Source organism: Bufo bufo, chromosome 7 (assembly GCF_905171765.1).
Source record: "Bufo bufo chromosome 7, aBufBuf1.1, whole genome shotgun sequence".
NCBI lineage: Eukaryota > Metazoa > Chordata > Amphibia > Anura > Bufonidae > Bufo > Bufo bufo.
In genome coordinates, this window is record NC_053395.1 from 4,636,616 (window position 1) to 4,708,704 (window position 72,089).

Here is a 72,089-nt window from a genome sequence, read left to right on the forward strand (position 1 = left end):
GGTTGTCTCTGCTGTACACTCTGTTCTAGAGGGAAAGGTGTTAGAGGCCCAGGGGGACGCCCCGGTCTCTTGCCCCTCAGAGAAATTGTTTGTACCGTTGAACCTGCGTCTCGAATTATTAAAAGAACATCATAATTCGGCACTTGCTGGGCACCCGGGTAGTAAAGAAACCTTGGAGCTATTGTCTCGTCGTTTTTGGTGGCCAAGGTTGCGTCAGGATGTAATGGATTTTGTGTCTACTTGTTCTACTTGTGTGCGCGCGAAAGTCTCTCATACACGTCCTGCAGGGTCTTTATTGCCACTTGTCATTCCCAATAGGCCATGGACACATCTGTCAATGGATTTTATCACTGACTTACCTTTGTCTGCGGGTAAAACCGTTATCTTGGTAGTAGTAGACAGGTTTAGCAAAATGGTACACTTTATTGCGTTACCCGCACTACCTAATGCTAAGACTCTTGCTCAGGTATTAGTCAGTGAAATCGTGAAGCTTCACGGGGTCCCTTCCGATGTTGTTTCGGATCGGGGAACCCAGTTTATTTCTAAATTTTGGAAAGCTTTTTGTTCCCGTTTGGGGGTACACTTGTCCTTTTCCTCAGCTTTCCATCCTCAGTCGAATGGACAGACTGAGCGTACCAACCAAAACCTTGAGACATATCTAAGATGTTTTGTGTCTGAAAACCAAGAGGCGTGGTCATCATATTTACCGTTAGCCGAGTTTGCCATAAATAATCGCCGTCAGGAATCTACTGGTAAGTCACCATTTCTTGGTGCATATGGTTTTCATCCCCAATTCTGTACTTTCAAAGAGGGGGGGTCTTCTGGGGTTCCTGAAGAGGAACGGTTTTCATCATCTCTTTCATCGGTATGGTAGAAGGTGCAAGCTAACTTGGGGTATGGGAGGTAAATATAAATGCATGGCTGATAAGAGACGGTCGCCAGGTCCGGACCTAGGAGTGAATGACTATGTGTGGTTGTCTACTAGGAATATTAAATTAAAGGTTCCCTCTTGGAAACTGGGTCCTAGGTTTATTGGCCCTTACAAAATAGTAGCCATCATCAACCCCGTGGCTTTTCGCCTGGAGCTACCTCAGACTTTTAAAATCCATAACGTCTTCCATAAGTCGTTACTCAAGAAATATGTTCCACCTCTAGAACCATCACTGCTGCCACCTCCTCCTGTTATTGTGGATGGTAATCTAGAGTTTCAAATATCCAAAATTGTTGATTCTCGTCGGGTCCGCCGCTCCCTTCAATATCTGGTGCATTGGAGGGGTTACGGTCCCGAGGAAAGAATGTGGGTTCCTGCGTCTGAGGTAAACGCCGACAGGTTAGTTCGGGCTTTTCATGCCTCTCATCCTGAGAGACCTAGTCCTGAGTGTCCGGAGGCCCCTCGTGGAAAAGGGGGTACTGTCACGAGGGTGTCAAGAGCCACGCCTGACTCCGTTAGGAAGTCGCAGCGGGTGGCTGCGCGCTCGATGTACAAAGACAGTGCTGTTTCGTAATGGTAGCTTTCTGTGTTTGCCTTGCAACCCTTTTTGGCTCACTCAGGGATCCGTAGCTTCTCCTCCTCAGCTGTTTCTTGTCCAGCACTCCCAACCTCCTTATATTCCCATCTCCCACTTCTCTGGTTGCCAGATATAGAGCTTCCTGCCTGGACTTCTATACTGACCCACTGGAGCTGAGTAGTTGTGTTCCCGGAAGATTGGAAATTGGCTAATGTCGTGCCCATTCACAAGAAAGGTAGTAGGGAGGAATCGAGCAACCATAGACCAGTGAGTCTGACATCAATAGCAGGCAAATTAATGGAAACCCTATTAAAGGATAGGATTGTGGAACATCTAAAATCCCATGGATTGCAAGATGAAAAACAACATGGGTTTACTTCAGGGAGATCATGTCAAACAAATCTTATAGATTTATTTTAACTGGGTGACTAAAATAATAGACGGTGGAGGTGCAGTAGACATCGCATATCTAGATTTTAGTAAGGCTTTTGACACTGTCCCACATAGAAGACTTATCAATAAACTGCAGTCATTGAGCATGGACTCCCAAATTGTTGAGTGGATTAGGCAGTGGCTGAGTGACAGACAGCAGAGGGTGGTAGTCAATGGAGAACATTCAAAACAAGGTCATGTTACCAGTGGGGTTCCACAGGGATCTGTACTGGGACCAATTTTGTTTAATATCTTCATAAGTGATATTGCAAAAGGCCTCGCTGGTAAGGTTTGTCTTTTTGCTGATGACACAAAGATATGTAACAGGGTTGATGTTCCTGGAGGGAAACGCCAAATGGAAAAGGATTTAGGAAAACTAGAAGAATGGTCAGAACTCTGGCAACTGAAATTTAATGTGGATAAGTGCAAGATAATGCACCTGGGGCGTAAAAACCCAAGGGCAGAATATAGAATATTTGACACAGTCCTGACCTCAGTATCTGAGGAAAGGGATTTAGGAGTAATTATTTCAGAAGACTTAAAGGTAGGAAGACAATGTAATAGAGCAGCACGAAATGCCAGCAGAATGCTTGGATGTATAGGGAGAGGTATAAGCAGTAGAAAGAGTGAAGTGCTTATGCCGCTGTACAGAACACTGGTGAGACCTCACTTGGAGTATTGTGCGCAGTACTGGAGGCCATATCTCCAGAAGGATATAGATACTCTAGAGAGAGTTCAGAGAAGAGCTACTAAACTAGTACATGGATTGCAGGATAAAACTTACCAGGAAAGGTTAAAGGACCTTAACATGTATAGCTTGGAAGAAAGAAGAGACAGAGGGGATATGATAGAAAATTTTAAATACATAAAGGGAATCAACAAGGTAAAGGAGGAGAGAAGATTTAAAAGAAGAAAAACTACCACAAGAGGACACAGTTTTAAATTAGAGGGGCAAAGGTTTAAAAGTAATATAAGGAAGTATTACTTTACTGAGAGAGTAGTGGATGCATGGAATAGCCTTCCTGCAGAAGTGGTAGCTGCAAATACAGTGAAGGGGTTTAAGCATGCATGGGATAGGCATAAGGCCATCCTTCATATAAGATAGGGCCGGGGGCTATCCATAGTATTCAGTATATTGGGCAGACTAGATGGGCCAAATGGTTCTTGTCTGCCGATACATTCTATGTTTCTATGTTTCTATGTTTCCCTGGTTGTTGTTCCAGAACGTTACCCTCCGGATCCCTGTTGGGCCTTGGTGGTCTGCTGTTGTCTCCCACCTGGGATTATATGTCTGTCTGTGTTGTCTGTCCTCTCCCTGGTGTTTCCCTCTTACTGTCAGTGGTGCGGACTAGCGATCCCACCGCCAAGTTCACTACATAGGGCTCATCTTAGGGAAAGCCAGGGTTTAGGCACGTGATCGGCGTACGAATGAGGAACCCGTCTAGGGACGTCAGGGCAGTCAGGTGCCAGCCGCAAGGTGAGTCAGGGGTCACCACCTTTCCCTCTCCCTTGGACAGGGCCTTCCCATTTCCCTCCCTTTGCGTGACGCCGGTCATTACAGCATCCAGCGTTGCCGGAGCCGGTGAATCACTAACACAGATGTGAAAGTAGCCTAACACAGCGCCACATACCTCTTACATCCAGTGACATTCTCTTTCCTCATCTTCTCCATTCATCCCAGACCGCCATGATGATTTTTCACCCATCACTTATCTCTGCAGAGTTTGACAGACATATTAGGTTCCTATTTTTCCATCATCCTCCCACCTTCTGAACATCCCACCACCCTAATACTGTGCCCGCTGTGCTCCCAAATACTATACTGCAAAAACAGTCCCCCTGATAATACTGGTACCACACAGATAGTGCCCCTAATACTGTGCCCGCTGTGCTCCCCAATACTATACTGCAGAAACAGTCCCCCTGATAATACTGGTACCACACAGATAGTGCCCCTAATACTGTGCCCGCTGTGCTCCCAAATACTATACTGCAAAAACAGTCCCCCTGATAATACTGGTACCACACAGATAGTGCCCCTAATACTGTGCCCGCTGTGCTCCCCAATACTATACTGCAAAAACAGTCCCTCTGATAATACAAACCGGATTCCAAAAAAGTTGGGACACTATACAAATCGTGAATATAAACTGAATGCAATGATGTGGAGGTGCCAACTTCTAATATTTTATTCAGAATAGAACATAAATCACGGAACAAAAGTTTAAACTGAGAAAATGTACCATTTTAAGGGAAAAATATGTTGAATCAGAATTTCATGGTGTCAACAAATCCCCAAAAAGTTGGGACAAGGCCATTTTCCCCACTGTGTGGCATCTCCCCTTCTTCTTACAACACTCAGACGTCTGGGGACCGAGGAGACCAGTTTCTCCAGTTTAGAGATAGGAATGCTCTCCCATTCTTGTCTAATCCAGGCCTCTAACTGGTCAATCGTCTTGGGCCTTCTTTGTTGCACCTTCCTCTTTATGATGCCCCAAATGTTCTCTATAGGTGAAAGATCTGGACTGCAGACCGGCCATTTCAGCACCCGGATCCTTCTCCTACGCAGCCATGATGTTGTGATTGATGCAGAATGTGGTCTGGCATTATCTTGTTGAAAAATGCAGGGTCTTCCCTGAAAGAGATGACGTCTGGATGGGAGCAGATGTTGTTCTAGAACCTGAATATATTTTTCTGCATTGATGGTGCCTTTCCAGACATGCAAGCTGCCCATGCCACCCGCACTCATGCAACCCCATACCATCAGAGATGCAGGCTTCTGAACTGAGCGTTGATAACAACTTGGGTTGTCCTTGTCCTCTTTGGTCCGGATGACATGGCGTCTCAGATTTCCAAAAATAACTTTGAATCGTGACTCGTCTGACCACAGAACAGTCTTCCATTTTGCCACACTCCATGTTAAATGATCCCTGGCCCAGTGAAAACGCCTGAGCTTGTGGATCTTGCTTAGAAATGGCTTCTTCTTTGCACTGTAGAGTTTCAGCTGGCAGCGGCGGATGGCACGGTGGATTGTGTTCACGGACAATGGTTTCTGGAAGTATTCCTCAGCCCATTCTGTGATCTCCTTTACAGTAGCATTCCTGTTTGTGGTGCAGTGTCGTTTAAGGGCCCGGAGATCACGGGCATCCAGTATGGTTTTACCGCCTTGACCCTTACGCACAGAGATTGTTCCAGATTCTCTGAATCTTCGGATGATGTTATGCACAGTTGATGATGATAGATGCAAAGTCTTTGCAATTTTTCGCTGGGTAACACCTTTCTGATATTGCTCCACTATCTTTCTGCGCAACATTGTGGGAATTGGTGATCCTCTACCCGTCTTGGCTTCTGAGAGACACTGCCACTCTGAGAAGCTCTTTTTATACCCAATCATGTTGCCAATTGACCTAATTAGTGTTAATTGGTCTTCCAGCTCTTCGTTATGCTCAAATTTACTTTTTCCAGCCTCTTATTGCTACTTGTCCCAACTTTTTGGGGATTTGTTGACACCGTGAAAATTGGAATCAACGTATTTCTCCTTTAAAATGATACATTTACTCGGATTAAACGTTTGATCTGTCATCTACGTTCTATTACAAATAAAATATTGACATTTGCCTGCTCCACATCATTGCATTCAGTTTTTATTCACAATTTGTTTAGTGTCCCAACTTTTTGGGAATCCGGTTTGTACTAATACCACACAGATAGTGCCCCCTTCAATAATTATTGGAACACAGCACCCTAAAAAATAACTGCACCCAGCAAATAGTGTCCCTGACACCAATAGTATAAACATAATGTCCCCCAAAAATAACTGTGCTAAGCTGATACTGTGCCAAGGTGCCCCCACAGTAATTGTGCACCCCAAAATCCCAACAATAGTAATAATTATCTGCCAGAGCGCACTTAGTAGTAATAGTGCCCCTAATGTGCCCCCAACAGTAATTGTGTCCCAGAAGTAATAATGCTCCAATAGTCCCCCAGTTGTACTAAAGCCCACCATAATGCCCCGATAGTAATAATTCTTTTTATAATGTGTATCAGTAGAAAAACGCCCCTTTATAATGTGCGCCAGTACAAAAAATGCCCCGTTGTGTGGCAGTAAAAAAAACAAAAACCTCCTCTTAGTGCCCCCAGTAGAGCCAATGTCCCCAGAGTGCCCTTATGTGTTCCAATGACCCTTAGTGGCCCCAGTTGAGCTTAGTTGCCCATAGTGCCCCTATAATTTGTGCCAGTATAAAATACTCCTATATAGTGCCCCCAGAAGATGCTCCCATAGTGCTCCTTTCCCGTCTCCATAGTGCCCTCCATAATGTGCCAGTATAAAATGCCCCTATAGACTGCCCCACATAGATACCCCCATAATGCTCCTCTCCCGCCTTCCCCACAGTGGCACCAAAATATGTGCCAGTATAAAGGACCACCGGTAGATGCCCCCATAGTGCTTCTACTGGGGGTCTCAAATAAATACTGTAGGTTCCTCAAATAAAAGTGAGAGCAGATGCCTGTGAGATTATATCTGTGTCCTGCTGAGTGGTGTCAATATCACACTGGTGTATACCCTGCACACGTAGAGGCACTTATTACTGTATTTTACATCTAGTCAGAGACTACTGATTGCCTGCTCTTGACGTGCGCATTTTCTATTTTGTGATTTTTATTTTATAAAAATTAACTTTTATTAGGTTTACATTTAATAAATGGTGAAAACTTATAACTAACCTACTTAAATTGATTTAAAACTCTCTGCAGTGGACCTTTGTTGTGCTAGGCTAGGCGTACTCCTCTAATAATTTTGGCAGTAGCAAGTGTTGCTTTCATTAACTAGCTGTTTATTTTCCTATCTGCTGAGGTGGATACTTTGTATCTGCTAATTTGTAGCAGTGGCTTGCTACGTTGCCAGCAGGCTATTCAGTAATGGTGCCTATTGGCACTGTATTGTGACGTTCTGACTTTTGGTTAGTAGTGATGCATTTGCTGCGCTAGCTGCCTGCTACCTGTCTGCTTTCTTTGGTTGATTCGGTTTATAATCTGATAGCGGCGCGGTCACTTGCTATGCTACTTTCCAATGGCGGCGCAGTCACTTGATATGCTTCCTGCTCGCTACTCAGTAGCTAGCACACCCTATCTCGGTCCACTGTAGCCTAAAATCTTAAACGCTGCCCCCCGACATGTTTCGCCATATACATGGCGTCCTCAGGGGATCGGGCAGTCTATGCAGAGAATATGTTCAGTCCCACTAGCTTCAGTCCCACTGATCTGTTCAGTCCCACTAGCTTAACCATCACCTTACCCCCAACCCCTCACCCTAACCCAGGAAATAAACACACCACACCACTGCTTGGATTTAATCGGCCACAGCAGCCGTTTATTGAATAAATACAAAATATATAACATAAGTTAACCAATGACGAGGGAGGTCCTAGAAGCCCCAATAACTTCATAAACGCTGGAACACCTGCGTCTCCATCTTGCCCCCAGCCGTTGAACCCAGCTCGGAGGCAGCAACTGATGGAACGCGTAATTAGTTCCTACCAGCTCCTCAATGAGAGTCCAGCCCCTCCCGCGGGGCCCTCCCATCCTCAGGTACCACCATATTCCTCCACTTCAAGGACCTCCCCCGCCTCCACGACTGCCGCGACACATAAAACACCAACACTCCCCAACTTCCACTTCCAATAGGGTCGGGTGGGTGGGCGTTTCAGTCCCCTGGCCGCACTGCTCTCACTTCCGCCTTCTTCCTCTGCCTCCGCTCTGGCCACGCCCCCCGCCACCCTAGCAACTCGCGCCTCTTCTCCGATCCCACCCCCACTCACATTTTACCCTTTCCTCACCTGTCCTTCACCGCCAAGCCCCTTCATGCACATCCTCCCCCACCGCTGCGCTCCTGTCCGGCCTGACTTACTTAGAACTTTGGCTAATTCCGATCTGTTGGCTGATCTGCAGACACCGAGAACAGTATGGTTTTGTTCCTTTATTGGTTTGGATAGTTGATATAGTGCTATTATCATTAATTAGCAGGTGAAACTTTGCCTGCTAGCTAGTCCTTTCATGCTTTTAGATTGTATTAGAATCTATGAGAGTAAGATAACAGGGCCCTGCGCATGTCTCTACACTTAGAATTTTTTACCTTTTTCTACTTTTCCCTCTTTTTGAGTGGTGAGCCACGTATGTCAATCACCAGCCAAAAGGATTAGTTGGTACTGTCGGGTAAAATGCTCCATTTATAACAACATAGAATACGCTCTCACATTCACCATCCTGGGTCAGATATGAGCAGCTGCACATACGTCAGGAGTAGGGAGGGTGTAAACTGCGGACAACATACCGTCCTAGACATCACAAGTTCCTTCAGTCCCCTAATGTCCTCCTTTAAATAATATTAGCCCAGAGCGCATTCAGATATTGGGTGACATCGTCACACTAGTCACATCATGAAGCATTTATGCCCCATACTGGGGGGTGGGTATGTGCTGGGCATGTTCTGCGTGTTCTTAGAGACCTACTTCTCAGTCTATCAACCATCACAGTCAGATTATCAGTGATGTGGGTGAATTGATGGACATGTCATGCTGACAAATATATAAGAGGATCAATTGTAGGACCACAACACAAGGTATGATGGTTCCAACCCGCTATGCATGGGTCCAATTAATAGGATCCCCGGACCATATATACAAATTGAAAGGTTGGAGCGATATTAAACGTGGAGTATGCCACTCTGACACTCTGTGGACCACTCCCCGTTTGGTGAAGGAGATTGGAAGATTGGTGGAGTCGATCAGTTAGGGTAACAGAGACTGTAACCACCAAGCTGTGTGCCCATTAGAGACTGTAACTGTCAAGCTGTGTGCCCATTAGAGACTGTAAGCCCCAAGTTGCGTGTCCATTAGAGACTGTAACTACCAAGTTGCGTGTCCATTAGAGACTGTAACTACCAAGCTGTGTGTCCATTAGAGACTGTAACTGCCAAGCTGTGTGCGCATTAGAGACTGTAACCACCAAGTTGTGTGTCCATTAGAGACTGTAACTGCCAAGCTGTGTGCGCATTAGACTGTAACTGTCAAGCTGTGTGTCCATTAGAGACTGTAAGCCCCAAGTTGCGTGTCCATTAGAGACTGTAACTACCAAGCTGTGTGTTCATTAGAGACTGTAAGCCCCAAGTTGCGTGTCCATTAGAGACTGTAACTACCAAGCTGTGTGTCCATTAGAGACTGTAACTGCCAAGCTGTGTGCGCATTAGAGACTGTAACCACCAAGTTGTGTGTCCATTAGAGACTGTAACTGCCAAGCTGTGTGCGCATTAGACTGTAACTGCCAATCTATGTGCCCATTAGAGACTGTAACTACCAAGCTGTGTGTCCATTAGAGACTGTAACTGTCAAGCTGCATGCCCATTAGAGACTGTAACCACCAAGTTGCATGTCCATTAGAGACTGTAACTGCCAAGCTGTGTGCCCATTAGAGAGTGTAAGCCCCAATTTGTGTGTCCATTAGAGACTGTAACTGTCAAGCTGTGTGCACATTAGAGACTGACTGTCAAGCTGTGTGCTCATTAGAGACTGACTATCAAGCTGTGTGCCCATTAGAGACTGTGCAAAACAAAGAGGGGGAGGTCAGCACATCCCAATGCGCAGGTGCACGTTGCTATGGCTGAAAACACATATAGAACAACACATAATGCAACAGCACTCTACAAACCAAATAAAGTACAAATACATGTTATATTGCCAATGCTATGCTATTAAATTAGAGATGATAGCAAATACATTTTGTACAAAATAATTTGAGCCCGTCTGCCGCACGCCAAGGCGATCTCCATAAGACGGGTCCTAACACTAATCTCACCTGTTATGTGCCATGATAGCGACCATGAAATTCAGGAAGTGCAGGTCCCACATGCATGCTGGGCCCCTTTTGGTTTATATCTCTATGGTGCCAAAATGGTCTCCAATGAATCCAGGGAGACGTGTGTTTTGTATGGGAGACGTGGCTGACTCCTATTTTGGTCGTGCACTCCTCTGTGGCCTGTTTTGCGTCATGGACTGATTTTAATTAGCATGAGTACATAGTTTGCTCAGCATGCATGCTGGTATTTGTAGTCCCTGGATTCATTGGAGGCCATTTTGGCACCATAGAGATATAAACCTGCTGTTATGGCACCCAACAGGTGAGATTAGTGTTAGGACCCGTCTTATGGAGATCGCCTTGGCGTGCGGCAGACGGGCTCAAATGATTTTGTACAAAATGTATTTGCTAAGCATCTCTAATTTATTAGCACAGCATTGGCAATACAATATACCTTTGTACTTTATTTGGTTTGTAGAGTGCTGTTGCATTATGTGTTCCATTAGAGACTGTGCAGCGTCCCACTAGCTTACGTGGGGCACTGCAAAAGCTTATTGTGTCACATGTGATATCATGCTGTATTGCTTTCTTAAGTGAAATCCCTGTCAGGTGCACTACATACATTTAAATTATAGGAGATCCCCCTGCGCTGCCGTTGTCTAAAATCATCGGCCTACCTATAAATGGAGGTTCCGCTGCTCGGTGATCTGTTAAGGTGCTGTTGGCCCCCTTAATTGGAAAATGATAAGTATCACTAGTATGTCACCCATGGGTGATATAAGAGACCGGCGCTGGTTGACGAAATAGAGAGTTGTTCCCAATAGAGCTGGAATGCTATATTGAATCTGCCCCTTGTATTGTGGTAGAGTCTGCCGGAGCAGCGCTGGGGTCAGGAGGTGAACAAGGAGGACGCTTTCTTACAACAAGCTCCAACAGAGAAAGGATCACTTACGAGCAGGAGAAGAGCACAGCAAATCTGAGGACTAAATAATACCAGTGTTTGCTTTATCTTTCATCCACATTGCAGTGCTTAATATTACATTTTACCCACCAGCTATACGCATTCCTTCACATAATAGGAAATTAACAGGCTGATCTCAGCATATCGCCCCCTTTTTCCACAAACTCTACCACAATACAAGGGGCAGATTCAATATAGCATTCCAGCTCTATTGGGAACAACTCTCTATTTCGTCAACCAGCGCCGGTCTCTTATATCACCTACGGGTGACATACTAGTGATGCACTAGATATATTGCACAGTTCAGGCCTAGTTAGGGAGTTGTTGGGAGTTGGTGAGAGAAGAAAGAGTAGATGGAGTGAGGAGCAAGTGGGAAGGAGAGGTCCCCTTTCCTCTCGGCTCTCTCTCTTGGGCTCCACGGCCCAGAGGAGCCATCGTGGATCTCAGTGTCAAGCCAGAAAGATAGGCAGAAGGAGAGTCTATATTCTACCATTCACTCTTCAGGAGTAGCAAGTGAATTCTATTCAAGTTTATTGTTGGATAAAAACAAAGGAAGGACGAAGCCATTATTGCAGGCTCTAGGCGCCTTTGTACTTAGGTGTAGGTCTTCTTAGCTTCTGGCAGCCTCACGGTTATTTTAAGGACAGATAAGATTTCTGTTACATCACTTGTGTGTAGAAGATAAAGACTTGAACTACCTCAACTGAGACTGAAGCAAGGCAAAGAGCTGAATATCAGTGAGTACACAACTACCTACTATAGCCTGAGACATAACTACATGTACAGCCTGTTACTGGGATTCATCACATCCAACCTGCATGTGTATCAGAGACTGCTTTATTACTACTGGATGTAAACTGTTATCAAGAACCAGTTGGATTTAAACCTGCCTCATTCTTCTAACTCTATACTACTACAACTCTTAACATTTTGCACCATCAAGATGCTGGCGTCACGACACTACCTAAGTCAGGGGCCAAGCCGCACAAGCACCCAGAAACCCAATCACCATCAAGGGCACCTCAATCACCACCTGGCAGGTGTCCCTGTATCCGACTGTGCACTGGAGAATCCAGTGCTGTTCTCCCCTTCACTGCACTGCTGGCCCAGTGAGGCGTCTGCTAAACCGCGTGTAACCGATGAACTGTTTGTATGCTTCGGCCCACCGTGAACCTCACGTGTTCTACCCCTGCGGACTGGCACGTTGCAACTGTAACTTCCAAGCTGTGTGTCCATTAGACACTGTAACAACCAAGCTGTGTGCCCATTAGAGACTGTAACTGTCAAGCTGTGTGCCCGTTAGAGATTGTAACTGCCAAGCTGTGTGCCCATTAGACACTGTAACCACCAAGCTGTGTGACTATTAGAGACTGTAACTCAAAAATTAGTTCTCATTAGAGATTGTAACTGTCAAACTGTATGCCCGCTAGATAATTTAACGGTCAAGCGGTGTGCCCAATAGACTGTAACTGCCGAGCTGTGTGCCCATTCGAGACTGTAACTGTCAAGCTGTGTGCTCATTAGAGACTGTAACCACCAAGTTGTGTGCCCATTATAGACTGTAACTGTCAAGCTGTGTGCCCATTAGAGACTATAACCACCAAGCTGTGTGCCCATTAGAAACTAGTCACGGAGGGGAGTGGGGGAAACCCGTACAATATCAGTCACTGCTACGCCGGATAGCAGCGAACAGGTCACCTCCTAACGTGACCCTGAAGATCATCCTAAACTCCTAATGCATGAGCCGCCTCCAAAGGTAAGGGGGCTCATGCTCACCATCCTAGAACCCTAAGTATCCCTGCTATGTCCTAAGCCTGAAGACAGGGCAGAGACCACCCCATTCATCCTACACCACGGATGCATGGTGTCTCCAGAAGCCCAGCAGCTGGCCACCAACTAGACAGGGTTCACAGCCGAACGACAGGTAAGTAACAAAAGGCAACAGACAACCTAGGTTACCAGAACTTACATGCTGACGGCGAGATGGACCGGAAACGTACTGTCTAGATGTTTGCTTAAACCCCTCCGGTAAAGCATTCCCCTTTCGGAGGAAACACACCACAAACACAATAACCTCCAAACAAGGCCCACACCATAACAACATACACCAAGTGGGAGAGGGAAAACAGAAACACGCCGGAGGGGGACACACAGACAAAGCAACGGAAACAATATAACAAATAAGGGTGGCTCACACAGACTTTTACATACAGCCAGGGAGCAGAGCTCCTACACACACTGACAAGCAAAATCAAACTCACCTCAGGTTCCACCACCGCAACATATAAGGAGGCCTTAGGTCACACCCACCACACCTAGCAAACACACCTTAACCCCGTGCACACCAGGATGGGAAGGGACACACAACTTAAAGGGGAATTGACAAAACATGTAAAAACAACATGTTACCACCAGCAAAAAGCAAAAGTGTCATGGTCCACAATACCAGACCATGACACAGCCGTGACAAAACTGTAACTGTCAAGATGCATGCCCATTAGAGACTGTAAGCACCAAGTTGTGTGTCCATTAAAGACTGTAACCGTCAAGCTGTGTGCCCATTAGAGACTGTAACTTCCAAGCTGTGTGCCCATTAGAGACTGTAACTGCCAAGCTGTGTGCCCATTAGAGACTGTAACTGTCAAGCTGTGTGCCCATTAGAGACTAACTGCCAAACTGTATGCCCATTAGATATTTTAACTGTCAAGCTGTGTGCCCAATAGACTGTAACTGCCGAGCTGTGTGCCCATTAGAGACTGCAACTGCCAAGCTATGTGCCTATTAGAGACTGTAACTGTCAAGCTGCGTGCCCAATAGATACTGTAACCACCAAGTTGTGTGCCCATTAGAGACTGTAAATGCCAAGCTGTGTGCCCATTAGAGACTGTAACTGTCAAGCTGTGTGCCCATTAGAGACTGTAACTGCCTAGCTGTGTGCCCATTACAGAGTGTAACTGCCAAGCTGTGTGCCCATTAGAGACTGTAACTGCCAAGCTGTGTGCCCATTAGAGACTGTAACTGTCAAGCTGTGTGCCCATTAGAGAGTAACTGCCAAGCTGTGTGCCCATTAGAGAGTAACTGCCAAGCTGTGTGCCCATTAGAGAGTTACTGCCAAGCTGTGTGCCCATTAGAGACTGTAACCACCAAGCTGTGTGCCCATTAGAGAGTGTAACTGCCAAGCTGTGTGCCCATTAGAGACTGTAACTGTCAAGCTGCGTGCCCATTAGAGACTGTAACCACCAAGCTGTGTGCCCATTAGAGACTGTAACTGTCAAGCTGCATGCCCATTACAGACTGTAATCACCAAGCTGTGTGCCCATTAGAGAGTGTAACTGCCAAGCTGTATGCCCATTAGAGACTGTAACCACCAAGCTGTGTGCCCAATAGAAACTGTAACCACCAAGCTGTGTGCCCATTAGAGACTGTAACTGCCAAACTGTGTGCCCATTAGAGACTGTAACCACCAAGCTGTGTGCCCATTAGAAACTATAACTGTCAAGATGCTTGCCCATTAGAGACTGTAAGCACCAGGTTGTGTCCATTTGAGACTGTAACTGCCAAGCTGTGTGCCCATTAGAGACTAACTGCCAAGCTGTGTGCCCATTAGAGACTGTAACTGTCAAGTTGTGTGCCCATTAGAGACTGTAACTGCCAAGCTGTGTGCCCATTAGACAGTAACCACCAAGCTGTGTGACTAATAGAGACTGTAACTGTCAAGCTTTGTTCTTATTAAAGACTGTAACTGCCAAGCTGTGTGCCCATTAGAGACTGTAACTGTCAAGCTATGTGCCCATTAGAGAGTGTAACTGCCAAGCTGTGTGCCCATTAGAGACTGTAACTGTCAAGCTGCGTGCCCATTAGAGACTGTAACCACCAAGCTGTGTGCCCATTAGAGACTGTAACTGTCAAGCTGCATGCCCATTACAGACTGTAATCACCAAGCTGTGTGCCCAGTAGAGACTGTAACCACCAAGCTGTGTGCCCAATAGAAACTGTAACCACCAAGCTGTGTGCCCATTAGAGACTGTAACTGCTAAACTGTGTGCCCATTAGATAATTTAACTGTCAAGCTGTGTGCCCAATAGACTGTAACTGCAAAGCTGTGTGCCCATTAGATAATGTAACTGCCAAGCTGTTTGCCCGTTTGTAAACATTATGCTTGTTGTCCTTTGACGTGTGCCATGATCTTCTCCGTTACAAGTAACATACCGTATTTAGGTCAATGGCAAAAGACCAAAAATGTACCCTCTTATAAGATGATGAAACTTCCGTGTCCATGTCCTGATGGAAAAGTAACACAGACTATGGGACTATGGGACTATGGGAGGAGGGAGCGCCCACTGCAGCCCCTTCAATAATATTGTCATGGCCTTCTGCTGCTCCAAACCATCTTCTTGTTTCCTCACCAGTAGGGATGAGCGAACCCGAACTGTATAGTTCGGGTTCGTACCGAATTTTGGGGTGTCCGTGACACGGACCCGAACCCGAACATTTTCGTAAAAGTCCGGGTTCGGGTTCGGTGTTCGGCGCTTTCTTGGCGCTTTTTGAAAGGCTGCAAAGCAGCCAATCAACAAGCGTCATACTACTTGCCTCAAGAGGCCATCACAGCCTTGCCTACTATTGGCATGGCTGTGATTGGCCAGTGCAGCATGTGACCCAGCCTCTATATAAGCTTGGGTCACGTAGCACTGCACGTCAATCTGCTGATTCAAGCATAGGGAGAGGTTGCAGCTGCGACGTTAGGGCGAGATTAGGCAGATTAACTCCTCCAAAAGACTTCATTCTGTGATCGATCTGCAGCTGTGGATCATTGAAGTGCTATTATTGACTTGCTCACTTTTTTGAGGCTGCCCAGAGCGTTTTTAGATCACTTTTTTTCTGGGGTGATCGGCGGCCATTTTGTGACTTGTGGTGCGCCAGCACGAGCTATCAACAAGTGTATTTAACCATCGATAGTGTGGTTATTTTGTGCTATATCCTACATCAGCTGCAGGCTGAGCCTGTGTCACCGAAGTGCATTTAACCATCAACAGTCTGGTTATTTTTTGGCCATATACTACATCAGCTGCAGGCTGAGCCTGTGTCACCGAAGTGCATTTAACCATCAACAGTCTGATTATTTTTTGGCCATATACTACATCAGCTGCAGGCTGAGCCTGTGTCACCCAAGTGTATTTAACCATCGATAGTGTGGTTATTTTGTGCTATATCCTACATCAGCTGCAGGCTGAGCCTGTGTCACCCAAGTGCATTTAACCATCAACAGTCTGATTATTTTTTGGCCATATACTACATCTGGTGCAGGCTGAGCCTGTGTCACCCAAGTGCATTTAACCATCAACAGTCTGATTATTTTTTGGCCATATACTACATCTGGTGCAGGCTGAGCCTGTGTCACCCAAGTGCATTTAACCATCAACAGTGTGGTTATTTTTTGGCCATATACTACATCAGGGGCAAGTTGAGCCTGTCACCCAGCGCCTAAAAAATAGACCTGACATTTCTATTCAACCAAATCTGCACTGTTTTAGCTGGTCAAGTTATTTGTATTGACCGTAAAAGCACACTTTTTGTTCTGGGTTGAAAAAGCATTCCCAAATTTCCCATTCTCAAAATAACTAGTTTCTGGTATTTGAGGCCTACTTGAAATCTATGCCAAAAAGAGAATCTTACATTGAAGGTATTGATAGTGTCATTCAGAAAAACCTAAGACACACGCTAGCGTGCTGATAGAAGTGTCATTCTGTGATTAAACCTATACCTGTCACACAGCGCAAAAAAAAACAGGTCTCACATTTCTATTCAACCAAATCTGCACAGTTTTAGCTGATCAAGTTATTTGTAGTGACCGTAAAAGCACACTTTTTGTTCTGGGTTGAAAAAGCATTCCCAAATTTCCCATTATCAAAATTACTAGTTTCTGGTATTTGAGGCCTACTTGAAATCTATCTTAAAAAGAAAATCTTACATTGAAGGTATTGATAGTGTCATTCAGAAAAACCTAAGACACACGCTAGCGTGCTGATAGAAGTGTCATTCTGTGATTAAACCTATACCTGTCACACAGCGCAAAAAAAAACAGGTCTCACATCTCTATTCAACCAAATCTGCACAGTTTTAGCTGGTCAAGTTATTTGTAGTGACCGTAAAAGCAGACTTTTTGTTCTGGGTTGAAAAAGCATTCCCAAATTTGCCATTCTCAAAATTGTGGTGAACGGGAACAATGAGGAAAACATCTAATAAGGGACGCGGACGCGGACGTGGACATGGTCGTGGTGGTGTTAGTGGACCCTCTGGTGCTGGGAGAGGACGTGGCCGTTCTGCCACAGCCACACGTCCTAGTGAACCAACTACCTCAGGTCCCAGTAGCCAGCAGAATTTACAGCGATATTTGGTGGGGCCCAATGCCGTTCTAAGGATGGTAAGGCCTGAGCAGGTACAGGCATTAGTCAATTGGGTGGCCGACAGTGGATCCAGCACGTTCACATTATCTCCCACCCAGTCTTCTGCAGAAAGCGCACAGATGGCGCATGCAAACCAAGCCCATCGGTCTGTCACATCACCCCCATGCATATCAGGGAAACTGTCTGAGCCTCAAGTTATGCAGCAGTCTCTTATGCTGTTTGAAGACTCTGCTGCCAGGGTTTCCCAAGGGCATCCACCTAGCCCTTCCCCAGGGGTGGAAGAGATAGAATGCACTAACGCACAACCACTTATGTTTCCTGATGATGAGGACATGGGAATACCACCTCAGCACGTCTCTGATGATGACGAAACACGGGTGCCAACTGCTGCGTCTTTCTGCAGTGTGCAGACTGAACAGGAGGTCAGGGATCAAGACTGGGTGGAAGACGATGCAGGGGACGATGAGGTCCTAGACCCCACATGGAATGAAGGTCGTGCCACTGACTTTCACAGTTCGGAGGAAGAGGCAGTGGTGAGACCGAGCCAACAGCGTAGCAAAAGAGGGAGCAGTGGGCAAAATCAGAACACCCGCCGCCAAGAGACTCCGCCTGCTACTGACCGCCGCCATCTGGGACCGAGCACCCCAAAGGCAGCTTCAAGGAGTTCCCTGGCATGGCACTTCTACAAACAATGTGCTGACGACAAGACCCGAGTGGTTTGCACGCTGTGCCATCAGAGCCTGAAGCGAGGCATTAACGTTCTGAACCTTAGCACAACCTGCATGACCAGGCACCTGCATGCAAAGCATGAACTGCAGTGGAGATAACACCTTAAAAACAAGGAAGTCACCCAGGCTCCCTCTGCTGCCTCTTCTGCTGCTGCCGCCTCGGCCTCTTCTGTTGCTGCCGCCGCCTCGGCCTCTTCTGCTGCTGCTGCCGCCTCGGCCTCTTCCTCTGCCTCTGGAGGAACGTTGGCACCTGCCGCCCAGCAAACATGGGATGTACCACCAACACCACCATCTGCGTCACCAAGCATCTCAACCATGTCACACGGCAGCCTTCAGCTCTCCATCTCACAAACATTTGAGAGAAAGCGTAAATTCCCACCTAGCCACCCTCGATCCCTGGCCCTGAAAGCCAGCATTTCTAAACTACTGGCCTATGAAATGCTGTTATTTAGGCTGGTGGACACACACAGCTTCAAACAGCTCATGTCGCTTGCTGTCCCACAGTATGTTGTTCCCAGCCGGCACTACTTCTCCAAGAGAGCCGTGCCTTCCCTGCACAACCAAGTGTCCGATAAAATCAAGTGTGCACTGCGCAACGCCATCTGTGGCAAGGTCCACCTAACCACAGATACGTGGACCAGTAAGCACGACCAGGGACGCTATATCTCCCTAACTGCACACTGGGTAAATGTAGTGGCGGCTGGGCCCCAGGCGGAGAGCTGTTTGGCGCACGTCCTTCCGCCGCCAAGGATCGCAGGGCAACATTCTTTGCCTCCTGTTGCCTCCTCTTCTTCTTCCACCTGCTCATCCAGTCAGCCACACACCTTCACCACCAACTTCAGCACAGCCCGGGGTAAACGTCAGCAGGCCATTCTGAAACTCATATGTTTGGGGGACAGGCCCCACACCGCACAGGAGTTGTGGCGGGGTATAGAACAACAGACCGACGAGTGGTTGCTGCCGGTGAGCCTCAAGCCCGGCCTGGTGGTGTGCGATAATGGGCGAAATCTCGTTGCAGCTCTGGGACTAGCCGGTTTGACGCACATCCCTTGCCTGGCGCATGTGCTGAATTTGGTGGTGCAGAAGTTCATTCGCAACTACCCCGACATGTCAGAGCTGCTGCATAAAGTGCGGGCCGTCTGTTCGCGCTTCCGGCGTTCACACCCTGCCGCTGCTCACCTGTCTGCGCTACAGCGTAACTTCGGCCTTCCCGCTCACCGCCTCATATGCGACGTGCCCACCAGGTGGAACTCCACCTTGCACATGCTGGACAGACTGTGCGAGCAGCAGCAGGCCATAGTGGAGTTTCAGCTGCAGCACGCACGGGTCAGTCGCACTGCGGATCAGCACCACTTCACCACCAATGACTGGGCCTCCATGCGAGACCTGTGTGCCCTGTTGCGCTGTTTCGAGTAATCCACCAACATGGCCAGTGCCGATGACGCCGTTATCAGCGTTACAATACCACTTCTATGTCTCCTTGAGAAAACACTTAGGGCGATGATGGAAGAGGAGGTGGCCCAGGAGGAAGAGGAGGAAGAGGGGTCATTTTTAGCACTTTCAGGCCAGTCTCTTCGAAGTGACTCAGAGGGAGTTTTTTTGCAACAGCAGAGGCCAGGTACAAATGTGGCCAGACAGGGCCCACTACTGGAGGACGAGGAGGACGAGGATGAGGAGGAGGTGGAGGAGGATGAGGATGAAGCATGTTCACAGCGGGGTGGCACCCAAAGCAGCTCGGGCCCATCACTGGTGCGTGGCTGGGGGGGAAACACAGGACGATGACGATACGCCTCCCACAGAGGACAGCTTGTCCTTACCTCTGGGCAGCCTGGCACACATGAGCGACTACATGCTGCAGTGCCTGCGCAACGACAGCAGAGTTGCCCACATTTTAACGTGTGCGGAATACTGGGTTGCCACCCTGCTGGATCCCCGGTACAAAGACAATGTGCCCACCTTACTTCCTACACTGGAGCGTGATAGGAAGATGGGGGGGTACAAGAGCACGTTGGTAGCTGCGTTACTGAGAGCATTCCCAAATGTTACAGGGGAACCAGTGGAAGCCCAAGGCGAAGGCAGAGGAGGAGCAAGAGGTCGCCAACGCAGCTGTGTCACGGCCAGCTCCTCTGAGGGCAGTGTTAGCATGGCAGAGATGTGGAAAAGTTTTGTCACCACGCCACAGCTAAGTGCACCACCACCTGATACGGAACGTGTTAGCAGGAGGCAACATTTCAATAACATGGTGGAACAGTACCTGTGCACACCCCTCCACGTACTGACTGATGGTTCGGCCCCATTCAACTTCTGGGTCTCCAAATTGTCCACGTGGCCAGAGCTAGCCTTTTATGCCTTGGAGGTGCTGGCCTGCCCGGCGGCCAGCGTTTTGTCTGAACGTGTATTCAGCACGGCAGGGGGCGTCATTACAGACAAACGCAGCCGCCTGTCTGCAGCCAATGTGGACAAGCTGACGTTCATAAAAATGAACCAGGCATGGATCCCACAGGACCTGTCCATCCCTTGTGCAGATTAGACATTAACTACCTCCCCTTAACCATATATTATTCTACTCCAGGGCACTTCCTCATTCAATACTATTTTTAATTTCATTTTACCATTATATTGCGGGGCAACCCAAAGTTGAATGAACCTCTCCTCTGTCTGGGTGCCGGGGCCTAAATGTGGCCTGTTCCAGTGGTGGGTGACGTGAAGCCTGATTCTCTGCTATGACATGAATACAGATTCTGCACTGACATAAGGCCAGATTCTCTGTTACGGGACCTCTCTCCTCTGCCTGGGTGCCTGGGCCTAAATGTGTGACAGTGGCCTGTTCCAGTGGTGGGTGACGTGAAGCCTGATTCTCTGCTATGACATGAATACAGATTCCGGCGCTGACATAAGGCCAGATTCTCTGTTACGGGACCTCTCTCCTCTGCCTGGGTGCCTGGGCCTAAATGTGTGACAGTGGCCTGTTCCAGTGGTGGGTGACGTGAAGCCTGATTCTCTGCTATGACATGAATACAGATTCTGCGCTGACATAAGGCCAGATTCTCTGTTACGGGACCTCTCTCCTCTGCCTGGGTGCCTGGGCCTAAATGTGTGACAGTGGCCTGTTCCAGTGGTGGGTGACGTGAAGCCTGATTCTCTGCTATGACATGAAGACAGATTCTGCGCTGACATAAGGCCAGATTCTCTGTTACGGGACCGCTCTCCTCTGTCTGGGTGCCGGGGCCTAAATGTGTGACAGTGGCCTGTTCCAGTGGTGGGTGACGTGAAGCCTGATTCTCTGCTATGACATGAAGACAGATTCTGTGCTGACATAAGGCCAGATTCTCTGTTACGGGACCTCTCTCCTCTGCCTGGGCCTAAATGTGTGACAGTGGCCTGTTCCAGTGTTGGGTGATGTGAAGCCTGATTCTCTGCTATGACATGAAGACAGATTCTGTGCTGACATAAGGCCAGATTCTCTGTTACGGGACCGCTCTCCTCTGTCTGGGTGCCGGGGCCCAAATGTGTGACAGTGGCCTGTTCCAGTGATGGGTGACGTGAAGCCTGATTCTCTGCTATGACATGAATACAGATTCTGCGCTGACATAAGGCCAGATTCTCTTTTACGGGACCTCTCTCCTCTGTCTGGGTGCCGGGGCCTAAATGTGTGACAGTGGCCTGTTCCAGTGGTGGGTGACGTGAAGCCTGATTCTCTGCTATGACATGAAGACAGATTCTGCGCTGACATAAGGCCAGATTCTCTGTTACGGGACCTCTCTCCTCTGCCTGGGTGCCTGGGCCTAAATGTGTGACAGTGGCCTGTTCCAGTGTTGGGTGATGTGAAGCCTGATTCTCTGCTATGACATGAAGACAGATTCTGCGCTGACATAAGGACAGATTCTCTGTTACGGGACCGCTCTCCTCTGTCTGGGTGCCGGGGCCCAAATGTGTGACAGTGGCCTGTTCCAGTGGTGGGTGACGTGAAGCCTGATTCTCTGCTATGACATGAATACAGATTCTGCGCTGACATAAGGCCAGATTCTCTTTTACGGGACCTCTCTCCTCTGTCTGGGTGCCGGGGCCTAAATGTGTGACAGTGGCCTGTTCCAGTGGTGGGTGACGTGAAGCCTGATTCTCTGCTATGACATGAAGACAGATTCTGCGCTGACATAAGGCCAGATTCTCTGCTATGGCATGAAGAGACTGATTCTCTGCTGACATGAAGCCAGATTCTCTGCTATGTCCAATTGATATTGGTTCATTTTTATTTTTTTTATTTTTATTTTAATTCATTTCCCTATCCACATTTGTTTGCAGGGGATTTACCTACATGTTGCTGCCTTTTGCAGCCCTCTAGCTCTTTCCTGGGCTGTTTTACAGCCTTTTTAGTGCCCAAAAGTTCGGGTCCCCATTGACTTCAATGGGGTTCGGGTTCGGGACGAAGTTCGGATCGGTTTCGGATCCCGAACCCGAACATTTCCGGGAAGTTCGGCCGAACTTCTCGAACCCGAACATCCAGGTGTTCGCTCAACTCTACTCACCAGTCCTTAAACCAGTACGTGCACCTTTTGCTACTTTAATCCTTGGTTTTGGGACTAAGAAAGGAAAGCAATTGGATTTGTATGAATTTTCCTTTGTTGTCCTGTAAGTGGTCACTTATGGTATCCACACATGTTCAGGGATCCCTTCATAGGCTTTAGGGTTTGGAACTCATCAGCATAATGAAGGCAGTCACATCCTGATTGAATCCAGGGACTGTGTTCTTCTACCAGGCTGTGGGGCACTTGCTGTTTATTCTTTGGAGGTAGGCAGGAGAGGCGCCACCCAGGGCAAAACTGCTCCCGACCTAAAGGGGCATTAAGATGTCTTATTAAAGGAAAGGAGCAGTCCCACCATTCTCCTGCAGATCAATGTGGTTACTGTGTGGTTGGTACTGTTATGTGGGGACTTACATGGACATTATGACTGGCAGTTAAACCCGCAGCCAGGTACTCTCGCTGGGAGTCCGAGTGAGGCCACGTTCATGCAAGGTGGGTCCTGGGGTGACAGACAGAATGAGGCATGGGTGTGGGGCTGGAGGTCCGGGAAACCCAAATAGCTGGTTCTCCCACAGAATGGGGCCAAGATCCAACCCGGAGCTCTGCGAACGGAAACATTCTCACAGTAAAAGGCAACGAAGTGGAAGCATGAAAGTGGAGTAGGTAGCAAAAATACACAGTACCCCTCATAGTGCCAGCCTCAAATTATTATCCATAGTGCCATCCTCATAGTACTGCCTACAGTGCCACCCTCATAATACCCTGCATAGTGCCATCCTCAGAGTACCCTCAAAGTGCCATCATCATAGTATCCTTCATAATGCATCCCCATTGTATTCCTTATAGTGCCATAGTGGATGATTTGTTAGTCGAAGATTTCCCTTCCCACTGAAACGTAATATAATCCACCCTGACAGTAACCCCCACACAACGACACCCTCACAGTAACCCCCACACAACGACACCCTCACAGTAACCCCCACACAACGACACCCTCACAGTAACCCCCACACAACGACACCCTCACAGTAACCCCCACACAACGACACCCTCACAGTAACCCCCACACAACGACTCCCTCACAGTAACCCCCACACAACGACACCCTCACAGTAACCCCCACACAACGACACCCTCACAGTAACCCCCACACAACGACACCCTCACAGTAACCCCCACACAACGACACCCTCACAGTAACCCCCACACAGTGACACCCTCACAGTAACCCCCACACAGTGACACCCTCACAGTAACCCCCACACAGTGACACCCTCATAGTAACCCCCACACAGTGACACCCTCATAGTAACCCCCACACAGTGACACCCTCATAGTAACCCCCACACAGTGACACCCTCATAGTAACCCCCACACAGTGTTACCCTCATAGTAACCCCCACACAGTGTTTCTCAGGTAGAAATGTGACTTTTTTCTCTGATTTTATTTATTTCATGAATCGGACCGGATCAATTCTGTGCTACAAAAGAAGTTGAAAACGGAGACACGGTTCTTCTGGAGGAGGATGATGAAGGCGTCACATGATCAGCAGCGCTGAAAGCCAATGGCTGATATTAAATGCCTGTAGCCGCCATGGTCATCGGGGAGCGGAGGACAAACCGAAACATCTGCTGTAAGGTCTAGAATAAGAAATTCCTCATCATTATAAGATAATTATATATGTGTACATTATCCTGACAGCCAATAGGAAAGAGGAGAAATGGTGGACCATACCATTACTGCGAGAGAAAACGGGGGAGAAGACAAAGTAATTTCCATGTAGATATACTATATATGTGTACTATGTATAATAATGTAGGTATACTATATATGTGTACTATGTATAATAACCATGCAGATATACTATATATGTGTACTATGTATAATAATGTAGGTATACTATATGTACTACGTATAATAACAAAGTAGATATACTATATATGTGTACTACAGTAAGTATAATAACCCTGTAGACATACTATATACAGTGCAGACCAAAAGTTTGGACACACCTCCTCATTCAAAGAGTTTTCTTTATTTTCATGACTATGAAGGCATCAAAACTATGAATTAACACATGTGGAATTATATACATAACAAACAAGTGTGAAACAACTGAAAATATGTCATATTCTAGGTTCTTCAAAGTAGCCACCTTTTGCTTTGATTACTGCTTTGCACACTCTTGGCATTCTCTTGATGAGCTTCAAGAGGTAGTCCCCTGAAATGGTCTTCCAACAGTCTTGAAGGAGTTCCCAGAGATGCTTAGCACTTGTTGGCCCTTTTGCCTTCACTCTGCGGTCCAGCTCACCCCAAACCATCTCGATTGGGTTCAGGTCCGGTGACTGTGGAGGCCAGGTCATCTGGCGCAGCACCCCATCACTCTCCTTCATGGTCAAATAGCCCTTACTTTCAAAGTTTTCCCAATTTTTCAGCTGACTGACTGACCTTCATTTCTTAAAGTAATGATGGCCACTCGTTTTTCTTTACTTAGCTGCTTTTTTCTTGCCATAATACAAATTCTAACAGTCTATTCAGTAGGACTATCAGCTGTGTATCCACCTGACTTCTCCTCAATGCCACTGATGGTCCCAACCCCATTTATAAGGCAAGAAATCCCACTTATTAAACCTGACAGGGCACACCTGTGAAGTGAAGACCATTTCAGGGGACTACCTCTTGAAGCTCATCAAGAGAATGCCAAGAGTGTGCAAAGCAGTAATCAAAGCAATAGGTGGCTACTTTGAAGAACCTAGAATATGACATATTTTCAGTTGTTTCACACTTGTTTGTTATGTATATAATTCCACATGTGTTAATTCATAGTTTTGATGCCTTCATAGTCATGAAAATAAAGAAAACTCTTTGAATGAGAAGGTATGTCCAAACTTTTGGTCTGTACTGTATGTGTACTACAAATAATAACCATGTAGATATACTATATATGTGTACAGTGAAGGGGTTTAAGCATGCATGGGATAGGCATAAGGCTATCCTTCATATAAGATAGGGCCAGGGACTATTCATAGTACTCAGTATATTGGGCCAAATGGTTCTTATCTGCCGACACATTCTATGTAGATATACTGTATATGTGTACTATGTATAATAACCCTGTAGATATACTATATATGTGTACTATTTATAATAACCGTGTAGATATACTATATATGTGTACTATGTATAAAAACCCTGTAGATATACTATATATGTGTACTATGTATAATAACTGTGTAGATATACTATATCTGTGTACTACGTATAATAGCCATGTAGATATACTATATATGTGTACTATGTATAATAACCATGTAGATATACTATATATGTGTACTATGTATAATAACCGTGTAGATACACATTGATAGTATATCTACACGGTTATTATACATAGTACACATATATAGTATATCTACATGGTTATTATACATAGTACACATATATAGTATACTATGTATAATAACCATGTAGATATACTATATATGTGTACTATGTATAATAACCATGTAGATATACTATATATGTGTACTATGTATAATAACCATGTAGATATACTATATATGTGTACTACGTATAATAACCATGTAGATATACTATATCTGTGTACTACGTATAATAACCATGTAGATATACTATATCTGTGTACTACGTATAATAACCCTCTAGATATACTATATATGTGTACTGCGTATAATAACCCTGTGTATATGTTCTGTAACCGTGTCACATACTCACAGTTTCAGCATCTGATTGTCGCCATCCCTTCCAAAAGGAATACAGCACCAGTCCGTAAGATATCGCTCTCCAGCTTAATCTGCCCTATAAGACGACAGAGACATCGGTCAGCAGGAAAGGAGGGCGGGTGACAAGTGACCTCCAGGATCGACAAGACTCAGCGATCAATCTACTAAGTGCTAAGGTGTCAAAATACTTAAAATCCCAGACCTGGTGTAACAAAGGTACATAAAACAATATAACTGAGCTGTAATAGCCTAGATCTAATATAATAATATGGACATAATAAAGTAGATATAACATAATAGCTACTCACCAAAAAGCACCAATAAACATCCTGTTAGAGGGGCCACAAAACGGAAGAGCAAACCACTGCACAGTATAGACTGCCAATATGTACCTAGAAAGCTGTACTCTGCAGGCAGGGGCCCCGTACTCTGCAGGCAGGGGCCCCGTACTCTGCAGGCAGGGGCCCCGTACTCTGCAGGCAGGGGCCCCGTACTCTGCAGGCAGGGGCCCCGTACTCTGCAGGCAGGGGCCCCGTACTCTGCAGGCAGGGGCCCCGTACTCTGCAGGCAGGGGCCCCGTACTCTGCAGGCAGGGGCCCCGTACTCTGCAGGCAGGGGCCCCGTACTCTGCAGGCAGGGGCCCCGTACTCTGCAGGCAGGGGCCCCGTACTCTGCAGGCAGGGGCCCCGTACTCTGCAGAGAGGTGCCCCGTACTCTGCAGAGAGGTGCACCGTACTCTGCAGAGAGGTGCACCGTACACTGCAGAGAGGTGCACCGTACACTGCAGAGAGGTGCACCGTACACTGCAGAGAGGTGCACCGTACACTGCAGAGAGGTGCACCGTACACTGCAGAGAGGTGCACCGTACACTGCAGAGAGGTGCACCGTACACTGCAGAGAAGTGCACCGTACACTGTAGAGAAGTGCACCGTACACTGTAGAGAAGTGCACCGTACACTGCAGAGAGGTGCACCGTACACTGCAGAGAGGTGCACTGTACACTGTAGAGAGGTGCACTGTACAGTGCACCGTACACTGTAGAGAAGTGCACCGTACACTGCAGAGAGGTGCACTGTACACTGCAGAGAGGTGCACTGTACACTGTAGAGAGGTGCACTGTACACTGTAGAGAGGTGCACTGTACACTGTAGAGAAGTGCACCGTACACTGTAGAGAAGTGCACCGTACACTGTAGAGAGGTGCACTGTACACTGCAGAGAGGTGCACTGTACACTGCAGAGAGGTGCACTGTACACTGCAGAGAGGTGCACCGTACACTGTAGAGAGGAGCCCCGTACACTAGAGTAAAGCACTGTTCAGGCAATATGAGCAGCTATAAGTTTACTCACTGCACTTCGCTGACTTCTGAGCCAGAAATAGCTGAAGCAGGATGTAGCCCACAGGACGCTGCTGACCACCTGGAAGTAACCATAAGATGCACATTCATGTCGGATGTAGAGACAATCTGAGAGAAGACGTGGACGTGCGGTCATAGCGAGAAGTGTAGTATCAGCATCTTATTACTCACATTGGAGACGCTGGGTCTATGGTAAGTCTCACAGATGATAAGCAAGGTGATGGCGCAGGACATGGTGAAGGACCCCCAGGAGCTCTGCCGTACAGGAATCAGTTATAGACTTGTAATACAATACGACCACCATTATTATTAGGTGTTCTCCACCAGACACTCACCAGCAGCCACACAGGTTTAGAGGCAGGAATGGTGAAGACCCTCCACGTCCCTGCAGCCCAGAGGACGGAGAGGAGAACCTGCCGTAAGGAGAAATGTATGATCCTCAGCATCAAGGCAGAAGACAAAGAGGTTCATCTGTGGACCCAAATTTATCAAAATGGAGCACGTGGCAACCTACATGTGCTACCACTTATACCACATGACAAGTATCTACACCTCAAACCATTTCATGTCTACTTACAGGTACACCAATATCTTACAGCAAAAAGTGTAAAATGTGTCTGAAATACCTACTAAATGTGATGGGGTCCAGTAGCCTGAGCTTACACCAATAGAAGGGCCTCCATATCTACATAAGACCATGGTGTCCATTGGTGCATCTTCTCTTCTATGTGTTCTGATAACCATCAGGTTGTGGGGGGACATTCAGTATTCATGTCTCTGGCTTCCTCTCTCAGTTGCTGTGCTCCCAACCCAATGGAGGAGACCCGTGAAGTTTAATGTACAGTGAGGAACAGAAGTATTTGAACACCCTGCGATTTTGCAAGTTCTCCCACTTAGAAATCATGGAGGGGTCTGACATTCACATTGTAGGTGCATCCCCGCTCTGAGAGACAGAATAAAAAAATAAGAATTCAGGAAATCACATTGTAGGATTTTTAAAGAATGTCTTTGTCTTGCACTGCTGAACAGAAGTATCTGAACACCTGAGAAAATCAGTGTTAATATTTGGTCCAGAAGCCGTTGTCTGCAGTTCCAGAGGTCAGACGTCTCCTGTAGTTCTTGACCAGGTTTGCAGACACTGCAGCAGGGGTTTTGGCCGACTCCTCCACACAGATCTCCTCTAGATCTGTCAGGTTTCGGGGCTGTCGCTGAGCAACACAGAGTTTCAGCTCCCTCCAAAGAGGTTCTGTTGGATTTAGGTCTGGAGACTGGCTAGGCCGCTCCAGAACCTTGATCTGCTTCTTACGGAGCCGCTCCTTGGTTATCCTGGTTGTGTGCTTTGGGTCGTTGTCATGTTGGAAGACCCAGCCACGACCCATCTTCAATGCTCTGACTGAGGGAAGGAGGTTGTTGCTCAAAATCTCACAATAAAGGACCCCATTCATCCTCTCCTTAATACAGTGCAGTTGTCCTGTCCCCTTGACGGAAAAGCACCCCCAAAGCATGATGTTACCCCCCCCCCCCATGCTTCACAGTAGGGACGGTGTTCTTGGGATGCAACTCATCCTTCTTTTTCCTCCAAACACGACAAGTGAAGTTTAGATCAAAAAGTTCTACTTTGGTCTCATCTGACCACATGACTTTCTCCCCGGCCTCCTCTGCATCATCCAGATCATCCTTGGCAAACTTCATACGGGCCTGGACCTGTGATGACTGGAGCAGGGGAACCTTCCGTGCAATGCATGATTTTAAACCATGACGGCGTGGTGTTCTGCCGACAGTGACCTCTGAAACTGTGGTCGCAGCTCTCTTCATGTCATTGACCAGCTCCTCCCTTGTAGTTCTGGACTGATTCCTCACCTTTCTTATCATCAGTGATACCCCACCAGGTGAGATCCTGCATGGAGCCCCAGTCCGAGGGAGACTGACAGTCGTCTTTAGCCTCTTCCGTTTTCTAACAATTGTTCCAACAGTTGATCTATTTTCACCAAGCTGCTTGGCAATTGCCCCGTAGCCCTTTCCAGACATGTGGAGGTCCACAATTTTGTCTCTGGCTTCTTTTGACAGCTCTTTTGTCTTGCCCATGGTAGTAGTTGGCGTCTGACTGTGGGGTGGACATGGGTCTTTAAAGAGCTCAGACAGGTGCGACTAAGTTAGATTAATGAGTGGAGTAGAGGTTGACATTTTAAAGGCACAGTAACAGGTCTTTGAGAGCCAGAATTCTTGCTGTTTCTCAGGTGTTCAAATACTTCTGTTCAGCAGTGCAAGACAAAGACATTCTTTAAAAATCATACATATATGTGATTTCCTGAATTTTTTATTAAATTCTGTCTCTTAGAGTGGGAATGCACCTACAATGTGAATTTAAGACCCCTCCATGATTTCTAACTTGCAAAATCGCAGGGTGTTCAAATACTTCTGTTCCTCACTGCAGAGCATTAGAAGGTTATTTTTACTTTAGTCCAAGTTTTCTTCGCATTGGCCTCATTTACAACACAATCCCCCCCCCCTCTCTCTCTATGTTACACTGACATTTTACACAGAAAACTTACATGTCCAGGGTCCCGGAAAAAATACGTGTTCCAGAATACATAGGAAGATAACGCCGATATCACAGACTTCTCCATTCTTCCCTAAAACATATGATTTTTACCAGTTATATCACAGTCAACCAGAAGGCACATAGGATGTAAAGTACTATTGAAATAGTGTCCAGACTGAGTGCTCAGGTAACTCCGAACCTGAGGGTCCAGTTCACCGCCTCCATCCAAGTCATGTCCTAATCAAGCTGAAGGTGTCAATTGAGACATTTACCTTCTGCTCAGACACGGAGTCTTGGAGGCTATGCCAGGAGACTGGGACAATCATAAGACCATCTGTTGCCACCATCAAGTGCTTCTAGAAATCTAAAGGTCTTCAACATCACCAAGAGAGACTTTCTATTATTCTAGGGAATCTCACTGTGAGTGATGGCCGCCGTAGAGCAGGGTTCATGGCTGACATCTCGCTGACTGAAGGTGTGAATGAGATTTATCTTTGGCCGGTTTACAGATGTCAGGATTGATTTGGTTTCTATGAATTCAACTCCTCTTATCCACGCTGCTCTGTTTAAACAAAACCTTCCTCTGATATTGCCTGATGGTTGTGACCAGAATGACTGGTGGTGATGACTGGTGGGCTTAATAACTCCGCCAAGGGTGATGGTGGGCTACCTGTGACTAGAATGATTCTGCTGAGGGTGATGATCGGCTATGTGATAACTAATCAATGACTCCACTGAGGGTGATGGTGGGCTACCTGATAACTGTAATCAATGACTCCGCTGAGGGTGATGGTTGGCTACCTGATATCTGTAATCAATGACTCCGCTGAGGGTGATGGTGGGCTACCTGATATCTGTAATCAATGACTCCGCTGAGGGTGATGGTGGGCTACCTGATATCTGTAATCAATGACTCCACTGAGGGTGATGGTGGGCTACCTGATAACTAATCAGTGACTCCGCTGAGGGTGATGGTTGGCTACCTGATAACTAATCAATGACTCCGCTGAGGGTGATGGTGGGCTACCTGATAACTAATCAATGATTCCGCTGAGGGTGATGGGGGGCTACCTGATAACTGTAACCCATGACTCCACTGAGGGTGATGGTGGGCTACCTGATAACTAATCAGTGACTCCGCTGAGGGTGATGGTTGGCTACCTGATAACTGTAATCAATGACTCCGCTGAGGGTGATGGTGGGCTACCTGATAACTGTAATCAATGACTCCACTGAGGGTGATGGTTGGCTACCTGATAACTGTAACCCATGACTCCGCTGAGGGTGATGGTGGGCTACCTGATAACTGTAATCAGTGACTCCGCTGAGGGTGATGGTGGGCTACCTGATAACTGTAAGCAATGACTCCGCTGAGGGTGATAGTGGGCTACCTGATAACTGTAATCAATGACTCCGCTGAGGGTGATGGGGGCTACCTGATAACTGTAATCAATGACTCCGCTGAGGGTGATGGTGGGCTACCTGATAACTGTAATCAGTGACTCCGCTGAGGGTGATGGTGGGCTACCTGATAACTGTAATCAATGACTCCGCTGAGGGTGATGGTGGGCTACCTGATAACTGTAATCAATGACTCCGCTGAGGGTGATGGGGGCTACCTGATAACTAATCAATGACTCCGCTGAGGGTGATAGTGGGCTACCTGATAACTGTAATCAATGACTCCGCTGAGGGTGATGGGGGCTACCTGATAACTGTAATCAATGACTCCGCTGAGGGTGATGGGGGCTACCTGATAACTAATCAATGACTCCGCTGAGGGTGATAGTGGGCTACCTGATAACTGTAATCAATGACTCCGCTGAGGGTGATGGGGGCTACCTGATAACTAATCAATGACTCCGCTGAGGGTGATAGTGGGCTACCTGATAAGTTCTTCTAGGTCAGATATGGTGACAGCAAAGATCTGTATACATCTCAGGGTCAATGTGAAGGAAATTATTAAGAAAGAAGTGAAAGATGACGTTACCTTCTTCGTGGGTCTGGCTTCACCTGGATCCTGCAATATATGAAGAGCATGAGAGCGCGTCAGTATTAAAGGTCACCTTATAACCTATATCATGATATGATTGTCACATTCACTCATAGGGCTGACACGTGGAGATGGGGAACAGGTAAGAGGCTTTGTGCTCAGAAACGCTATGGACCTTTGGAGGCATCTTTTATTATTGACAAAAAAATTGTGTAATTGATTTTAATTAAGAATTTTGCTCTGCTTGCCTTCTGCCTAACCCTAACCCTACAGCATGGAAAGAAATCCGTGAGGCTGGCTGATTGATGGCTTGGTCTTCAGCCGTCTCTGACCTCCCCTGAATGATCTTCTTAGCTGATTTATGCTCAAATCCAAGTTGGACTGGAGAGATCAGGGTGGCGCTGGAGAACGAGCCGTCAATCCGCCAGATGAACAGCCAGTTCTGCAGCTGCTGTGTACTGTAAATCACGGAAGCTGCAGAAAGCAACCAGTGCAAAACTAATAAAAACAGTTACAAAAATGTTACACATGTAAATCAATAATTAAACATGGCTGCAGGGGTGTCCACAGCAAGTCAATGACTATGGCTGCACTTTCCCATCCCAGTTACAGGAGGATGTGGAAATATAGGCTACAAGCCTCTGCAATAACACTTGAAATATTCTGCGGATGAACAGTACTGGATCATTCACGGGCACACGAAAGGGTTAAGATTTAGGTGGCTCTGACCTTTGATGCAGCTATTACAGCTAGTATCTACCACTGACAATCCCTGGTCTAGGAGACATTGGAGACCTTCACTGGCTCATCGTCACTTTCCTTACCCATTCACATTGCCCCCCTCACTATGTTCACATTAATGTATATGAGAATTGTCCCTTCATCATCAGTTCACCGTACGTTCCCCGTCACCTGTACCCACCAAGTGGAAAGAAGGAGGTCAGCTGGGGGTGTACACAGGGTCATTAAGAAGAGTGGACAATAAAGTAATAACAGTAATGATCCTAATCCGTGACCTGGTGGAGCCGTCCAGTGATCAGTCTTAACCGAGAAGATTCAACAAGAGGGATACAAGTAGACTTCACCCAACACTGCCAATATCAGAGAGCAGAAGAGCAATCATCTATTATAGAAACGTGTGAAACGACAACGCGTTTTGGGACTGGACTGGTCCCTTCATCAGGTAATTTCGGGTTTTACACAGTAAAAGACTTAGCCAGTTACTCTTGCTGGCTTCTGATGTTGGCAGTGTCAGGTGAAGTCCACTTTTATCCTTCTTATTTAGTCCTTTACCGGATTCCTTGGATTTTCCAGTGGGATGTCTGGTTGCAGCCGTAGTGTTCTCCAAGTCTACAGGGACATTGTGGTCCTACCACAACCCGTTATGCTGAGCACATTTCATCATGCATATTTACACCTGTCTGTTGGGCAACGCCCCATGTTACACCATACATTGTGTCTTTCTTCTTTAGAGAACCACCCAACCAGTAAGATGTCTCATGAATGGTCAACGGTGGAACTCACCTGCCCGGGGACATTTACAGGGATGAAATCCGGCTGGAAAAAGGGAAATATGATAAATTGTAAGGTTTCAGTAATATGATTCATTTATTTGCGTTTTAGCTCATTTGTTATAACAAAAAATACCCTCGGCCCAGGGCTGTGGAGATGTTGTGGGGTGTAAGCAGATTTGGGGTCTTAGTTCCCCCTGCTGATTCTGCACATTTCTCTCTTGTAATATGAGTGGGCAGGGTCCTTCTGAGTCAGAGCTGTGCTGTGTGCTCTGAGCCGATCAGATGTCTCCTTCCAGGAATTATATGGTGTATCAGAGGTCCATATAAGACGTACCGTGTATAGGAGACATCTGCACAGAGCCAAACACAGGGAGAAAGAGAAGCTTCAGCTTCATCCCCCTCCTGTCCTCCATATCTTACTGTGGATGTCTGCTGGCAGAGGTGAGTGTAACAATGTATCCTACATTATAGGAGTCCAGATACAGAATAACAAATGATAGCAATTCATGAACCTGCTCCTTCTGCCCCCTCCAGTACCGCCACCTCGGCGACTGGCTTCTATGAAGTCCTCTGATTTCAGGACAAATCCATGTGACAGGGAGCAGGTTACCTATAACAGTCCATCACTGGTAAGGCCTCGTTCACATTTCCGTTTTTCACTTACATGTGCTGTACGCATTTTCTACGGACAACACACGTACCCATTGATTGAAATGTGTCTATTCACATTTCAGTATTTTTCTTCTGACCGTGGACAGGGCAGAACATGAGACAACTACCCTCACTGGAGTCAATGCAGGTGTTCATGGGACAGAAGCAGGGGGCACATCATTTACAAAGAATGCCAATCTGTCCACGTCATACAGTCTACATGGAGGCCTTGTTCTGAGGATGAGACTGAAGCTGCACCAGACATACGTGATCAGCACTCACCTCTCTATGCCTTCTCCTCACACCTGTAATAAGAGAGGACACCATCATTACGTATCTGACATTAATGGTCTACTACAACCATGATTTACCAGCCAGACACCTCACGAACATTATCATACCCATGACAAGGACCTATACTAGAGGAAAAACTACTACTGCTGACAACTAGCCTGAGAGGTTGTCACAACCCCGCCCCCCGTTAGACCTGGTGAGTACAGCTCCATACAGAATATTCCTGGATAATAACCCACTTCCAGCGATGGCGTCTTTGATGCTTTCCATTTTCCATCTGAGGAGCTTGTGGTTCCTCTTCTCCTCTGAGGTGAACAGCACGATGTCTCGGGTCAGAGTTCTCAGGCTATGCTGATTGCTCAGAATCCTTTCCTTTGCCTCGTGGCCGCTGTCGTCCAGATCATCGATCACAGTTATCACTCGCTGTCTACCTGCAATACACAGAAGGACAGAGGTTCTACATAATCTTCATGATGGACCCCGAATAATGGACGTTCATTGTCTGCCCCCATCCTGTGATTCAAAAAGTCAGCCAAACACCATGGAGGATGAAGACGGGTTCTTCTTCAGCTCACATTTCCGCCCACCCTGTTGTTTGTGTCTCACTCCATGTCTGGTATACGGGGACTATCTTTGGTTGGGTTGGGTGTGGTCGTTTGGTTGGCGCTGAGCATGGGTATTCGTTTTTGTCACAGCAGCTGCAGGTGGAATCCTTTGAGTTTGTGATTAGAGGGGTCGTCCAGGGGTTTAATATTGATTGAACAATTCTACGAACATTCCTCCCCGAACATCGGTGTAAGAGGCCCTTCAGATAATCTGTGGCCTCTGGTCCGCTCATCCATCATGATTCTCCTCCATATGTGGGTCGGTACCTCCCGGTAAGAAGCTGCTCACCACCTAGTACAATGGCTGCCCTAAGCACCAGCACCGCGAGTCACTTACCGAGCGCCTCAGACATTTTCCTCACTTCCACATCATACAGAGAGTCAGTGACGTCCGTGATGTTGACTCGTCCGCGGTTTCGGGAGTGGTAGAGGATCCCAAAGGAACATCGGTTGATCTCCTCACAGAACTGGCTGTAGTTGGTGTTTGTGATGATGAATGCAACCACCGGCCAGTCTTCTCCCAAGATGTCCACTAACCATCTGTATTCACTCTCTGCAGACCTGGAGAATATCCCGACGTGTGGGGGTGGTCCGAACACCATGATGTATTGCTGGAATATGCACAAAAACAGAAGATATCACAGATCTGCCACAGAGGCCTCCACACTTGAAGGATCTGTGCTTCTTACATATGTGTCAGTCTTCACTGGAGACCTGGCATTTTATTCATGAACAGATATATAGGCCCCGCCCAGATAGCGGAGTGCCGCAGAGCAGGGAGATTAGAAGCCCATTACATACAATTAGCCCTGTTTATAGTGATGTATGGTTAGTGTACGGACATGTGTCCTCCATAACTATAGTGTCCCCACATATCTCCGCCTGCGCTGCTCCCTGATGATGATAATGATTAGAGATTATAGTGCATTTGTATTGTGCGCAGTCGTGTGCGGTTCTGCTGCGAGACCGCAGGTATATAGAGGGACAAGCGTTACACCTGCTTCTACAAAATACTGACTGAGGGGTGCGATATCATATACCTGCTTACACCAAATATTGATTGTTATCGGAATGAAACACACAAATCTACTCCACCCCCTGGACTCAGATTCATCATCCCTAGATAACACCTTCTGTCACTCTGACAACCACAACAAATTTTTAACTATTTCTACATCACTGTTCAGTGCAATGAAATACTATGAACCTAATGGTATTTAGCTTTCAAAATTATTAGCATTCAACCAAGATGGGCCAAACGTTTTTTTTAAAAATTCATTTTTGGTCGTTCTGCGATCTATTTATATTTTTTAAGGATAAGATATGACGACCACGTGTAATTGAATTTCACCAATTATCATTTGGGTTTATTAAAGAGGGGGGATTTTGTTAGCCATGTTTTTAATCCAATTTTATATTTTCAGTTCTTTTAAACTTCTTGACTTTGTACTGGCTTACAGTCAAATTTTTATCCATCGACCGCCTGATGTACCTGCAGCCAAATAATCACAAGTTATTTTCTGTCCGGTGAATGTCTAATTTTTTGGGCCTGTACTCCAGTGGCCTACAGTAAAATTTTTATCCAGTGACCGCCTAATGTACCTTCAGGCAAATAATCACAATGTCATGTGCCGGAGGTCCTGGGGTACTTCCAGGACGCATTACTAACAAGGTGTGGACAAGGCATCGCAAAGAAAGGGCATTCCCCCTCTGGGGAACACATGGAACCCTCTTCCGAAGGTGAACCTGGAGCCAACTGGAGCCGACTAGGAGCTCAGCCATCATGACATGAACAGAGCATAGACACATGAACAGGCAAAGCGAGGTACAAGACATGGAACGGAACAGAAGACAACAATGCAGAACCAGGCGGCCCATACCGAGACGTGGATGGCAGGAAAAGGCAAAGGAAAACATAGACAGACATGACAGAGCCAAAAGGGCACGACACCCACCGGGCATGGACAAGGACAGACATGAACAAAGACATAGCAGGGTACAGACACCCTCAAGGAATGGCATGGCGTGGCATAGACAGGAAGAGCAGAAAGATAGCAGGGTACTAGACAGCCTGAATTAACAGTACTGACCCCCACAACGCACACAAGAACAGGAACAGCCTGAATTAACAGAACTGACCACAAGCTATGCAGACTGAGCCCTGAACCTCCACGCCCAAAGACAGAAGTCGCAGCCTAACGAGCGCACCTGAAAGGACACACCCAGGAACTGAAGAGGGAGATTAACCCCATCAGAACCAAGCAGGAGGTACCTAATCAGGTCAGGGGTAAACAAGAAACCGCAGCAAAGAAGGATGTTGCCCCTAGCAACCAGCAAGCACGGAACGCCGCAGCCAGAAAGCAAGGGCACAACAGACCTTAATACCCACAGGGAGACGATACCGCCTGAGAGGGGGCACAAACCACGTCACGGCGAACCGCATCGTGACACACAAGTTCTTTTCTGTCCGGTGAATGCCTAATGTTTGGGGCCTGTACTCCCGTGGCCTAAAATAAAATCTTTCTAGGCTTCAGGAGGGCACATATTTGAGAGTTTCTCTTTAAGACACATAAAAATGGCCCCTGATTAAAATACATATTTTTTTGTGGTAATTTTTGTCATTGATCCCCCTCTAGTCACTGTCCATGTTGTGGGAGTATTTGTGCACTTCTAGTATTTGGTGGCTGCAAATATGATCTGAAGGTTTTTCAGGTTTGCCTGCCATTAAAGTCAATGGGACCCGCCGCGAACACGCGGTTCGCGAACATTTAATCACGAACGCACGTTTGTGAAACATCCTGGCCAATGTTCGTCCATCACTAATGATGATTACTTTGCAGGATGATCTGTCCCTCTGTAGAGATGACTCTGTATCTGGTCACCGGTATAATGTCTCCGGCGGCCCAGAAATGTCCCCAACAAATCTGCCATTCTGAGTCTGATAACAGAGTCAATAACAGTAATCACACGTATGATCTCGACTACGACATCACACATGACACAGCACACATGCAGTATATCACACAGCACATGTTCATATCTCCCAACTGTCTCAGATCCGACGGGACAGTCCCGGATTTCAGTGGCTGTCCCGCAGTCCCGGTACGGGGGAGGTATGTCCAGCCTTCTGGCAGCCGTCCCTGTGTCCATAGAAAGCAGAGACAGTTGCCTGTTGTGGCGAAACCAACCTCGCCACTGGGTTTTGGAGAGGCCTGTTTATCCGCCTCTTGCCTCAGGATTATGGGCCATATACTAACTTTTAAACCCCTGAACCTATTCAAGTGAATTTTGGATAGGTTTGTCCCCAAGTTATACTGTTTAAATTGATGTAAGTTATGTGTATGGCCAATGTAAACTCACAAAGTTGTAACAATTTATAATAAGTGTAACTTGTCAGCTTGGGAGGAAAATGCTGGGTGTGTTTCTATTGTGCCATTGTCCCATTGTGTGTTTAAATGGTGATGTCTGTCCTGTTGTCTGCACATGTGTATTGGCGATCTCCCTTTGTCCTGAGAGATAATTGGATTGCTCCTCAGGTTGTCTCCGGGACAGAGAGGAGGAAACCATGATGCATTGTGGGGATATGTTGTATCTGTCCTATGTCACAGTCTTCATTCTGGTCCTCTGGGGGCGTTACCGATTGGTTGCTGTAGTTACATTGTATGTGTTGTAAATTACTGATTGGTTGTATTTCAAACCCCTGTGGGCAGTACTATGTTTGTGGTTTATGAATAAAAGAGGCTGTACGTGAAGTACAGTCAGACGACTGCTTGACCCTCAACACGGAGCCTTGTCTCGTTATTGGGGGGATCCGCTGTATGCTGTTAGAGACTGATTGCCAGGGGTGTAAGCTGATTCCTGTTCGTCTGCTAGCAGCTATTCGTAAGGTTCCAGTTTGGAGTGCTACTTTGTATCCAGTTCGGGAGGTTGGTGTCCTGCAGTAGCTGTGCCTGTCTCTCAGAAAGGGGCTTATCGCCTACACGGATTTTAACCCCTTGTCTGCTGAAACGGTCCGTTACATTTGGTGGCAAGCAGCGGGATCGTTCCTACAGCCAGAAGGACAGCTACAGGAGACACCATTTCTGTGAATTCTACAATTTAAGGACAACGCATGTCCCAGTACAGCAACCCTAAAAGCACCAGGATGGAACCAGCAGTGTTATACGAGGAGGAGGACCTGGATGGCCGGGATGCATTAAGGAAAGGCATCTGGTACCAGGCCCTGGATAAGGTACAATACCAGCGGGGTGAGAGTCTCCCCAGTGAAGAGCAGCGGTTGCAGAAGCAAGTGGCCCTGCGGATGCCCTTCCTGGGAGAGCAGCCCCTGGAGGAATGGGTGAAGGAACTAGAGCACCGGGTATGGCAGGAGCTATGGCTGGAGGATGCCTACCAGGCGCTTTGGTGGTATATGGCACAGTATATACCCTGGACAGCCGAACATGACAAGCCAGAGGGAGATGAGTTTGATGGTCCTGGCTTGTTATGGGAGTCCTTTGCAGAGCCTGACTTCGGGAGCTCTGCACAGTCCAGACTTCAGGACATTTTCTATGAGAGGGAGGCTAGGCATGAGTGGGATGACCCCCATGAAGTAGAGCAAGAACTGGCTCACCTAGCAACCCTGGAGTGGGAACTGGAGCAGGACTACCGAGATCTCTTCCACTCCATTGGGAAGGCTCAGCAGGACAGTAAGGTGACAGACCCAGATCCAGACCCATTCAGCTGGGCAGATATTGTAGAGTGTTACTGGGAAGGACCCCAGGTGGCCGGTAGAGATGGGACCGAGGTCTCTCCACCGGTCCTGCAGGGAATTGGGAGCCCAGTCTCCATTCCCCAGCGGCAGTGTGAAGTGCAGGGAGAGGAGAGCAGCGTCCTCCCTCCCCAGCGGCAGGCTGAGTTACAGGGGGCAGAGGTAGTTGTTCCTGCCCCCCAGCAGCAGAGTGATATGCCGGGAAGGCAGTGTGAAATGCAGGGAGAGGAGAGCAGCGTCCTCCCTCCCCAGCGGCAGGCTGAGTTACAGGGGGCAGAAGTAGTAGTTCCTGCCCCCCAGCAGCAGAGTGATATGCCGGGAAGGCAGTGTGAAATGCAGGGAGAGGAGAGCAGCGTCCTCCCTCCCCAGCGGCAGGCTGAGTTACAGGGGGCAGAGGTAGTTGTTCCTGCCCCCCAGCAGCAGCATGATTTTTTGGGAATTGGGAGCCCAGTCTCCATTCCCCAGCGGCAGGCGGAGTTACAGGGGGCAGAGACAGTCGGTCCTGTCCCCCGGCGGCAGAGTGTCCAGCAGGGAATAGAGAGCCCAGTCTCCTTTCCCCAGCAACAGGACACTGTATTGGGAGCGGAGATGGTCGGTCGCCCTCCCCAGCGGCTGGAAGTATGTATGGGAGAGGAGCTCGTTACCCCCTCTCCCCAGCGGCAGTTTAACGCACCAGGGGGAGACAGTAAGCCCCACAACAGTGCAGATGGGACCGTGGTCTCTGCACTTACAGCACAGGGGGTAGAGACAGTCGGTCTCCCCCTCCAACAACCAGGCTCCAACCAGGCTTCTTCCGTGGTAGCGCTGGCACCAGGGCAGAGTACTGCTGATCCCTGCCCACAAAGCAACCTCCACTCCAAGCCAGGGAGCAACACAGAGATCGGGAGTACCAGCTTCCAACATAACCTTGGTGGACTCACTGGACAGAGACAGGCTACCAAATGCAACAGGTCCAGTATTGGGTTGTGGGTGGGCTGCCAGACTAACTCAGGTACCGACCGGCGTGAGGTCAGGTACCTGGTTAGTCTTCCCTGGGGGGGGGGGGGAGATGTGTGGCGAAACCAACCTCGCCACTGGGTTTTGGAGAGGCCTGTTTATCCGCCTCTTGCCTTTAGGATTATGGCCCATACTAACTTTTAAACCCCTGAACCTATTCAAGTGAATTTTGGATAGGTTTGTCCCCAAGTTATACTGTTTAAATTAATATAAGTTATATGTATGGCCAATGTAAACTCACAAAGTTGTAACAATTTATAATAAGTGTAACTTGTCAGCTTGGGAGGAATATGCTGGGTGTGTTTCTATTGTGCCATTGTCCCATTGTGTGTTTAAATGGTGATGTCTGTCCTGTTGTCCTCACATGTGTATTGGCGATCTCCCTTTGTCCTGAGAGATAATTGGATTGCTTCTCAGGTTGTCTCCGGGACAGAGAGGAGGGAACCATGATGCATTGTGGGGATATGTTGTATCTGTCCTATGTCACAGTCTTCATTCTGGTCCTCTGGGGGCGTGAACGATTGGTTGCTGTAGTTACATTGTATGTGTTGTAAATTACTGATTGGTTATATTTCAAACCCCTGTGGGCAGTACTGTGTTTGTGGTTTATGAATAAAAGAGGCTGTACGTGAAGTACAGTCAGACCACTGCTTGACCCTCAACACGGAGCCTTGTCTTGTTATTGGGGGGATCCGCTGTATGCTGTTAGAGGACCGATTGCCAGGAGTGTAAGCTGATCCCTGTTCGTCTGCTAGCAGCTATTCGTGAGGTTCCAGTTTGGAGTGCTACTTTGTATCCAGTTCGGGAGCTTGGTGTCCTGCAGTAGCTGTGCCTGTCTCTCAGAAAGGGGCTTATCGCCTAAACGAATTTTAACCCCTTGTCTGCTGAAACGGTCCGTTACACCTGTATTATGATGAAGCAGAGACCCGGCATCGGCTCCCTGCTTCATCATCGCTCGCCCTTGCCGGTTTTCCACACCTCTGGTCTGTGCGGGGTCGGCTGGCAGTCAACCTCGGCTCCGACTCCTTCACAGACCAGAGCAGCCGATCTCCTGCTGCTGCTGCTAGGAAGACAGTAAGTATGTGGTGTTTTTACTTTCTGTGAGGGGCACAATGTGGGCATATTACTGAGGGGCACAATGTGGGCATATTACTGAGGGGTACAATGTGGGCATATTACTAGGGGAGCACAATGTGGGCATATTACTGGGGGGCACAATGTGGGCATATTACTGAGGGGTACAATGTGGGCATATTACTGGGGGGCACAATGTGGGCATATTACTGAGGGGTACAATGTGGGCATATTACTGGGGAGCACAATGTGGGCATATTACTGAGGGGCACAATGTGGGCATATTACTGGGGGGCACAATGTGGGCATATTACTGAGGGGCACAATGTGGGCATATTACTGGGGAGCACAATGTGGGCATATTACTGAGGGGCACAATGTGGGCATATTACTGGGGGCACAATGTGGGCATATTACTGGGTGGCACAATGTGGGCACATTACTGGGGTGCACAATGTGGGCATATTACTGGGGGCACAATGTGGGCATATTACTGGGGACACAATGTGGGCACATTACTGGGGGCACAATGTGGGCATATTACTAGGGGAGCACAATGTGGGCATATTACTGGGGGGCACAATGTGGGCATATTACTGAGGGGTACAATGTGGGCATATTACTGGGGAGCACAATGTGGGCATATTACTGAGGGGCACAATGTGGGCATATTACTGGGGGGCACAATGTGGGCATATTACTGAGGGGCACAATGTGGGCATATTACTGGGGAGCACAATGTGGGCATATTACTGAGGGGCACAATGTGGGCATATTACTGGGGGCACAATGTGGGCATATTACTGGGGGGCACAATGTGGGCATATTACTGGGGGGCACAATGTGGGCATATTACTGGGGGCACAATGTGGGCATATTACTGGGGACACAATGTGGGCACATTACTGGGGGCACAATGTGGGCATACTACTGGGGACACAGCGGAGCACATTACTGGGGTGCACAATGTGGGCATATTACTGGGGGCACAATGTGGGCATATTACTGGGGGCACAATGTGGGCATATTACTGGGGGGCACAATGTGGGCATATTACTGGGGGCACAATGTGGGCATATTACTGGGGACACAATGTGGGCACATTACTGGGGGCACAATGTGGGCATACTACTGGGGACACAGCGGAGCACATTACTGGGGGCACAATGTGGGCATATTACTGGGGGGCACAATGTGGGCACATTACTGGGGTGCACAATGTGGGCATATTACTGGGGGCACAATGTGGGCATATTACTGGGGACACAATGTGGGCACATTACTGGGGGCACAATGTGGGCATACTACTGGGGACACAGCGGAGCACATTACTGGGGACACAATGTGGGCATATTACTGGGGGCACAATGTGTGCATATTACTGGGTGGCACAATGTGTGCATATTACTAGGGGGCACAATGTGGGCATATTACTGAGGGGCACAATGTGGGCATATTACTGGGTGGCACAATGTGTGCATATTACTAGGGGGCACAATGTGTGCATATTACTGAGGGGCACAATGTGAGCATATTACTAGGGGGCACAATGTGTGCATATTACTGAGGGGCACAATGTGGGCATATTACTGGGTGGCACAATGTGTGCATATTACTAGGGGGCACAATGTGTGCATATTACTGAGGGGCACAGTGTGAGCATATTACTGAGGGGTACAATGTGAGCATATTACTGGGGGGCACAATGTGAGCATATTACTCGGGGGCACAATGTGGGCATATTACTGAGGGGCACAATGTGTGCATATTACTAGGGGGCACAATGTGTGCATATTACTGAGGGGCACCATGTGTGCATATTACTAGGGGGCACAATGTGTGCATATTACTAGGGGGCACAATGTGTGCATATTACTAGGGGGCACAATGTGTGCATATTACTAGGGGGCACAATGTGTGCATATTACTAGGGGGCACAATGTGTGCATATTACTCAGGGGCACAATGTGAGCATATTACTGGGGGGCACAATGTGGGCATATTACTCGGGGGCACAATGTGGGCATATTACTGGGGTCACAATGTGGGCATATTACTAGGAACACTGCTGGGCATATTACTGGGGACACAATGTGGGCATATTACTGGGTGGCACAATGTGGGCATATTACTGGGGGGCACAATGTGGGCATATTACTGAGGGGCACAATGTGGGCATATTACTGGGGGCACAATGTGGGCATATTACTGAGTGGCACAATGTGGGCATATTACTGGGGGCACAATGTGGGCATATTACTGGGGGGCACAATGTGGGCATATTACTGGGGGCACAATGTGGGCATATTACTGGGGGGCACAATGTGGGCATATTACTAGGGCAAAATGTGGGCACATTACTGGGGGCGCAATGTGGGCATATTACTGGGGGCACAGCTGGGCAAATTCTGTGAATACACAATGTGGGCATAAATAACTACTATGTGGGGGCATGAAGGGGACTGGGTGGGATTAGGTGTATAGCTATGTTTTGGGCAGAGTTAGAGGCGTGGCCTAGTGTGGAAAAAAATTGCTTTTGTGCCGCACGATGTGTCCCTCTTTATTTGTTTACAAAGTTGGGAGGTATGCATGTATGTCACACAGCACACATACAGTATATCACACAGCACACATTTAGTATATGACACAGCACACATACAGTATATCACACAGCACACATACAGTATATTACACAGCACACATACAGTATATCACACAGCACACATACAGTATATCACAAAGCACACATACAGTATATTACACAGCACACATACAGTATATCACACAGCACACGTATGTCACACAGCACACATACAGTATGTCACACAGCACACATACAGTATATCACACAGCACACATACAATATATCACACAGCACACATACAGTATATCACACAGCACACATACAGTATATCACACAGCACACCAACAGTATATCACACAGCAAGCATACAGTATATCACACAGCAAGCATACAGTATATCACACAGCACACATACAGTATATCACACAGCACACATACAGTATATCGCACAGCACACATACAGTATATCACACAGCAAGCATACAGTATATCACACAGCAAGCATACAGTATATTACACAGGACACATACAGTATATCACACAGCACACGAATGTCACACAGCACACGAATGTCACACAGCACACATACAGTATATCAAACAGCACACATACAGTATATCACACAGCACACATATATCACACAGCACACATACAGTATATCACACAGCACACATATATCACACAGCACACATACAGTATAATACACAGCACACATACAGTATATGACACAGCACACATACAGTATATCACACAGCACACATACAGTACATCACACAGCACACATACAGTATATCACACAGCACACATACAGTATAATACACAGCACACATACAGTATAATACACACCACACGTATATCACACAGCACACATACAGTATATCACACAGCACACATTTAGTATATGACACAGCACACATACAGTATATCACACAGCACACATACAGTATGTCACGCAGCACACATACAGTATATCACACAGCACACATACAGTGTATCACACAGCACACATACAATATATCACACAGCACACATTTAGTATATGACACAGCACACATACAGTGTATCACACAGCACACATACAGTATATCACACAGCACACATACAGTATATCACACAGCACACATACAGTATATCACACAGCACACATACAGTATATCACACAGCAAGCATACAGTATATCACACAGCAAGCATACAGTATATCACACAGCACACATACAGTATATCACACAGCACACATACAGTATGTCACACAGCAAGCATACAGTATATTTCACAGCACACATACAGTATATTACACAGCACACATACAGTATATTACACAGCACACATACAGTATGTCACACAGCACACGAATGTCACACAGCACATATACAGTATATCACACAGCACACGTACAGTATATAAACACAGCACACATACAGTGTATCACACAGCACACATATATCACACAGCACACATACAGTATATCACACAGCACACATACAGTATATTACACAGCACACATATATCACACAGCACACGTATGTCACACAGCACACATACAGTATATCACACAGCACACATTTAGTATATGACACAGCACACATAGTATATCACACAGCACACATACAGTATATCACACAGCACACATACAGTATAATACACAGCCCACATACAGTATGTCACACAGCACACATACAGTATAATACACACCACACGTATATCACACAGCACACATACAGTATATCACACAGCACACATACAGTATATCACACAGCACACATACAGTATATCACACAGCAAACATACAGTATATCACACAGCACACATACAGTATATCACACAGCACACATATATCACACAGCACACATACAGTATATCACACAGCACACATACAGTATAATACACAGCACACATACAGTATAATACACAGCACACATACAGTATAATACACACCACACGTATATCACACAGCACACATACAGTATATCACACAGCACACATACAGTATATCACACAGCACACATTTAGTATATGACACAGCACACATACAGTATATCACACAGCACACATACAGTATGTCACGCAGCACACATACAGTATATCACACAGCACACATACAGTGTATCACACAGCACACATACAATATATCACACAGCACACATTTAGTATATGACACAGCACACATACAGTGTATCACACAGCACACATACAGTATATCACACAGCACACATACAGTATATCACACAGCACACATACAGTATATCACACAGCAAGCGTACAGTATATCACACAGCAAGCATACAGTATATCACACAGCACACATACAGTATATCACACAGCACACATACAGTATGTCACACAGCAAGCATACAGTATATTACACAGCACACATACAGTATATTACACAGCACACATACAGTATGTCACACAGCACACGAATGTCACACAGCACACATACAGTATATCACACAGCACACGTACAGTATATAAACACAGCACACATACAGTGTATCACACAGCACACATATATCACACAGCACACATACAGTATATCACACAGCACACATACAGTATATTACACAGCACACATTTAGTATATCACACAGCACACATAGTATATCACACAGCACACATACAGTATATCACACAGCACACATACAGTATAATACACAGCCCACATACAGTATGTCACACAGCACACATACAGTATAATACACACCACACGTATATCACACAGCACACATACAGTATATCACACAGCACACATACAGTATATCACACAGCACACATACAGTATATCACACAGCACACATACAGTATAATACACAGCACACATACAGTATAATACACAGCACACATACAGTATGTCACAGCACACATACAGTATAATACACACCACACGTATATCACACAGCACACATACAGTATATTACACAGCACACATATATCACACAGCACACGTATGTCACACAGCAGACATACAGTATATCACACAGCACACATTTAGTATATGACACAGCACACATACAGTATATCACACAGCACACATACAGTATATCACACAGCACACATACAATATATCACACAGCACACATACAGTATATCACACAGCACACATTTAGTATATCACACAGCACACATAGTATATCACACAGCACACATACAGTATATCACACAGCACACATACAGTATAATACACAGCCCACATACAGTATGTCACACAGCACACATACAGTATAATACACACCACACGTATATCACACAGCACACATACAGTATATCACACAGCACACATACAGTATATCACACAGCACACATACAGTATATCACACAGCACACATACAGTATAATACACAGCACACATACAGTATAATACACAGCACACATACAGTATGTCACAGCACACATACAATATAATACACACCACACGTATATCACACAGCACACATACAGTATATTACACAGCACACATATATCACACAGCACACGTATGTCACACAGCAGACATACAGTATATCACACAGCACACATTTAGTATATCACACAGCACACATAGTATATCACACAGCACACATACAGTATATCACACAGCACACATACAGTATATCACACAGCACACGTATATCACACAGCACATGTACAGTATATCACACAGCACACATACAGTATATCACACAGCACACGTACAGTATATCACACAGCACACATACAGTATATTACACAGCACACATATATCACACAGCACACGTATGTCACACAGCACACATACAGTATATCACACAGCACACATTTAGTATATCACACAGCACACATAGTATATCACACAGCACACATACAGTATATCACACAGCACACATACAGTATAATACACAGCCCACATACAGTATGTCACACAGCACACATACAGTATAATACACACCACACGTATATCACACAGCACACATACAGTATATCACACAACACACATACAGTATATCACACAGCACACATACAGTATAATACACAGCACACATACAGTATAATACACAGCACACATACAGTATGTCACAGCACACATACAGTATAATACACACCACACGTATATCACACAGCACACATACAGTATATTACACAGCACACATATATCACACAGCACACGTATGTCACACAGCAGACATACAGTATATCACACAGCACACATTTAGTATATGACACAGCACACATACAGTATATCACACAGCACACATACAGTATATCACACAGCACACATACAATATATCACACAGCACACATACAGTATATCACACAGCACACATACAGTATATCACACAGCAAGCATACAGTATATTACACAGCACACATACAGTATATCACACAGCACACACACAGCACACATACAGTATATCACACAGCACACATACAGTATATTACACAGCACTCATACAGTATGTCACACAGCACACATACAGTATATCACACAACACATATACAGTATGTCACACAGCACACTTACAGTATATCACACAGCACACATACAGTATATCACACAGCACACATACAGTATATCACACAGCACACATATGTCACACAGCACACATACAGTATATCACACAGCACACATACAGTATATCACACAGCACACATACAGTATATCACACAGCACACGTATATCACACAGCACACGTATATCACACAGCACACGCATATCACATAGCACACATACAGTATATCACACAGCACACGTATATCACACAGCACACGTACAGTATATCACGCAGCACACATACAGTATATCACACAGCACACATATAGTATATCACACAGCACACATACAGTATATCACACAGCACACGCATATCACATAGCACACATACAGTATATCACACAGCACACGTACAGTATATCACGCAGCACACATACAGTATATCACACAGCACACGTACAGTATATCACACAGCACACATATAGTATATCACACAGCACACATACAGTATATCACACAGCACACGTATGTCACACAGCACACGTATATCACACAGCACATGTACAGTATATCACACAGCACACATACAGTATATCACACAGCACACGTATATCACACAGCACATGTACAGTATATCACACAGCACACATACAGTATATCACACAGCACACGTACAGTATATCACACAGCACACATATAGTATATCACACAGCACACATACAGTATATCACACAACACACGCATATCACATAGCACACATACAGTATATCACACAGCACACGTATATCACACAGCACACGTACAGTATATCACGCAGCACACATACAGTATATCACACAGCACACGTACAGTATATCACACAGCACACATACAGTATATCACACAGCACACGTATGTCACACAGCATAGGGTCACACTCTTTATCACCTTGTTTCTCTGGATCTCCCTCGTCTCTGCTCTTCCTGTAAATGGCTGAACCTTATATCTGACGGTGAAAGTGAAAGTATGAGGCTGAGGCTCGCGGGGAGGAGGGGGCCACATACTTTCACTTTCAGTGGCCTCTTCTTATATAGAGAAAACTGAGGCTGATGGTGTAAGATGGAGGGCGACAAACACTGAGCAAAACACAGGGACAGGAGGGACCCCTCCTATATTACATCCAGTACGTCCTGGTGCAGCTGACACACCGGTATATAGCAAACTAATATATATCACTCTGGTATATATCACACTGGTATATATCATTCCCGTATATATCACTCCGGTATATATCACTCCGTTATATATCACACTGTATATATCACTCCGGTATAAATCACTCCGGTATATTTCACTGCGGTATATATCACTCCAGTATATATCATTCCGGTATATGTCATTTTGAGATATATAACTCCGGTATATATCACACTGGTATATATCACTCTGTTATATATCACACGGGTATATATCAGACTTGTATACTGTATATCAAACTGGTATATATCAGACTGGTATATATCAGACTGGTATAAATCACTCCAGTATATATCACACTGGTATATATCCCACTAGTACATATAAGACTGGAATACTGTATATCACACTGGTAAATATCACACTAGTGTTTATATATATAGTTATTTACTAACAGAAATACGTCTATATACATGTATAGTGGGCACTCAATATCTGGTACTGCACATTGGGTACAACATATTTATTATAATAACAAGTTAATCTATTCACAATATTAGCAATTAATTACATACATTAAAAATATTATTCCCAATTGTTGTATATGACAATGTAAACCAATATCTAAAATCGTTCATAAAATTCCTGGAGGTTTAGAAAAAATTAGAATTCATAAGAAAAGTTAATAATTAGTTAAGGTATCACACATTATTCCATAAAGTTCATAAAATTCATAAATTCCTCTAATAACTTTCACGCTGTTATATAAAGTGTAATTGATAGGGTATAGTCGGTAAAGTGCAATTGGTGCAGTGCACTTATTAAATGTTCATCAACAGTCTTTTGATATACAACTCGGTGAGTGGTCTCCCTTGTGTAGCAGATTATTACCGGGTATACTTCTAGTTAGGGGTTAGTTGCATGCAGTTTAATGTTTTCACTTACTGCTTGATGTTCAACTTGTCTCTATACCTGACTAGTGGTGTCCCACTCCCGGTCAGTTCACTCACCCCTCTTCTTATACCCTGTGATGTATGTTTGCTTGCAGAGATGTTACTGCGTTGCTCTCAGGTCTCCTGCTGGTCTCTGTTCAGCGTCCCACGTGTTGGTGATGTATCACGTGATTGGAGCGTCAGAGCGTTCCACGTGACCTGGACTTGGTGTAGTTGGCTTGATTTTCCGCAATAGTCTTTTTACTAATTGCAATGCTGTAAGACGTCCTATCAGTATAAGGATCTCCTCAGTAGCTACTGAGGAAGAGGTACGCAACCTCGAAACGCGTATAGCAGGAGTGGATGAGATCCTTATACTGATAAGACGTCTTACAGCATTGCAATTAGTAAAAAGCCTATTGCGGAAAATCAATAGGAATATTGCCGAAAAATCGTATGTACGGAGGTGGGTACCGCCTCCGGAACTTGAATCAAGCCAACTACACCAAGTCCAGGTCACGTGGAACGCTCTGACGCTCCGATTACGTGATACATCACCAACACGTGGGACGCTGAACAGAGACCAGCAGGAGACCTGAGAGCAACGCAGTAACATCTCTGAGGAGAAACGCAAGCAAACATACATCACAGGGTATAAGAAGAGGGGTGAGTGAACTGACCGGGAGTGGGACACCACTACAGTCAGGTATAGAGACAAGTTGAACAACAAGCAGTAAGTGAAAACATTAAACTGCATGCAACTGTAACGGAACGCCTAGCACCCCGACCGGGTACCTCCGTTAATAGGTGCTCCTAGTGCTTTCCGAGGACTCCAAGTACTCCACTTGACACCGTACGCACTGCAGACCCCACGAACCGCCGAAGCTTGGTTGAGGTCTCACCGTCTCCTACCCACCCCGGACCTACGACATGGCTCCAGGCTCCAGTTGGTGAACCTCTCCTAAAACCAGAGAGCAGGAACAGCTCTTAAAAGAGCTAGTAGTTATAGCCAGGGGAGTATAGCAAATCTCCCAGCGTATAGCAATCCCCAGCGTCGATCAGTTACCCAAACACCAGCCTCAACATGATAAAGGGTAAAACAGGAACACTTTATTGAGGGCTACCCGCCCGTATTTATGCAGGTCCCCATCTGGTGGACACGCCCCTAGGGGACCAGAATGAAGACTGTGACACAGGACAGATATGCAGCACTGCAGGATACACAGACACAACACATCCCCACAATGCATCATGGTTTCCTCCTCTCTGCCCTGGAGACACCCGAGGAGTAATCCAATTATCTCTCAAGACAAAGGGAAATCGCCAATACACATGTGGATACAACAGGACAGAAATCACCACCCAAACACACAATGTCACACCCCCACAGCAAACACAGACATTTAACATATTCCCAGATAGCTCAAGTCTGAGTGCATATCATTAGGTGAATGACACTCAGAGTACACAAATACAATAAAATTAGCTATCTGGGTCCCTCACATAACAAAATACAATTGCAAAGACAGATTTAAGCTGTGCGGCCGGTCTGTCTGCTCCTTTAAAGTTAGTATGGGCCATAATCCTGAGGCAAGAGGCTGGTAGCCAGGCCCCTCCAAAACCCAGTGGCGAGGTTGGTTTCGCCACAGCAACTAACCCCTAACTAGAAGTATAGCCGATAATAATCTGCTACACAAGGGAAACCACTTACCGAGTTGTATATCAAAAGACTGTTGATGAACATTTAATAAGTGCACTGCACCAATTGCACTTTACCGACTATACCCTATCAATTACACTTTATATAACAGCGTGAAAGTTATTAGAGGAATTTATGAATTTTATGAACTTTAAGTAATAATGTGTGATACCTTAACTAATTATTAACCTTTCTTATGAATTCTAATTTTTTTAAACCTCCAGGAATTTTATGAACGATTTTAGATATTGGTTTACATTGTCATATACAACAATTGGGAATAATATTTTTAATGTATGTAATTGATTGCTAATATTGTGAATAGATTAACTTGTTATTATAATAAATATGTTGTACCCAATGTGCAGTACCAGATATTGAGTGCCCACTATACATTTATATATATTACCATTTCTCAATTGTGGTTGGGGTGAACCACAGCATAGTGAGAGCACCTGTCTGTGATAACAGGAGGGGTGAGCCACTATCTACATAATTTAAGAAATACGTCTATATTAGGATTATTTCTGGCGCAGATTGCGGTGCAAAGGTTATTCCTCATTCATAAATCTACACCAGCAAGTGAGCCGGTATAGACTTAGAAGCGGCGGTTTATCTGCCGGTGCCCCTTCAATACTTTGGCGGATCCATAGTACATGGGGGGGGGGGGGGGCACTAATGGGGGCATTATTCTTACTGGGGACACAATGTGGGCATAAATACTGTGCGGTGGCATGAAGTGGGTATAACTACTATGTGGGGGCATTAAGGGTACTGGGTGGGATTAGTTTTATAGTTATGTTTTGGGCACAGTTAGAGGCGTGGCCTAGTGCGGAACATATTTACATTGTGCACCGCATAACCTGTCCCTCTTTAATCATTTTCAAATTTGGGAGGTATGCATGTATGTTACATAGCATGCGTGATATACATCACACATACAGTACATTACACAGAACACGTATGGGACACAGCAGACAGGGTATGTCACACAGCACACATACAGTATATCACACAGCACACATACAGTATGTCACACAGCACACATACAGTATATCACACAACACATATACAGTATGTCACACAGCACACATACAGTATATCACACAACACATATACAGTATGTCACACAGCACACATACAGTATATCACACAGCACACATACAGTGTATCACACAGCACACTTACAGTATATCACACAGCACACATACAGTATATTACACAGCACACATACAGTATATTACACAGCACACATACAGTATATCACACAGCACACATACAGTATATTACACAGCACACATACAGTTTATCACACAGCACACACAGTATATCACACAGCACACATACAGTATATTACACAGCACACATACAGTATGTCACACAGCACACATATGTCACACAGCACACATACAGTATATCACACAGCACACATACAGTATATCACACAGCACACCTGCAGTATATCACACAGCACACATACAGTATATCACACAGCACACATACAGTATGTCACACAGCACACATACAGTATATTACACAGCACACATACAGTATATCACACAGCACACATACAGTATATCACACAGCACACATACAGTATATCACACAACACACATACAGTATATCACACAGCACACATACAGTATATCACACAGCACACATACAGTATATTACACAGCACACATACAGTATATCACACAGCACACATACAGTATGTCACACAGCACACATACAGTATATTACACAGCACACATACAGTATATCACACAGCACACATACAGTATATCACACAGCACACATACAGTATATCACACAACACACATACAGTATATCACACAGCACACATACAGTATATCACACAGCACACATACAGTATATTACACAGCACACATACAGTATGTCACACAGCACACATACAGTTTATCACACAGCACACATACAGTATATCACACAGCACACATACAGTATATCACACAGCACACATACAGTATATTACACAGCACACATACAGTATGTCACACAGCACACATACAGTTTATCACACAGCACACATACAGTATATCACACAGCACACATACAGTATATCACACAGCACACATACAGTATATCACACAGCACACATATAGTATATTACACAGCACACATACAGTATGTCACACAGCACACATACAGTTTATCACACAGCACACATACAGTATATCACACAGCACACATACAGTATATCACACAGCACACATACAGTATATCACACAACACATATACAGTATGTCACACAGCACACTTACAGTATATCACACAACACACATTCAGTATATCACACAGCACACATACAGTATATTACACAGCACACATACAGTATATCACACAGCACACATACAGTATGTCACACAGCACACATACAGTATATCACACAGCACACATACAGTATATCACACAACACATATATACAGTGGGATGCGAAAGTTTGGGCAACCTTGTTAATCGTCATGATTTTCCTGTATAAATCGCTGGTTGTTACGATGAAAACTGTCAGTTAAATATATCATATAGGAGACACACACAGTGATATTTGAGAAGTGAAATGAAGTTTATTGGATTTACAGAAAGTGTGCTATAATTGTTTAAACAAAATTAGGCAGGTGCATAAATTTGGGCACTGTTGTCATTTTATTGATTCCAAAACCTTTAGAACTAATTATTGGAACTTAAATAGGCTTGGTAAGCTCAGTGACCCCTGACCTACATACACAGGTGAATCCAATTATGAGAAAGAGTATTTAAGGGGGTCAATTGTAAGTTTCCCTCCTCTTTTAATTTTCTCTAAAGAGTAGCAACACGGGGGTCTCAAAACAACTCTCAAATGACCTGAAGACAAAGATTGTTCACCATCATGGTTTAGGGGAAGGATACAGAAAGCTGTCTCAGAGATTTCAGCTGTCTGTTTCCACAGTTAGGAACATATTGAGGAAATGGAAGACCACAGGCTCAGTTCAAGTTAAGGCTCGAAGTGGCAGACCAAGAAAAATCTCGGATAGACAGAAGCGACGAATGGTGAGAACAGTCAGAGTCAACCCACAGACCAGCACCAAAGACCTACAACATCATCTTGCTGCAGATGGAGTCACTGTGCATCGTTCAACCATTCGGCGCACTTTACACAAGGAGATGCTGTATGCGAGAGTGATGCAGAGGAAGCCTTTTCTCCGCCCACAGCACAAAAAGTGCCGCTTGAGGTGGGCTAAAGCACATTTGGACAAGCCAGCTTCATTTTGGAATAAGGTGCTGTGGACTGATGAAACTAAAATTCAGTTATTTGGCCATAACAAGGGGCGTTATGCATGGAGGAAAAAGAACACAGCATTCCAAGAATAACACCTGCTACCTACAGTAAAATATGGTGTTGGTTCCATCATGCTGTGGGGCTGTGTGGCCAGTACAGGGACTAGGAATCTTGTCAAAGTTGAGGGACGCATGGATTCCACTCAGTATCAGCAGAATCTGGAGACCAATGTCCAGGAATCAGTGACAAAGCTGAAGCTGCGCCGAGGCTGGATCTTTCAACAAGACAACGACCCTAAACACTGCTCAAAATCCACTAAGACATTTATGCAGAGGAACAAGTACAACATTCTGGAATGGCCATCTCAGTCCCCAGACCTGAATATAATTGAAAATCTGTGGTGTGACTTAAAGAGAGCTGTCCATGTTCGGAAGCCATCAAACCTGAATGAACTAAAGATGTTTAGTAAAGAGGAATGGTCCAAAATACCTTCAACCAGAATCCAGACTCTTATTGGAACCTACAGGAAGCGTTTAGAGGCTGTAATTTCTGCAAAAGGAGGATCTACTAAATATTGATTTCATTTATTTTTTGTGGTGCCCAAATTTATGCACCTGCCTAATTTTGTTTAAACAATTATAGCACACTTTCTGTAAATCCAATAAACTTCATTTCACTTCTCAAATATCACTGTGTGTCTCCTATATGATATATTTAACTGACATTTTTTTTTCGTAACAACCAACTATTTATACAGGAAAATCATGACGATTAACAAGGTTGCCCAAACTTTCGCATCCCACTGTAGTATGTCACACAGCACACATACAGTATAATACACACCACACGTATATCACACAGCACACATACAGTATAATACACACCACACGTATATCACACAGCACACATACAGTATATCACACAACACACATACAGTATGTCACACAGCACATATACAGTATAATACACAGCACACATACAGTATGTCACACAGCACACATACAGTATAATACACACCACACGTATATCACACAGCACACATACAGTATATCACAGAACACACATACAGTATGTCACACAGAACACATACAGTATATCACACAACACACATACAGTATGTCACACATACAGTGTTACGGTACCTCCTGTAGTAAATACACAAATCGCCACTAGCAGCCGAACAGCAATAGTTTCCAAGCGGCAAATAATCCCAATAAGCAGTCTCTGGTCGCCAGTAATAAAACCCTGAACGCTTTATTGAGGGCTACCCGCCTGTATTTATGCAGGTCCCCATCTGGTGTACACGCCCCTAGGGGACCAGAAGGAAGACTGTGACACAGGACAGACACGCAGCACCCAGGACACACAGACACAACACATCCCCACAGTGCATCATGGTTTCCTCCTCTCTGCCCTGGAGACACCCGAGGAGCAATTCTATTATCTCAGGACAAAGGGAAATCACCAATACACATGTGGGGACAACGGGACAGTAATCACCACCCAAACACACAATGTCACACCCTCACAGCAAACACAGACATTTAACATATTCCCAGATAGCTCAAGTCTGAGTGCATATCATTAGGTGAATGGCACTCAGAATACACAAATACAATACAATTAGCTATCTGGGTACCATTTTTAGTCCATACGGATGGGTCTGTCACACGGCTCCCCCCTTGTGGAACACTCCGGCAGACCCGTCTTGACCCTTTGGCGGGTCAACTTGGGGATGACCGGACTGGGAAGGAGTAGGGACGTCTGTTTGCCGGGATAACCCATCTGCATTCCCATTCTGCTTACCGGGTCGGTAGCTGATGGTGAAGTTGTAAGGCTGCAGTGCCAGACTCCACCTCAGCAGTCTGCCATTGTCTCCTGAGACCCGGTTAAGCCAGACAAGGGGATTGTGGTCTGTGATGAGGGAAAATTCTTGTCCATATAAATAAGGGCTCAACTTCTTCAGTGCCCAGACCAGGGCTAAACACTCTTGCTCCACTGCCGCATAACTCACTTCCCAAGGTAGTAACTTTCTGCTGAGATATGCGACAGGGTGCTCTCCTCCATCTTCCCCGACCTGGCTCAGCACAGCCCCCACTACATACATGGAAGCATCTGTATGAACAAGAAAACATTGAGGGGCGTGGCTTGGCCGTCCGGCAAGATGGTTGCGTGAGTGAGGAGCTCCGCTGCCCAGCTATCATATAGAAGCTATTTAAGCACAGTGCCCGGGTCCCATGGGGAAATTGTTACCCTCTAGAAGAGCGAGAGGAAGCCCGGCACCCCTCTTGAGGACTCAGGACATCGCAGTCTTCCTGGATCATCGTGCTGCCGTTCCGTCTGCTCCAGGAGGCCAGTGGCGCGAAACCGCGGCGGGAACCATTGCTGGAGCAGAGGGGAGTGAAGCTCTCCTAACACGGCGTGCTGCCTGTAGCGGCCCCCTAACAGTGAGTGCCTCTCCTCTATCCCCACTAGCGGAGGAATTCGCATACAAGCCGAGAGGGCAGAGGGAGTCAGAAAGCACAGGGGGACAGCCGCAAGGGGTGAACTGCTTAACGAACATTCCGCCTAAAATGGCGCCGAAGCGCAATAACCCCCCAGCTACCCCAACGCAGCGCAGAAGGGATTGGGCAGAGGCCTCTGAAGACCTTGACCACATTCATAGTAAGGAGAAAAGTATGGGGGATGATGTACCCTGGGACTCACAGTCGGACATTAATGAAGACCTTGAAGATGGCGCCCCGCAATTATCGCAGGCCTCAGCTTCCCTAAGGCAGTCACTACAGCACCTCCCTACTAAAGAGGACTTTAAAAACTTAATAGTAGAAGTAAGGGACACATTTAAGGCTGAAATCTCGTCCTTACATCAGGACTTTCAACAAGTTACAGCCAGGGTGGACTCCCTAGAAATTGAGCATGACACTACACGCAAATATATTGCTCATCTCCAATCTACTGTACAGAAATGTACCCAAGTGGTCAGAGAAAAGACACTTAGAGGACCTGGATAATAGGGGTCGCAGACATAATATTAGAGTGAGGGGCCTGCCTGAACCAGAATCAGAGGAGAATCTGCATGAGGTCCTGAATGGGTTATTTAACTCCATCTTAGAGGCTCCGGCGACTCATTATCAAAATGGACCGTGCTCACAGGGCATTGCGACCCAAAAATATGTCTGCGCAGCCTCGGGATGTTATTTGCCGTGTCACGGACTTCCAGGAGAAAGAAGCCATAATGGCTAAGGCCCGTGCATTACGGGTTATTGAGTTTCAAGGGGTGCAAGTGCAACTATATCAAGACTTATCGTGGCTTACTCTGCAAAAAAGACGCTGTATGGATGATGTCAGGATGTGAGAAGAAGTCGCTGTACGGATGATGTCAGGATGTGAGAAGAAGTCGCTGTATGGATGATGTCAGGATGCGAGAAGTAGTCGCTGTATGTCCATGAGGCAGAAGAAAATTCCCTATCGCTGGGGCTATCCGTTTGCACTTATTGCTAACAAAAATGGGAAAGCTGTACCAATGCGTGCTCATGCAGATTTACCCGCTTTTTGTGCTACCCTGGGAGTTTCGGAGCCTCCTATTGATGACTGGGAGGTCCCTGATCCGCAGATGGCACCCCTTCCAATTTGGAGTCAAGTGAAAAGCAAGAACCGCAGGTCCCAGCCAAGAGAAGAGATGAACTGACCTGATTTGCTGTGTCCCGAGTCATAAAATGACGCTCGCTTCCTACAGTTTACGTCGCTATAATGGGCGGCTGTTGTTCCTCATATATTTCTAGTACCTAATTGTTCAAGAAACACATATTCTTGGGCTTTTAAGGAGCTCGGTTGTTTCGTATATTGTTTAAATAATGTTTGGCCTTCCACGTCGGACGTGCTCAACCATGTCACCACAGGGGGGAGTGTTGCTGCTGGCCCTCTTCCTTTTCTCAGCTCTCTATAGAGTGGGAGAGAAGAGAATGGGCTATAATATGTGTTGTATGCCTTCTTTGATTGCCCCAATCTGGACGCCAATGTTTGGATACTTCCTGTTCATATCTCTTATATGTACTCGTCTTTTGTGTTCCCTTACACCCCCTTGTGTCATGTGTCATATTATCTGTTTAGTGTATCTAACGATACTGATGATGATTTATTTCAGATTCTCATTTGGAAGGGTCGGGATGTGATCTCCTGGAGGAATGATACCTTCTGCCTAAATAGCAAGTATATGGCGCAGCCAGTATTTCCGCTATGATCAAGTGTATGTCCTTGAACGTTAAAGGCCTGAACTCCAATGTAAAACGGAGACTGGCCTTGATGGAATGTCGTGCCCAGAGAGCGGATATAGTCTTCCTCCAGGAGACGCACTTTGATAACACTGGAACGTTTAAGTTTGCTATGGGATTGTTCCCAAGGGCCTACTCGGCTTCTAGTGGACAGAAGAAAGCAGGGGTAGCGATCCTTCTATCTGCTAACTGCCCGCTCCAAGTGATCAACCAGATCTCTGATCCTCTAGGGCGTTTTGTAATATTGCAGGCCACCATACATGGCATTCCTATAGTGCTATGTAATCTTTACGCTCCAAATACCAAGCAGATACCCTTTATTACCAAGGTGTTCACTAAAATATCTCATTTACTACCGGCAGCACTTATTGTGGGAGGTGACTTTAATGTCTCTTTCTCTGAAACGTTTGATAGACAGACATTGTCAGGGAGACCCCCCCTCCAGAGAGCAAGCTAGGCTTTCACGCCTTTTTAGACGTCTGGTGAGACGATTTGGGTTGTTTGATCTATGGAGAGTAAACTACCCTATATCTAAAACGTACACGTTTTACTCACATCCTCATAGTATGCATTCTCGTATTGATTATTTCTTAGGTAATGTTCCTACAATGCGTTTAATGGTAGATGCTGATATAGGTTCTATCTCATGGTCAGACCATGCGCCAATCTTTTTGAAGTTAAGTACTAAACATCCGATTACTAAGATCTGTCATTGGCGGTTGAATGAAAGCCTGCTTTCTAATCCTGTATCTAAACAGGAGCTACGAGAGGGTCTATCGGAATATTTTTGTATCAACCAGCAATCAGTTTCCAACGTATCCACTCTATGGGAGGCACATAAAGCTGTCTTCAGGGGTAGCTGCATAGCCATTGGTTCCAAATTAAAAAGGGACAGGAATTTGCAATATTGCTCCATCAAAAAAGATTTGGAAAGTCTGGAGGGTCAATTGGGATCCCGTAGTTCACGCCACCTTTTAAGGCGTATAGTTCTGTTGAGAGCCAAGTTGAGAGACCTGGCATTGGTAAAGACGGACAAATTACTCTTATACTCCAGACAGCGTTATTATGCCTGGGGGAATAAGTCGCACACACTTTTGGCGAAACAACTACAGGACTCCACTTTAGTGAACGCCCCGACGGCCATGAGACAGGCTGATGGCACTATTACTTACGACCCAAATAAAATAATGGTTCTGTTCCAAAAATACTATGAAAATTTGTACTCTCTTCCCCTACAGGTAGCGAGGGATCCTATACAGCAACGTGATCAGTTCTCTACTTTTCTAAAAAAATGTAAGCTACCTAAACTGTCTAGTGATCTAGCAGCTACACTCAATACTCAAATTACAGAGGAAGAAATAACTGAAGTGATTAATAATTTGCCAAATCGTAAGTCCCCCGGACCAGATGGTCTATCGTATCTTTATTATAAGACGTATATAGATATTCTGCTTCCTCACATGGTTAAGGTCTTTAACTCCTTCTTGGGGGGTTCCCCTATACCTGACACGATGCTGCAATCTTTTATTACTCTCATACCTAAACCAAACAAGGATCATATGGATTGTGTGAACTATCGTCCTGTAGCCCTCCTTAATTCGGACCTAAAAATATTTACAAAGCTATTGGCAAACAGACTTGTTAGTCTGCTTCCGAGTTTGATATACAAAGATCAGGTCGGCTTTGTGTTACACCGCCAAGGAGGAGATAACACAAGGAGGACTATAGATCTGATAGAGGTCCTTAATAAGAGGAAACGGCAAGCATTGGTTTTAGGCCTAGACGCAGAAAAGGCCTTTGATCGCCTGAGTTGGCCGTTCATGTTCTCTACGCTGCAGTGTTTTGGTATAGGGGGGCCCTTCCTGAATGCTATACGAGCCCTCTATACCTGTCCCTCGGCTTATGTAAAAATGACACACGCTCAGTCAAAGCGGATACCCATCCACAACGGCACGAGGCAGGGTTGCCCGCTATCGCCATTACTCTTTGTGTTATGCATAGAGCCGCTGGCAGCGCTAATACGGGCCCATCCTGACATTCAAGGGGTTGAAGTGAATAGAGTAGCCTTTAAATTGTCACTCTTTGCAGATGACATTCTTCTAACGCTAACCAATTTACATATCTCGCTACCAAATTTATTTCAGGTCATAGAGGAATATGGGAAGTTGTCTGGATACAAGATAAATAAGACAAAAACAGAAGCATTACCTATTAATCTCCCTCCAGAAATCTTGAACAATTTACAAAACAATTATCATTTTAAGTGGAACGACACCACCCTTAAATATTTAGGAGTGAAACTAACAAAAACATATGGTACCCTGTATACTCACAATTTTGTCCCACTTTTTCAAGAACTTAATACACTTATGACTAAGTGGATGCCCCTGCCTATCTCTTTGTTGGGACGTATTGCAGCGGTCAAAATGACCATACTACCCAAGCTACTATATGTGATGGAGACTATTCCAGTCCCGATACCTAAAAAAGAGCTGAGAGCATTACAATCTTCTATCCTTCGGTTTGTCTGGAATGGGAAGAGACATAGAATTGCATGCAACACCCTAACTGCTCTTAAAACGCAGGGGGGTTTGGGGCTCCCTGACATAATGAAATATTATTGGGCGACGCACTTGCGTCGGATCCCGGCGTGGTCCTCTCTTCAGGCATTTTCTAGATGGATGGAGATTGAAAAGCTTTGGCTAGCCCCCATTCATCCCAATGCCCTCCTGTGGTCTCCTCTACCAAATGATTGCTCTGTCCAGTTGCTAGGCCCTATGTCACACACATATACCATTTGGAAATGTTGTAAACGGAAATTTCCATTGGTTTCCGATAGACCCTCTCTGACCTCATTTTTATTCCACCCTGTGTTCACGATAGGAATGCAGGGTATGCTCTTTAAGCCATGGTTCTCTAATAAGCTATTTAGATTTGCTGATATAGTGGACTATAGAACTCTGGAGATTATATCTTTTGATTTGCTCAAGGAGAGATATAGTCTTCCTGAGTCCTCTAGATGGCAGCATCTGCAAATAAAACATCTGCTTAGATCTATGTTTCGAGATACGAAAGTGTCCACTCCGACACAGTTTGAAAAATTGTGCAAACTTTCGACCTCTACTAAAGGTCTTATATCAGATATTTATGTCCTCCTCTCAACCCCGGAGTCACCTCAGGTCCTACGACATGCGTATATATGTCTAAATGGGAGAGATACCTTGAACGAGACATCTCGCCAAATGAGTGGCAGCTTATCTGGCGTAGGGCGGCAATGTCATCCACTTGTGTGTCCTTCAGAGAGAATTCATATAAAACATTAATGTTTTGGTATCATACCCCCCAGATGCTTAGACATTTGAACCCTACGGTTTCTGGTACTTGTTGGAGGTGTGATTCTGGTCAAGGGTCTCTATTCCACATCTTTTGGGATTGTTCAATCATCTTCCCACTGTGGAAAGAAGTCCAGCACCTTTTATTGCAGCTTGCAGCCAGTGCTTTGTTTAGTACTTCATCTCCTTTCAGCGGCGAAACGCCTTATTGCTCAGTTTTGGAAGAGGCAGGACATACCTACTAAATTAGAATTGTTTACCAATATCACGGAAATTAGAAGAATGGAATATTTGACAGCAGTTATTAATAATACGGTAGATAAGTTTAATAAGGTTTGGCAACCTTGGGATACTTTCTTTGATAAGAGCGACTAATACTCTCTTCCCCTTTTGGTATGTATACCCTTTTGTGTCTTGTCTTGTCTCCTATTTTCGTCTTTATAGTATATAATATCATTTTAGAGTGTGAGAATCATTTACCCGGCTATCGGGATTTACTATAGCATGATGTCATTTGAGTGGAATTGATAGGATTAGCAATTTGATGCTGTATTTGTATTGTCATTCCTGCTATTTTTTCCATTTAAAATACTTGATAGTCAAATGTTTACATGAAAAAATTGTAAATGTGCACTTTTATTATTGTACTTTTTCTTCAATAAAAAGACAATTATACAAAAAAAAAAGAACAAGAAAACGTTTGTTAGGGACTGGGGCAGCCAGGACAGGGGCATTCACAAGAGCTTGCTTCAGGGCCTGAAACGCGGCTTCACAAGCTGGAGACCACAGGACCTGCTTAGGTAAATTCTTCTTAGTCAGGTCAGTCAAGGGCTTGGCAACCGTACTGTAGTCGGGGACAAAACGTCGGTAATACCCTGCCGTCCCCAGGAAGGCCAGCACTTGGGTCTTGGTGATAGGTGTGGGCCAGTTAGCTACAGCCTCTACCTTGGCTGGCTCTGGTCGCTGGCTCCCACATCCTACCCTGTGACCCAAGTACTGCACTTCTGCCATGCCTAAATGGCACTTGTCTGGCTTCAAGGTCAGGCCTGTGGCCCGAATCTTGTCCAGCACCACCCCCACGTGTACTAAATGGTCTTCCCAGGACTCACTGTAGACCGCAATGTCATCCAGGTATGCACATGCAAATTCCTGGAAGCCATCGAGGAGCCTATCCACCATACGCTGGAAGGTAGCCGGAGCATTCTTCATCCCAAATGGCATAACCTTAAACTGGTACAGGCCAAATGGGGTGACGAATGCCGACTTAGGGATAGCATCCTCGGCCAGGGGGATCTGCCAATAACCTTTGCACAGATCAATGGTGGTCAGATAGCGCCCCCTGGCAATGCAGTCTAATAACTCGTCTACCCGGGGCATCGGGTAGGCGTCAGTGGTGGTCCGCTCGTTGAGCCGCCTGTAATCCACACAGAACCGGGTGGTCCCATCTTTCTTAGGCACCAGGACTACAGGCGAGGCCCAAGGGCTGTCTGAGTGCTCGATAACCCCCAGCCTGGTCATCTCTTGTATCTCCTTCCGCATTCCTTCTCGGACTGCTTCAGGGATACGGTATGGGGGTTGTCGTAGGGGGTTCTGTTCGGGTGTCTCGACCTTGTGCACAGCTAGGGTGGTGTACCCGGGTTCTTGGGAGAACGTCGCCTGCTTCTCCCACAGAAGCTGTCTTGCCTGTACCTTCTCTGCCGGGTTTAGCCGGTCCCCTAGCTGCACAAGACTAGTAAGGTCAGTCTGGGGATCCTTCTCTAACAAGTCAGGTAAAGGTAAGTTCTCGGGGTCGTCAGTAGCTGGGGCACATACTGCCGCAACATCCTCTGGTCTCTCCTGATACTCCTTCAGCATGTTCACATGAAAGGATCGCTGAATCCTCTCATCTGCACAGCTGGCTATAAGATAGGTAGTATCACATACCTGAGCTAACACTTTATACGGGCCCTGCCAAGATGCTTGCATCTTGTTTGCCTTCACAGGCTTGAGCACTAGAACCTTCTGCCCAACCTGGAAGACCCGCTGTCGGGCACCCCGATCGTACCACCGCTTCTGTCTCCCCTGGGCCGCCTGGAGATTCTCCCTTACCATCAGGGATAGTTTCTCCATGCGGTCCCGGAGTTCCAGGACATATGGTACTATGGGGGTCCCTTCTTGCTCTGTCTCCCCCTCCCAGTGTCCTCTAATGAGATCTATGGGTCCACGGACCCTTCTCCCATAGAGTAACTCAAAAGGGGAGAACCCAGTAGATTCCTGGGGCACCTCTCTGTATGCAAATAGCAGATGAGGCAGGAATCGCTCCCAGTCTCTGCAAGTGTCAGTAAAGGTCCTCAGCATCTGTTTGAGGGTGCCGTTAAATCGTTCGCAGAGACCGTTAGTCTGTGGGTGATTAGGTGAGCTAAGCAGCGGTTTAATGCCGCACACCTTCCACAGCTGCTGGGTAAGCACAGCGGTGAACTGAGTTCCCTGATCAGAGAGGATCTCCTGAGGGAACCCGACCCTAGTGAAAATTTTAACCAGGGCATCAACAACCATCTCTGCCTCTATACTAGACAGCGCTACTGCCTCTGGATAACGTGTGGCATAGTCCACCACGGTAAGAATGTATTTCTTACCTGATGGGCTAGCCCTGGCCAGTGCACCCACAATGTCAACGGCTATGCGGGAAAAGGGTTCTCCAATGATAGGCATCGACTGAAGCCTAGCCTTTGGGTGATCCCCCCGCTTACCTACCCGTTGACAGGTGTCACACGTGCTACAATAAACCCGCACATCTCGGTTAAAATTGGGCCAGAAAAAGTTTTGGGTGATTCTATGAGCTGTGCGGCGGGAACCTAGATGGCCCGCTAACGGCACATCATGCCCAATCCGCAGAATCTCCTGCCAGTACTTTGCAGGTACCACTAGCTGTCGATTCTGCGGAGGGGTACTCGGTTTCTGGGACGGTTTTGGGATCCTGTACAGCCTATCCCCCACCCACTCGTAGTGCTCCCCATCTACTCCTTCTCCCCCAGAGTCGGCCCTGGCCCTGTACTTCGCTAACGTCGGGTCTTCCCTAGTTTCCTTCCCGTACATCTCTGGGGTATCCCAGCCTAAAGGGGCCTGATCTAAGGTACAAGTCGGGGTAGAGAGTCTTACCCGGGTCTCAGCAGCAGGTGGGCCGGTCTCGGCGGCACGGGTCTGGGCACGGGTCGTGACAGCGTCCACTTCAGCGGGACCCATGGGAGTGAAGGCTGAAACGAGGGGCACCAAGTCATTGTCAAGGAGGACATCTGCGGGTAAATCCTTCATGACCCCCACATTTACATGTCGAGCGCCTACTCCCCAATCCAAATGTACCCAGGCAACGGGTAGACGAAACACGGCACCCACGGCTACTCGCACTGCGACCGTGTCCCCGGTATGTTGGGCTTCGGATACCAGGTGCTTCTGGAGCAAAGTCATGGTTGCACCGGTATCCCGTAGACCACTGACCTCCTTCCCGTTGACCTTTACACATTGCCGGTGGTGCTGTCTGTTATCCCGGTGGGCAGCCTGAACGGGGTCTGCCTCATGCAGGATGCCCCAGCACTCCTCTTCCTCTACACAGTGAGCTGCTGGGAGAGGTGGTCGTGGATTGCCCCCTGCGGGTCTCCTCCAGGACTGGTTCTGGTTGGCACTGTTCATCGGGCACTCCGGTCGCTTGTGCCCTAGCTGCTTGCATAGGTAGCACCAAATGGGTTGGGAGTACTCCCGTGAGTTAAACCGGGGTGGCTGTTGATACTGGGCAGACAGAGGGGGTGCTGATGGCCGATTCATTGGAGGCTGATAGATGGTAGCTGCTGTTGGTGCTGCTGGCCTGTATTCCACTCTGGCGGGAGCCTTGCTGATGGAACTGTCTAGTTTGCGGGCATCTGTATACTCATCCGCCAGGCGAGCTGCTTCATGTAGAGTGGAGGGTTTACGGTCCCTTACCCACTCTCTGACCCCTGCTGGTAATTTGTCAAAACAATTTTCCAATAGAAACATCTGTAGCACCTCTTCTCCGGACACAGCCTGGCACCCCGCCATCCAGTGGGCGGCTGTGCGGTGCACCTTACATGCCCATTCAACGAAAGAGTCCCCAGCTGTTTTAACAGTGTCTCGGAACCTCCTCCGGTATGCCTCGGGTGTAACGGCATACCGGGAGAGTAAAGCTTCCCTGACGGCCACATAATCCCCGATCTCCTTATCAGGGATGGCCCAAAAAGCCTCGCTGGCCCGGCCGGATAACTTGCCGGACAATATAGTAACCCAGTCTTCCAGGGGTACCTTGTGCAGGGCACATTGCCGCTCAAAATCAGCAAGGTACCCATCAATCTCTCCTTCTGTCTCACTGAAGGCTTTAAATGCAGTAAACGGCACTTTCTTTCTTTCCCCCGGGTTTGCTGTGACTGGGGCTGCTGCAGACCCATTTTGGCGTAGCAGGTTGGCCATGACCTGGGTGATGATCTCTGCAGATGGGTTGGGACCATAATGGGCCATCCTGATTCTTACCGCCCGGTCAAAGCTTGCCTCCTCGGGGGTTCTGTCAGCTGTGCTGGGTCCATTGGTTCCTTCTGCCGCTGGTACTCCATCCATTTCCAGCAATAACGCAATAATGTCCCTCTTTCTGAGGTTACTGGCCTGTCCGCCTCTTTGCTCTAATAAATCTTTTAGGGTAGCTATTCTCAGGTTTTGGTATTGTAATTCCATTTGATCCTGGTTGTAGTGGTCTCTTTGGGCGCTGAGGATCATCCCACTGCTGCCACCAGTTGTTACGGTACCTCCAGTAGTAAATGCACAAATCGCCACTAGCAGCCGAACGGCAAAAGTTTCCAAGCGGCAAATAATCCCAATAAGCAGTCTCTGGTCGCCGGTAATAAAATCCCCCCCCCCCCCCCCCAATAACGAGACCAAGCTCCGCTTTGAGGGTAAAACACAAACACTTTATTGAGCGCTACCCGCCCGTATTTATGCAGGTCCCCATCTGGTGTACACGCCCCTAGGGGACCAGAAGGAAGACTGTGACACAGGAAAGACACGTAGCACTCAGGACACACAGACACAACACATCCCCACAATGCATCATGGTTTCCTCCTCTCTGCCCTGGAGACACCCGAGGAGCAATTCAATTATCTCTCAGGACAAAGGGAAATCACCAATACACATGTGGGAACAACGGAACAGGAATCACCACCCAAACACACAATGTCACACCCTCAAAGCAAACACAGACATTTAACATATTCCCAGATAGCTCAAGTCTGAGTGCATATGCTTAGGTGAATGGCACTCAGAATACCCAAATACAATAAAATTAGCTATCTGGGTACCATTTTTAGTCCATACGGATGGGTCTGTCACAAGTACACTCTCTACCAGTGTATGCCGCCATCCTCCAGCATCAGTACACTCACCACCAGTGTATGCCGCCATCCTCCAGCATCAGTACACTCATCACCAGTGTATGCCGCCATCCTCCAGAATCAGTAGATTCACCACCAGTGTATGCCGCCATCCTCCAGCATTAGTACATTCACCACCAGTGTATGCCGCCATCCACCAGCATCAGTACACTCACCACCAGTGTATGCCGCCATCCTCCAGCATCAGTACACTCACCACCAGTGTATGCCGCCATCCTCCAGCATCAGTACATTCACCACCAGTGTATGCCGCCATCTTCCAGCATCAGTACATGTAAAATAACATATTAACACTTTTTTAGTAGGCTAAGGTTATTTCAAGGACCATGAGAGGTCAGCACTTGTGTTGAATGTCAATTTTTGACAGGTTGAGACGACAATAGCATTTGGGAAGATTAGGAATCCTCCTTCTCAGCATATTATTATTAGCTTTACAAATAAGGTATACATAGAAAACCATGATGTAAGGGAATTTACTAGCTAACCATATATGTCTGTTAGAATGGTAAATTTAGGATACAATGTAACTCAATGGAGGGTCAGACTATAAAGAAAGCTTCATCTTTTACTAGAGCAGAGCATTCTTTGACAAGACACCTGTTGCTCTCTCTACACACACACACACAGACTCACACATACACATTACTTTAAGGCAATTACTTTTTCACTTATTTTAATTGTTTAATTGCTTGCTTGTAACCTTTCAAGACTTATTGCTGTGCTATATTTTTCTCTTTCTAAACTTTGTAACTTTCTTTTTATGAGAATTAAATCCTTCTAATTTTTATCTTTCATCACGAACTTTGCACATTTTTGTTGGGCTCCTTCTAAAGCATTTCTTGAAAAATAGAGTAATGCAGGACGTTATTCTACAGTACATTCACCACCAGTGTATGCCGCCATCCTCCAGCATCAGTACACTCACCACCAGTGTATGCCGCCATCTTTCAGAATCAGTACATTCACCACCAGTGTATGCCGAAATCCTCCAGCATCAGTACATTCACCTCCAGATTATGCCGCCATCCACCAGCATCAGTACACTCACCACCAGTGTATGCCGCCATCCTCCAGAATTAGTACATTCACCACCAGTGTATGCCGCCATCCACCAGCATCAGTACACTCACCACCAGTGTATGCCGCCATCCACCAGTATCAGTACACTCACCACCAGTGTATGCCGCCATCCTCCAGCATCAGTACACTCACCACCAGTGTATGCCGCCATCCTCCAGTATCAGTACACTCATCACTAGTGTATGCCGCCATCCTCCAGCATCAGTACACTCACCACCAGTGTATGCCGCCATCCACCAGTATCAGTACACTCACCACCAGTGTATGCCGTTATCCTCCAGCATAAGTACATTCAGTACCAGTGTATGCCGCCATCCTCCAGCATCAGTACACTAACCACCAGTGTATGCCGCCATCCTCCAGCATCAGTACATTCACCACCAGTGTCTGCCGCCAACCTCCAGCATCAGTACACTCACCACCAGTGTATGCCGCCATCCACCAGCATCAGTACACTCACCACCAGTGTATGCCGCCATCCTCCAGTATCAGTACACTCACCACCAGTGTATGTCGCCATCCTCCAGCATCTGTACACTCACCACTAGTGTATGCCGCCATCCACCAGCATCAGTACACTCACCACCAGTGTATGCCGCCATCCTCCAGCATCAGTGCACTCACCACCAGTGTATGCCGCCATCCTCCATCATCAGTACACTCACCACCAGTGTATGCCGCCATCCTCCAGCATCAGTACACTCACCACCAGTGTATGCCGCCATCTTCCAGCATCAGTACACTCACCACCAGTGTATGCCGACATCCTCCAGTATCAGTACACTCACCACCAGTGTATGCCGCCATCCTCCAGCATCAGTACACTCACCACCAGTGTATGCCGCCATCTTCCAACATCAGTACATTCACCACCAGTGTATGCCGCCATCCTCCAGCATCAGTACACTCACCAGCAGTGTATACCGCCATCCTCCAGCATCAGTATTGTGACAAACTGCCATTTGCCACTGGGCATTGTAGAGGACTTATGGCTAGCCTCCTGCCCTACGACTATGGCCCCGGGACATGTTGCCCTTCAGGAACAGTGACAGAACTGTGCCGCATGTCTGGACTGTTGGTGGGACCGAACGCGGTCAGCGGTGTATGCTGGGGATTCTGTGGAGCTGGAATCGGATGCGCGGATACACGAACGCCGCTGACCCTTACCTTCTGCCATACTGAACTTTCAGCTCCAGAGACTAAGTCCCGTTCGAAGATGGGACTTAGTCATTTTTCTGCATGGAATTGACCGACCGCACAGCCCAAATCTATGGAACTGTTTTGGGCAGGAAGTTGTGCTTGCGGTCGGTCATAAAGGACTTTCACTAAACTTTTGATCCGCTGGAGGGATTTGTGTGATTTTTGGAAGTGTTTATGTTTGATGTATGCTGAGTTTAAATATGTAATTTTTATGGAGATGGAATGTATGGTTTTAAAGTTACAGTGTATGTTTAAAAACTGTATTTTTACTGTCTGTGATAGTTATTTTAATCCATAATTATATCCCAGACAGAAGGGAGGATTTTGTGTATTCGGGTGGTAATTCCTCTCCTATTGTTCCCACATGTGTATTGGTGGTCTCCCTTTGTCCTAGGAGATAATTGAATTGTCTTCGGGTGTCTCTAGGGCAGAGAGGAGGAAACCATGATGCATTGTGGGGACCTGCATAAATACGGGCGGGTAGCCCTCAATAAAGAGTTCATGCTCAGTTCATGTTTTTCTAACCCTTCAAAACGCAGCCTCGTCTCGTTATTGGAGGGAATTGCTGCGTCACGCTGGGGATTGCTATGCTCTGCATATTCCCTGGAGGAGAGATCTTTCCCACACTGTCCTGAATGCTGGAGGTTCGTTCAGGGTGGAAGGAAGACGGCGGTTGTGGAGTCTGCGGTGGTCGTGGTGTCCAGTGCGGTGCTTGTGGTCCTCGGCGCAAGCTAGGAA

General features: G+C 46.4%; 1 protein-coding gene across 2 annotated transcripts; it reads right to left on the reverse strand.

The window, feature by feature from the left end:
* Positions 1-23,827: 23,827 nt before the first annotated feature.
* On the reverse strand, positions 23,828-50,010 carry LOC121008943. 2 transcript variants are annotated; one of them, XM_040441777.1, is made up of 12 exons: positions 49,882-50,010; positions 35,441-35,718; positions 34,742-34,929; positions 34,491-34,513; positions 33,568-33,600; positions 32,041-32,070; positions 30,061-30,141; positions 27,844-27,921; positions 27,680-27,763; positions 27,501-27,569; positions 26,144-26,227; positions 23,828-24,048 (listed from the first exon to the last, which is right to left on the reverse strand). In XM_040441777.1, the coding sequence occupies exons 1-12, from the start codon at positions 49,993-49,995 to the stop codon at positions 23,983-23,985; spliced, it is 1,128 nt and encodes a 375-aa protein (XP_040297711.1). In that variant the 5' UTR covers positions 49,996-50,010; the 3' UTR covers positions 23,828-23,982. The 2 variants fall into 2 exon arrangements, with proteins under 2 accessions (XP_040297711.1, XP_040297712.1); XM_040441778.1 differs by lacking the exon at positions 33,568-33,600.
* Between the last annotated feature and the right edge of the window lie 22,079 nt (positions 50,011-72,089).

What these genes read in the sequence shown, in the direction of transcription:
- LOC121008943 (XM_040441777.1), bottom strand. Translation starts at nt 49,995, where the DNA reads ATGTGGCCCCCTCCTCCCCGCGAGCCTCAGCCTCATACTTTCACTTTC. An exon ending in AAGCCAGACCCACGAAGAAG is followed by an intron (nt 30,142 to 32,040) that starts GTAACGTCATCT and finishes CATATGTTTTAG; the next exon opens with GGAAGAATGGAGAAGTCTGT. An exon ending in GACAATCAGATGCTGAAACT is followed by an intron (nt 24,049 to 26,143) that starts GTGAGTATGTGA and finishes TTCTTATTCTAG; the next exon opens with ACCTTACAGCAGATGTTTCG.